The sequence below is a fragment of the Zingiber officinale genome, chromosome 7B (genome assembly GCF_018446385.1).
Source record: "Zingiber officinale cultivar Zhangliang chromosome 7B, Zo_v1.1, whole genome shotgun sequence".
Taxonomy (NCBI): Eukaryota; Viridiplantae; Streptophyta; class Magnoliopsida; order Zingiberales; family Zingiberaceae; genus Zingiber; species Zingiber officinale.
Window position 1 is genome coordinate 6,810,195 of NC_055999.1, and position 58,011 is coordinate 6,868,205.

A 58,011-nucleotide genomic window follows, 5' to 3' on the forward strand; every position below is an offset into this window, starting at 1 on the left:
TTTAACGTCGCTGCTCGATGGTCTTCAGGCCGGAGGGTTTATAGTCGCCAGTTCGACTCTAAGATTTAACGTCGCTGCTCGACGATCTTCAGGCCGCGGTCTTCAGGCCGGAGGGTTTATAGTCGCCGGTTCGATTCTAAGATTTAACGTCGCTGCTCGACGGTCTTCAGGCCGGAGGGTTTATAGTCGCCAGTTCGACTCTAAGATTTAACGTCGCTGCTCGACGGTCTTCTGGCCGGAGGGTTTATAGTCGCCGGTTCGATTCTAAGATTTAACGTCGCTGCTCAACGGTCTTCAGGCCGGAGGGTTTATAGTCGCCAGTTCGACTATAAGATTTAACGTCGTTGCTCGACGGTCTTCTGGCCGGAGGGTTTATAGTCGCCGGTTCGACTCTAAGATTTAACGTCGCTGCTCGACGGTCTTCTGGCCGAAGGGTTTATAGTCGTCGGTTCGACTCTAAGATTTAACGTCGCTGCTCGACGGTCTTCAACATCAAGCCCGCGGCTCAGATAATATACGCCCGGCCGAACGGCACGGGGTCTTCGACATCGAACCCGTGGCTCGGATTGTTGGTGCAACCTTAGGTCAAGGTTGACCTGGTTGACCCGACTCGAGTTGACCTGACTCGTGTTGTATTTTGATGTTTGACGATGTTTTGACGAGAAGAGAAGTTCTATTCTTGATGTTTGACAAGAATAGATGTTTGGGAAATTGTTGGTGCAACCATAGGTCAAGGTTGACCTGGTTGACCTGATTCGGTGAAAAGTCCAAGTATGGAGACTTGGCACTGGAAAAGTCCAAGTACGGAGACTTGGCACGGGGAAAAGTCCAAGCAGATAGCTTGGCACGCGAAAAGTCCAAGTATGGAGACTTGGCACGGGAAAAGTCCAAGCAGGTAGCTTGGCACGCGAAAAGTCCAAGTATGGAGACGTGGCACAGGAAAAGTCCAAACAGGGAGTTTGGCGCGGGGAAAAGTCCTGGTGAGTGAAGCCAGGCAGTCGGAAGTCCTGGTGAGTGAAGCCAGGCAATTGTGGAAATCCTGGTGAGTGAAGCCAGGTGAAAACCCTAGTGAGTGAAACTAGGTGAAAGTCCTGGTAAGTGAAGCTGGGCAAGGGAAAATCCAGATGGATCAAGGATGATCGGACATCTGGTGTTGAGAAGGTCAAGTAGGTCAAGGGAGTGACCGGATACTTGACACGAAGAGAAAAGTCCAAGTGGGTCAAAGGGATTGACCGGACACTTGGTGGAGAGTCTTAGCAGGTCAAGGGAGTGACCGGATGCTAAGCATGATGTACCAACAGGTCAAGGTTGACTGGATGTTGGTGTGGGAGACTTGGGACTTGGTTTGGGCAAAAACCAAGCTCTGGATCGGTCTGCAGATCGATCCAGTGATACGTTTGTGTATCTGATCGGTCTGGTGACTGATCAGATAACAAACAGAAGGCAAAGCGCATCGGTTCTGTGAGCTTACTGATCGGTCTGGGGACCGATCAGCATGAAGCCTGATCGGTCTCCACGACCGATCCAGCTGTGTCCTGATCGGTCCACAGACCGATCAGGAAACGAACAGAAAGTTGGGCAACTTTCTGTGAAGCATTCTGATCGGTCTAGGGACCGATCAGCCCAGGGCCTGATCGGTCCCCAGACCGATCAGAAGGGTCCTGGACCGATCAGGGTGGAGCCTGATCGGTCCACGTTCGACCGTTGAGTCACAACGGGTCGCTCCGTCTTTTCCGCTGGCTTATGTCTTCGCTGTGCAGGTTCGCAGGTTATAAAAGGAGATCAAGGCTTTGGTGCTATCTCTCCTTTTTCCTTCTTCCTGTCCCTAAGTGCTACAGTGCTTGAGCTTTGTTGAGCTTCTCCAAAGCTTCGCGTGAGCTTCCGGCTGGATCACCTGCTGTTGTAGGCGCTTGGAGCTGTTGCTTCTTCCAGTCGACGAGAAGGCAAGATTGTTTTTACACTTGTATTGTCTTCTGCTTTCTTGTATTTCTTGTACATTCATCTTGCTGTTGCAAGAGTATTGTGGCGAGGTTTCTCCACCCATAAGGAGTTATTTTTAGCCGGTTTTCCGGGGACTCATCCACCGACGGATTGACTTGACTCGTCCACCTTACGGACATGCCGAGGAGTAGGAGCCCTAATCTCCGAACCTCGTTACATCGGTTTGTTTGAGGTTTGTCTTCTTTTCCTTCGTTTCTACGTGTTATTTTCCGCTGCGCTAACCTAGTTTGTAGAAACGCGACGATTTGGGGTCGGCTATTCACACCCCCTCTCTAGCCTCCGTACGAAGGATCCTAACACGGATAACATACGCCCAGCCGAACGGCACGGGGTCTTCGACATCGAGCCCGTGGCTCGGATAATATACGCCCGGCCGAACGGCACGGGGTCTTCGACATCGCGCCCATGGCTCGGATAATATACGCCCGGCCGAACGGCACGGGGTCTTCGACATCGAGCCCGTGGCTCGGATAATATACGCCCAGCCGAACGGCACGGGGTCTTCGACATCGAGCCCGTGGCTCGGATAATATACGCCCGGCCGAACGGCACGGGGTCTTCGACATCGAGCCCATGGCTCGGATAATATACGCCCGGCCGAACGGCACGGTGTCTTCCCTCGCGCTCATGCAGCTACCCGCTTGACGTACAATGCTCATGCCTTTGCTTTGTTCTTATAATTTTCATTCCTGTAGCCAAAGTATACAGCCGAACGAAATATTCATGAAATATATTACATCGGCGCACATTTCATCCGGCCCGATAAGGCTGGAGGTGGTTAGCACTCCATGGCCTATCCAGCCGTCGTCCATCTTCATCCTCCAAATAGTAGGCTCCCGATCGGAGGTTCTCGACAACTTTGAAGGGTCCTGCCCAGGGAGCCTCAAGCTTGCCTACGTCCCCGACCGGCTTCACTTTCTTCCAGACCAAGTCACCCACCTGGAATGCTCGGGGAATCACGCAGCGGTTGTAGTTTTGCTTCATCCTTTGCCTGTAGGCCATCAGCCGGACGGACGCTTTGGCTCGCTCCTCGTCGATCAAGTCTAATTCTAGCTGCCTCCGCTCGGAATTATCCTCGTCGTAGTTCTGGATCCGGACGGACTCTACGCCGACTTCGACTGGGACGATCGCCTCGCCTCCATACACCAGGTGGAACGGTGTTACTCCCGTTCCCTCCTTGGGGGTCGTGCGGATGGCCCATAGGACTCTCGGTAGCTCATCCACCTAGCTTCCTCCCATGTGGTCGAGTCGAGCCCGAAGAATTCGGAGGATCTCCCGATTGGCTACTTCGGCTTGACCGTTACTTTGGGGATACGCCAGAGACGTGAAGTGCTGCTCAATGTCATATCCCTCGCACCATTCCTCGAGCTGTTTTTCGACGAACTGTCGCCCGTTGTCCGACACGAGCCGACGCGGAATGCCGAACCGACAGATGATGTGTTGCTAGATGAATTTCTTAACCATCTGCTCGGTTATCTTGGCTAATGGCTCAGCCTCCACCCACTTGGAGAAGTAGTCGACTGCCACCAATAGAAACCTCCGTTGTCCGGTCGCCATAGGGAACGGTCCCACGATGTCTATGCCCCACTAGTCGAAAGGGCAGGACACTGTGGACGCTTTCATTTCCTCCGTCGGCTTATGAAAGAAACTGTGGTACTTCTGACAAGAGAGGCATGTTGCGACGGTCCGAGCGGCGTCCTCGTGTAGAGTTGGCCAGAAGTATTCGGCCAGCAGGATCTTCCTAGCCAAAGACCGGCCGCTCGGATGACCTCCGCAAGATACTTGGTGTACCTCTTGGAGAATGTACTCGGCGTCTTCCGAGCTGACACACTTCAGCAGAGGTCGGGAGAACGCCTTTTTGTAAAGCTGATCCCCGATGAGCGTGAATCGACCGACTCTCCTCCTTAGTAGTTGGGCCTCGTGCCGATCGGACGGCGTGGCCCCTGAGCGCAGAAACTCCATGATGGTTGTTCTCCAATCGCTCGGGAATGTGAGGCCCTCCATCCGTTCCACGTACGCCACTAAGGATACTTGCTCGATTGGTTGCTGGATGACGACCGGCGATATCGAGCTTGCGAGCTTGGCTAATTCATCTGCCGCCTGGTTCTCCGTTCGGGGTATCTTCTGGACCAGCACCTCAATGAAGCTGGTCTTGAGTTTTTCAAAGGCCTCCGCGTACAACCTGAGTCTTGCATTGTTTATCTCAAAGGCGCCCATGAGTTGCTGAGCGGCTAGTTGGGAATCTGAGTGGATCACCACTCGGCTGGCTCCAACATGTCGTGCGACCTGCAGTCCGGCTATGAGGGCTTCATACTCTGCTTCATTATTTGTTGCCTGATAGTCCAGCCAGATGGACAAATGCATCCTCTCTCCCTGAGGCGAAAGTAGCAGGATCCCAATTCCGCTTCCGAGCCGAGTGGACGACCCGTCCACATATACTTTCCATGTAGCTTCGGGCTTGGGCTTTTGTACCTCAGTCACGAAATCTGCCAAGGACTGTGCCTTGATCACCGAGCGGGGTTGGTATTGGATGTCGAATTCGCTTAGCTCCGTCGTCCACTTGATGAGTCGTCCGGATGCCTCAGGGTTTAGGAGTACCCTTCCCAACGGGCTGTTCGTCATCACAATAATGGTGTGCGCCAAAAAGTAAGGGCGCAACCTCCGAGCGGCTAGGACCAAGGCGAAGGCCAACTTCTCGAGACCGGTGTAGCGAGACTCAGCATCCTTTAAGATATGGCTTAAGAAGTATACAGGCTGTTCTTTGCCGTTCGACCTTACTAATGTCGAGCCCACAGCATGCTCGGTTGAAGATAAATAAATGCGGAGTGGCTCGCCTACGACCGGTTTTGCCAACACGGGTAAGGAATTCAGGTAAGTCTTCAGTTCCTCGAATGCCCGATTGCACTCCTCGTCCCATTGGAACTTGGTAGCTTTACGCAGAATCTTGAAGAACGGCAGACTCCGGTCGGCGGTCTTAGAGATGAACCTTGACAGCGCCGTTATCCGACCGGTGAGACGCTGTACCTCTCGAAGATTTCTGGGAGGCGGCATTTCTTGCAATGCCTTTATTTTGCTGGGGTTCGCTTCTATGCCCCGCTCGGTCACGTTGTAACCCAGGAAGCGCCAGCCTTTTGCTCCGAACAGACACTTCTGAGGGTTAAGCTTGACTCCGTATCTTCTTAATGTTTGGAAGGTCTCCTCCATATCCGCATAGAGATCGGCCGCCCGGAAGGACTTGATAAGTATGTCATCCACGTACACTTCCAAGTTGCGTCAGATCTGCTCCCTGAATACCTTGTTCATCAGACGCGGGTAGGTAGCTCCTGCATTCTTCAGCCCGAACGACATTACATTGTAGCAGTAGGTGTCATCCGCCGTGACGAAGCTGACCTTCTCCTGGTCTTCTCGGGCGAGCGGCACTTGATGGTAGCCTTGGTATGCATCCAGCATGCATATCAGCTCGCACCCGGCCGTGGAGTCTACCAGTTGATCTATCCGGGGCAGGGGGTAGAAGTCCTTCGGGCATGCCTTGTTCAGGTCCCAGAAATCGATGCAGACTCTCCACTTATTGCTCGGCTTGGAGACCAGTACCACATTCGCGAGTCAACTCGGGAATTGTACTTCCCTTATGTGGTCGGCCTCCAGAAGCTTCTCTACCTCTGCCCGGATAATTACATTATGCTCCGCGCTGAAGTCCCTTTTCCTTTGCTTCACCGGCCGAGCGTCTGGCTTGACGTGAAACTCGTGCTGCGCTACGCTTGGCGAGACCCCTAGCAGCTCATGGGTCGACCAAGCGAAGATATCGCGGTTTCGGTGGAGGCATTTGATCAGCTTTTCCTTCTGCTTCTCCTCCAGGTCGGACGCTATGAAGGTGGTGGCCTCCGGTCGGGAAGAGTCAATCTACACCTCCTCCTTTTCTTCGTAAACCAAAGAAGGTGGTTTTTCGGTTATAGCATGTACCTCGACTCGCGACACTTTCCGAGCAGACTTGGCCTCGGCTCGGACCATCTCCACATAGCATCTTCGAGCTGCCAGCTGGTCTCCTCGTACCTCCCCTACTTGATCTTCCACCGGGAACTTGATCTTTTGGCAGAAGGTAGAGACGACCGCCCGGAACTCGTTGAGAGCCGGTCGCCCCAAGATAACGTTGTACGCAGAAGGAGCATCAACCACAATGAAGCTGGTGGTCCTTGTCCTTCTGAGCGGCTCTTCTCCCAAAGAGATAGCCAGTCGGACCTGGCCGACCGGCAAGACTTCGTTCCCAGTGAACCCGTAGAGGGGGGTTGTCATTGGCAGTAGTTCAGTTCGATCGATTTGCAGTTGGTCGAAGGCCTTCTTGAAAATTATGTTGACCGAGCTGCCTGTGTCAATGAAAATGTGGTGAATAGTATAGTTAGCTATTACCGCTAGAATGATCAGGGTGTCATAGTGCGGGACTTCGACTCCCTCGAGGTCCCTAGGCCCGAAGTTGATCTCGGGTCCGCTCGCCCTCTCCTAGCTGCAGCCGACCGCGTGTATCCTCAGCTGCCTTGCGTGTGCCTTTCTGGCTCTATTGGAGTCTCCTCCGGTCGGGCCTCCGGCGATGATGTTGATCTCACCTCGAGATGTGTTGCCCCTGTTCTCCTCCTCCCGAGCGGATGGTTGAGGTCATTCATGCGACGCCCGATGGTGGGCCCTGGGTTGCTGACGATGCTGCCGCTCGGGGGATCTCCTTTCTATCCTTTGAACGGGGCTCCGTTGTCGATGTCGCCGGTCTGGTGAAGGTGATCGGCGGCGATAGCTCCTTGGCGTAGGATGAGCGATGGGGGGGGGGGGGGGGGGGGCCCCGACAGTCATGGGTGTTGTGAGTAGCTGACTGATGGAGTGAACAAAACATTGGGGTCCATACCTTCCCCTTGGGCTTGGGTCGATCAGCCGCGACTTGCTGGATGGCGTGCGGCCGAGTGTGCTGATGAGGACGGGCGGCTTCGGCTCGTGGTCCTCTGAGGGGCTGATGACTGACGGGCTGCTTCCGCTCGGCGGAAGCTGGTTGATCACTCAGGGCTTCCTTTCTTCTCGCCGCTTGGGCTTCTTCCACATTGATGTACTCGTTGGCTTTATGCAACATGTGGTCATAATCCCGAGGCGGCTTCCATATTAGCGAGCGGAAGAAATCACCGTCCGCGAGCCCTTGCGCAAACGCGTTCATCATTGTTTCCGAGGTGACCGTCGGAATGTCCATGGCCACCTAGTTGAAGCACTGGATGTACGCTCGGAGCGAATCCCTCGTAGCTTGCTTGATGGCGAACAGATTGACGCTGGTTTTTTGGTGGCGCCTGCTGCTCGCAAAATGATGGAGGAACGTCGTTCAGAATTCCTTGAAACTCGTGATAGACCTGTCCGGCAACCTCCGGAACCACCGATGCGCTGATCCCGAGAGGGTGGTGAGGAACACTCGGCACTTCACACCATCTGTGTATTGATGTAGAGTAGCAGTGCTGTCGAACTTACCCAGATGGTCGTCTGGGTCGGTTGTCCCGTTGTATTCCCCGATCGTAGGGGGCACATAATGTTTTGGCAGTGGATCCCGCAGGATGGCATCTGAGAACTGCCGGTTGATCCGCTCGGGTGACGCATCCGTTCGGGGCGCTTTTCCTTTTCTGACGTCCCGGATGGGTGCTTCGTCTGATGAAGAACCTTTGTACTGATTAGCTTGTGCGACCTCTGAGGGCGTCTGGAACAGAGCCCGATGAAAAGGTATCGGGGCGGGCGACGCCCCCATCTAGGTGCCGGTCGGTCCCTTATTTTGCCCCCATATTGAGAGCTGCTCCGGTCGCTCTTCAGGTGGCGCTCGGCCCCCCGATGCTGATGTCGCCTGCTGCGCTGCCCGCTCGGCCTGAGCTTTCTGCTGCCGCTCCAATATTTTTGCTGCTCACGCTTGGATGAGTGCTTCGAGCTCCTCAGGAGAGAGAGTTACCAGAAGTTGACGTCCAACTTCTTCCATCTTTTAGGCTCAGATTCAGGTGCGTTCCCACAGACGACGCCAATTTGATCCTGTCCGAGCACTGAGTCGACGGACGCTGGGGACGTGACACGCTCCGCTGTCTCCGACTGTTGGTGTAGATCTCCGGCGAACCTGCAAAGAAGCCGAGCCAGGAGGGGTTTCCCAGCGACGACCCTCCGACGCTCAAGTCAGGCAAGGAGGAATGAGAGAGGCAGCGTAACTGTGGCTACAGTGAGTATTTGCGCATACCTTCGTCGACGTCTGGGGGGGTCCTTATATAGGACCCCGGGGAGGCACGGGCACGTTTCTCTATACGTGCACGCTTCCCCAAACATACCTTAACGAGCCCCTGTCAGAAAAGTACCTCTGGCGCCATTCCGCAATCGTCCGAGCATATCCCGGATGTGACGGTGGAAGCTTCCACCGTATGATCCTGTGTACGGCTCGGCCGCCAACCTTGCTGTCTGTCGGCGGCAGACGTCTCGAGGATGATGTTATCCCCTGTCTCCTTTGTCCTCTTGCGCTTCCTGTTTGTTCCAGGGCTGAGCGGTTCGGCCGCTCGGCGGACATATCACTTCTACCTCAGTCGTATGCTCGGATGAGATTGCTCCTGCCTGACTTTGTTGCCTTGTGCCCCGGCCGAACGGACAGCCCGCTCGGTCATGAAACCTTTTTACCTTGAGCATCGGAAACCCGACCCCTAGGCGGGTTGTCTTTTACTCGGCTCGGGGGATACCCGGCCGGTCGACCATCTCATTCCGGTCGGTCGGTCGGGCTGCCGGTCGACCCTCTCAGTCCGGTCGGTCGGGTCTCAGGGTTGAATATCTTAACCTTTGACCTCCGCGTGTCATTGACCTTCCGCCGACGAGGGTCCCCCATCCTTATCATCGGATCATGCGTAAATTAAATAAAAAAAAAGAAACAAAAAGACAAGGCTCACAGAATTTGACTTGGTTACAACCGGGGAGGTTGTTAATCCAAGGAAGATGATCACACTAAATTCTCCTTCAGGCGGAAAAGTCTCTTTTACAGCAGTGTAAGCACAGAAAGAAGGAAGCTAAACAAAATAATAGAAGCGCACAAGTGTTGTTACAATTTCTTGTTGAATTGAAAAGCTTCTGGACCAAGGCTGTATTTATAGCCTTGGTCGGGGCGCCTGGAAGAGGGATAAAGTTTTATCCCCTTCGCAACGGATCGCGATCAAATGCGATCCGGTCAAAATCGAGTTCCGGGCGCTCAGACTGGTCCAGGCGCCCGGACCACTAAAGTCAACATAGTTGACTTTCGGTCCGGGCCCTTTGCTCCGGTGCTGCTCGCCTCGTTCCGGGTCTTCCGCTCCGACTCCGCTCGCTTGGGTGATTTTGGCCAACTGAAATAAGGCTCACCCGAACCCAATTTCGCCTTTCTCGAGCAACCTTCCGCTCCAACTTCTCGTCCCTCGAAAATGTCACGTGCTTCCTTCTCGTCCGCCAGCGTACTCTTCCACAGTACCTCGTCCCTCGGACGCACCGAGCCCGTCGGCTCTTTCCCATGTCGTCCTTCTCGCTAGCTGCGTCTTTTGCTCGACATCCTGTGCTCCTAAGCTCCTGCATACTTAGACACAATGTTAAAACACCACAGGACCTAACCCAACTTGGTTGATCACATCAAAATAACCTTGGAGTTCCAACACGATCAGCTTGTAGTATGCAAATGCTATGTGGAGATTATAAAAGCTGAGTCTCGAGCCACTCGGAAGGCTCAATGGCTTGAGGTTAATGTAATTCAGGAGGCGCCTCCAAATTTGGTGTATGAAGAAAAAGAGGAGGTACAAATTCATCACAGCTGACCGGAAGCCACCACATTCATCACCGGCGATCTGAGCCCCGAAAATAAGATCGAGCTGGTTGCCTATTTAAAGCTTAATCATGGCGTGCTTGTGTGGGCGACTCATGAGCTCCTAAGTATTTCTCTAGCAATAATGCAACATGAGTTGCATGTCCGACTGGACTCTCAACCAGCCAATAGAAGAAAAGAGATTTTGGAACAGAACAGAATCAGATTATCCAAGCGAAGATTAAAAAGCTACTTGAAGTTGGACACATCAGGGAAGTGCAATTCCTTAGCTGACTTGCGAATGTGGTATTAGTTTCCAAGTCAGGGAACAAGTGGGGAGGGTCATGCCCTGGAGGAGTCCCTGTTCGACAAACGAACAGTATCTCCTCCCTTATGACAACATATGGAATCTGGATATAATGCCATAAGGAAATACAAGTATATTATCTATAGCCCACACAGTTGGAATCACACATAATAACATAGCGGAAGACATAAAATAAAACATATAAACCAAAGCAACTGACTATGAACTAGCCTAGCTTGACACAACAACATTAAAGCAAGTGCAAGAAGCCACAAGGCTAAACTCAAAGGCCAAGTCGAATTATTACAATGTCAATTCAACAAATTTAAAATGCAAGCAAAGTAGGAAGTAAAACTAGAAAAAAAAAATAAAAGATCGTTCTTGGATGTGACGTGGGACCTACAATCAGGATCTCTGAGTGGCACGACATATCATCTATCTGCTAACCTAGAAATAAAAGGAAAAGCAAGGGGTAGTGAGTATAACATACTCAACTGTTGGTATAATATCTCCTAGGCTAAGGTTGACTAGTTTAATTAAGTTTGATTTGGCTCAAGTTTGAGTCTTGATGTTTGAGTTTCGATATTTGATAGTATATGAAGATTACATGTGTAATTGTCCATTTGGAGAGATTGCTGGTGTAATTCTCCTCTAGTCAAGGTTTTATTGAAGATCGGACAATTGGCTAGAAGGGGGGTTGAATAGTCGGTGCCCCCAAATCAATCGCTTCCTACGTATTTGTTAGTGTGCAAGCGGAAATACAATACCAATACAAATACAAATACAAAAGCTAAAGATAAAGAAGAAACATGCAAACCACTACACGTTGTTTAACATGGTTCGGAGATAAGACTCCTACTTTATGATTGTCCATAAGGTGGACGATCCCGATCCATCGGTGGATGACTCCCCGGTAAACTTCGGCTAGCTCACGTAGCTCCTTTGGGTGGAGAAACCTCACCACAACTCTCACAAAAACTCTTTAGAAGCTAGGGCACTAGTAGACTACTAATAGGGGTTAACTACCTTTATTTCTTCAACCTTAACCAAGCTTCTAAGCCTTGGTTATATAGGTCACGGGTTGAAAAACCCCCGCCTACCAGTCGACTGGTGAAAGTGTCAGTCGACTGTCCTCTGTGGAGATTCGGCTGTTACAATCGAACAGCTCGATACCAGCCGACTGGTGAAAGTACCAGTCGAATGATCCACACTGACAGAGCGAACAGAAGCATTTTGTTCTCTCCCAGTCGGCTATACCAGTCGACCAATATTTCCATCAGTCGACTGGTACCCCGAGTACAGTCTCTCAGCACTCGGACCCTCACCCTTATGACTCACATGATGCTTCTTTGCAGCTTTGACCTCTTGCCTTCAAACCTACTTCCTTCGGCTCTCGTCCCTCGGATGCACCCAAACCTGTGGCTCTACCCAATTTCATTTTTCGCGTATGCCTCGAAGTTGCTTCCCTCGATCCTTGTCCTTGTTACCTTGTCCACGGTCCCTCGGATGCTCCATCCTTCACCAGACCCAAAGTTATCAACCTGAGTTATATGTGTATCCTGCAAACCTGCACAACTCAAATACATATATCAAATACAAGGGTAAACTTAACTTAAACCCTTTGCCTAAACACCAAAATACATGGTCACACGGATCATTGGGATTGCTTGAACAATCTACCCCTTTTGATGTTTGACAATACGTTTAAGTTAAGAAAAATATAATAGCAAAACAATATGCTAAAAACAATGGACTTATGTTACCAAGGATATACACTTGGACTTACATCGTTGAATAGACTTATGTTGCCAAGGATACACACTTGGACTTATATTGTCGAATGGACTTACATTGCCAAGGCTACACACTTGGACTTACACTGCTGTAAGGACATGCAAATATGAATTGAAATCTATCACAAGGCTCTCCCTGCACCAAAGCTCCCTATTGAGCTAGGAATTTTACCACAGGAATATTTAAGAACTTATCACAAGTCTCCCCTACATAAAGGCACTTAAGGTTTTCCCAACTAAACCTTACTTCTCCTCCTTTGCCTAACATTAAAAAGTTTCCAGCAATATCCCAATTGTTGAAAACATGATTATCAAACTGACTCTAAACTCATGTATTTATCCCACATGAATCTCATACACCTACATGAGTTTTCCTGTTAAAATCAGTGCTGAAAAACTATTTCGGACTGGTATCAGTCGACTGCCATAAGTCCCAATTGACTGCCCTCATCAAAACGAGCTTACAGAGACATTCTGTACTCAAAAATATTGTTACCAGTCGACTAATAACTATACTAGTCGACTGGTACACTATTTTTACAAAAATTAGCCTTTCTGACACAACTTCAGAAATGCACTAGAAATTCCACAGACCTCCAAAAATTTTCAAATTTTATAGAGAGATCTATTTTATCAATGTCTACTTAGGAAAAATATATATATAAATATATTTATCATAAATTCCAAGATTGACATAAAATCTAAAACTATCTAAATGGTTCAATTGAACCTTGACATAGAGTTCTAATTTTGGCTTCCTCTTGATGTATTTGCTTATACTAAACCTTAATGCATCTCTAGCTGATCCCGTCCGAAAGCTGAATCAACTGACGCTGGGCACGTGGCGCTCTCCGGTTGCTGACGTAGATCTTCGACTGATCGTGTGGAGCTCCGGCGAACCTGCAAAGAAGTTGGGCCGGGAAAGGGTTCCCGGCGACGACCCTCCGACGCTCAAGTCAGGCAGACAAAAAACAAGGAGGTGGCTTCCAGGATCAGAGATTTCATACCTCCGGTGAAGTCTAATGGCCTTTATATAGAGCCACGAGAACTTGGTGCACACAAATCGAGGTGTACACGTGTCATATCCCATACCGCAGCATGGGCTTGTCAGAAGAGCATGTCTGCCTCCATACCGCTACAGTCTGAGCGTCTCCTTGATGGGACAGCAGAACATTCGATCGCACCATACTGAGTATGGTCTGGTCTTCGAACATGCCTGTTGTCAGCAACAGGGGTTACTGAGATGACGTTCGCACTATCCTCTACTCTTTGACTTCCTCTTCTCGGATTGACCATCAAGCCGCTCGCCCAGAGCATTCGTCTCTAGTCCGGCATAGGTGGTCGTCCATCCGGGAAGGTTGGGGGTCGTCCGTCCGCTCGGTTCGTATCGCCTGAGACCCTGGTCGAGCAGGCAAACGGCTCGGCCTTCAGTCGTGCTTTGTATTGCGGCCGGGCGGATTATCCGCTCGACCATATGGAAATATGGGCTTCCGGTCGGATATATGGGCTCCCGGTCGGATATATGGGCTCCTGGTCGGATGGTTGTCCCTTCGGATAGGGGTCATTGCCTGGTGATCGGCGTCCTACCTGCACTTTGAGTCTATGGGGTTGACCCCCCTTTGACTGTTGACCTCCGTGTCGTTGACCTTGCCCTCATGTGGGCCCCCCGACCTTATCACCGGATCACTAGCATTAGTTTATATGACATCTATACATCAAAAAATAATTTTCATGAAATATAAACCCAATTCATATTTTCATGCATGAAACACATCCCAATTGTGTCAATTCCCTAGGTTTGAGATTCAAGTCTTTCTCCAAACCATTTGATACATTCCATGGCCCATCTAGAAACTCATGCAATACCCACCTGAGGTCCATTTGCCATGGGTCCCAAATTGACTCTTTGAGCTCCCTCTAGAGCTCTTAGCCTTAGCCACCCCCCTAGGTGACTCATATATTGTGGCTAAACTATAATAATTCTCCTTAGAAGATTTCCCTATCTTCTTAACCTTGACACAATATCCTTGTCGTAATTATATGTAACCCTAGCATATTTCTTTTCCTTAGCTTTGAATGACTCTCCCTTGCCCTCATCATGTGTCACCCTAGCACATGGTCTCCTTTTGGCCTTGGAGGGACTAAATCGGTATCCCAAACCTGATTTATTATTGTTGAGTTTTTGGCTACCCAATACCATACATAATCCCTTAGATCCAACATTAAATCTCTTAAGGAATTGTTCTAACTGATCAAGCTTTGCCTTTAAAGCTTGATTTTCCCTTTCTAGGTTCCTAAACCTAGAGTCAACATATCTACCATAGACATTCCTAGACCTACCCTTCCTAGGCATATGTCTCCCCTTCTTGGGATTAATACCTTAGTTCTCCACTACCTTATTCTCCTTAGGTAATGAGTATCTAACATGTCTAAGTTTCTCATGCATAGGTCTCCTAAGGTTATGATCTATATTTACCCTATTTCTATTATGATATTTAGAACTAAAATTTTTCATTGCTATGTAATGATAATCATTATTTATCCTAACATGCATGGGAATATAAGAATTTAAATTTGAATTACACTTCAAATTAAGGTATACCTCCCTTACCCTTGAAACTCTCCCTAGACTTGAGCTCCTCTTCTTCTCTTTCTCCCATTTCTTCAATTGTGCTATCTTCTTGATCTCTCTCTTTTTAGGGCATTTGGTGTAGTAGTAGCCCTTCTCTCCACACGTGAAGCATATGATGCGCAATTTCCTTCCTTGGGTTTCTTTATTCCTACAATTCTTGTTAGTATTTAAATTAACTTGAATGAGTTTAGGAGATACCTCTTTGTTACCCAATGGATACCTATTCTTGTAGTGTCCATTTTCATTGCAACTAAAACAAATGATGTGGTCCTTTGACTTGACTTTGATGGAGATACTTGCAAGGTTGACTTTCAAGACTTCCTCTTCACTTGTCTTGAACTATTCTTCAACCCTTGAGGATGTTGATGATACTTCCTCATCTTTCTTTTCCTCGAATGTGACCGAATTCACTTCCTCTTCCTCTTTTGATGTTGAATTGATCTTTACATTCAATTGATCCTTATCAAATATCAAAAATCAAATTCAAACTAACTTGAATTTAATCAAACTGATCAATATTAATTTGAGAATCATTGCGCCAACAACCAACATAAATATAGAAAGTGTAGGTAGCTCTTGACGTCCCAGCATCACTAGTTCAAGTGTGAACTACCGCTGACGAAGAATGTTTAACGTGGAAATTGAATCTTGGTTGTATCACCGTACCGTATGCCTGCGGGCTACCAAAATATATTTTTTAAAAAAACATAATTCAAGTATCCAACAAATCGATTTTAACGGACGATCCAATTATAGATTTGAATCTCACTGTCCAAGAATCTGTCCCACCGTAACCCCGGGTGTTAAAACCTTGTTCTTAACGACAGACGTTTCATGACATCCATATGGTCAGCGAGTAGAATACTAAACCACCGCCTAGTGATGCACGGTGAAAGCTACAATAATGCAACGAGACCGACTTAATGCTTTATCAATTAGCTTTACCGTGCACTAGTTAATCATAAAATACCGCCAAAGCACGGTGGAGCCTTATCTCTATATCCATCCTCGAGAATATACAACGAGAAACAAGGCCAATCCAACGACAGGATCTTAATTGCCCGTCCATGTTAGGCAATTGTTTGTTGCCGAGAAGAAAACAACGGCATAAAGGAACAAACGACGCGGCACACACGTCTATCAAGTAAATGCACGCGCGCCGCTGACGCTGCCCGCACGCACGGGGCGGCATCCTGCTGCCACTGTTAACGTTGAGAGGCATCGCATCCAACGAGAGCGAGCGAGCGAGCGAGCGACCCTGCATCTTTCTATCTTTAATTACCAAGCGATTATTAGCTCCTTAATTAAGATAAAAATAATATTGTTATGGAGTTATGGGCTAGCAAGTACAGAAGTATAACTGACCAGTACGAGATGACAGCCAAACAGTGGTCACCTCGACCCATCTTTTAAGGCTCCACTACAACGCCAATGTTGACCCCTATCCGAACCAGCCTTTCCCAACTGCGACTGGTGGATGAGCAGCTGCAATTTACTGAATTTAATTAGTCGGCCTTCGAGTTGACCTTATTTTCTTTTGTCCCTTCTAAATTCAGGTATTCATCGTTTTGAGTCAATTAATTCGGAAGTAGTGATTGATCTGTTCCACCTATTATCAATATAAATTTGAAAAATATAAGAGGATCCTTGCAAACATATAAATATCTTATATAATTTTATTTATTTTTATTATCATATCATGGAAAAGATAAATTATGAATGACTTTTAATATTAATACAAATGATAAAACAGGAGAAAAGACATACATAGAGAGAAACATATTCAGACCCATCAAATTTCAACTTCAAAATTTCATATAACAATATCTTATATTTTAGTTACCGTATATCTCGAGTGGACTAATATACATACATCTTTTGAGTCTTTAAGATCAAGGAGAATCCTAACATTTTTGCCTTTTGCGATAATTTCTGTTCATTTTAAATAAATAAGAAATTTGATTTTAGTTCATTTGTATTCTTTCTTCAAGGTAAAGTATCTGTGTAGTGGTGTTGCTTTGCAAGGATCAGCGTAACCTGTAAACTTGCTTTTATCGAACAATATGAAGTGACATCCTAACAGTTACCCATCGTGGCTATGAATCATACGATTGGAGAAGCATGAGTGGGGACCAGAAAACCCCACTCACACACGTAGGTGTGTGGGGTGGGTATGCGAGATTTTTGAAATAGCCGTGCGTTTTAATTCCCGACGCGCTTCCTCCATCTCTACCACTTTGATCCGTCTGAAATTAGTATCTCAAGAAACGCTACCCACGACAAAATCTCTCTCTCTCTCTCCATCGCCGCGGTGTGGTTGCTTCTTCTCAAACCGGGCGATCTGCGACCACCTCAACCTTGCCCACACCAGTGAACACTTTGCGGTTTCTTGCACCGGCCCGGTACTGCCCAGGGCGGAGCTGTACCAAGTCGACGCTTGAGAAGGTGGAGATCTGAAGAATGAGCCTAGGGGAAGGGCTCTGAAGGCTAAGATCCGAACTTCGGCAGCATAAAGATCCGATCTTGCTCCATTTCAATTATTTTTTTTTTTGTCCCGAGTGTTCGGAGGTTGGAAGTGGCAGAGATGGGGGCCGGCCGGCCACTAGGGTTGCTTGTGGCGCTACTGTTGGCACCAGTGGTGGTGTTCGTGGCGGCCCAGGAGGTTGCTACGACTTCGCCGAGGCGGAAGCATGCGTACGCTGCGATGATGTACATGGGGACGCCGAGGGATTACGAGTTTTATGTGGCGACGAGGGTGATGATGAGGTCTCTGGCGCGGCTTGGCGTCGACGCCGATCTGGTCGTCATCGCCTCCGTCGATGTGCCCGTACGATGGGTCCAAACATTGTGAGATCTCTATTGCTCCTTCCCCCCGCATCCCCGCTTAAACTCCCCCCTTTTGGTGAAATTTCCCTTTTGGTTTGGTATATTTCGTTCTAATTGATGGTCTCGCTTCTGAAACGGTCCTCAACAGCAAGTTTAGTTTACTCAACCTTTTCTGTTTGGTGGGGGTTTTTTTTTTTTTTTTGTTAAAACAGCAAGTTTTGTATTTGAGAAAAGTCTAAGAATTTGTTGTTTGAAGTTGTTCAAATACTACGAATTTAATTTCCTTTTGTTTGTCGATCCTTCACAGAAAATTTGGACAGTACTCCTTCATTAAATCATTTTTTTTAATTTCTGGAAAGGGCTCTTTTAGTCTGTAGCATGGACGAGTGTGGCTGTGTAGGCGGTTTTTAGGTCTTTTTGCGCACTTCGTGGTGGCATGTTCTTCGGGATATCCATTTCCAAGATTTTTTGACTTTTAGGTGTGCCTAAAACAAAACGACAACTTTGGGGCCATAGAATTTAATTGGTGTTGACTTGTTCTTTGGAGTAATCCCTAGCTACCGGTCCATGATCGTAGGTTTAACCGAACAAAAAAGAAACCCTAGTCAATTAAAAATTGGCTCTATATTTCTTGATGTTGCTCTCTCAACTCTAATTTCGTATAAATTCCCATATCGATGATATATTTGTTTTCACGATCGTTTGACGCCCAACAGAAGTTCTTTAACTTTTGACTGTATTAAATATGCAAATTAGAATATTGATTTTGAATGTTAGAGAGTGGAAAAGAAGTTAAGAACCATGAGATTCCTTCTTCAGCACAGCTTTCAGTTGTTGTTGAACTAAATAAATTTTTTGTATGATATATGTGGGCAGTGGACTTTACCAATCTAAAACTTTGAACTTTATTAGCCAATTATTTTTCCAAGTTATTACAAAAGTTTACCCTTTGTATTGACAAAATTTAAGAAGCTGCAAAGAATAGTCCACGTAGTTGGTAGTGCATTTAGGAAGACTAAATGGTTAGATACTGAGTTTGGGCAAGTACTTATGTCTGACTGTTTGCCATGATCAGGCAAGAAGAAGATGGCGTGAAGGTGGTTTCTGTTGAAAATTTGAAGAATCCATATGAAAACCAAGGCAATTTCAACTCCAGATTCAAGCTGACCTTGAACAAGCTTTATGCATGGAGCTTAGTTTCATATGATCGAGTTGTTATGCTTGATTCTGATAACATTTTCCTCCAGCGTACTGATGAGCTTTTCATGTGTGGCCAGTTCTGTGCTGTATTTATCAATCCCTGCATCTTTCATACTGGACTTTTTGTTCTTCAGGTACACCTCTTAAAAACCCTAGTTTTGCAAGGATTAATTTCCTTTCCTGCAACCCATCCCATATTAGTAGAATGAACAAAACCATTCATCAATATGAAGCAATTTAAAGAAATTTGAAACCATTGCCAGCAATTTAGTCTGAACACGAGATGCTATTATTCACAGCTAGTTACTTAAACTATAGCTAACATGTAGTATAATACCAATAGTTAACTATTTTTATGATTACATGATTATGCAAACAGCATTGTTTCCATCATTTTTATCTACTAATCTGTGTCAATGGTTATTTAATCTATGTGGCAATTCGACAATCGAGTACCAACTCGGCTACGCCGGTGGGGGCAATGGTTATTTAATCTAGAGGCTATGATATGAGGCCATTTTGAAGTTGAGAAACATTGGGAACAACCAACTTGTCTAAAGAATGGATTCTACCTTTCTATGGACTATCTCATGAAATCAAAATTTTCAGTGTTGCAAACCTCTTAATGGGCCGAGCCATTGAGTTTAATTGAAGCCACTATTGTTTTGAAATATTTTAGGTGATATACCTAAGATACATCATGATATGTAATTACATTAATAAATTTGTGAAATATTACCTTTCTATCACAATATGATAATGCTTATTCACATAAGTCTTTTTTAGTCAACCTAACCCCATTAGATCCCATTACTTCTTGAACCATTGATTCATGTCTTGATCTTCTACACTTGTTCATTTAGGTATAGATTGATAATTTCATACACAATTGACGTTAGATACTAGGACTAGAGTTCTAGATGTTGAATACCTTTCTACGGTGGCATATTTGTTTTATTGGGGAAATTCAATTAAAATAGAAAAAATTAGCAACTTTTACCCATTCATTTTGTTCTTCTCTTTTGTGTTGGCATCATTAATCCTTGTCTATAGCATCAGCTGTGCCACTTCAATTAGCATCAGGTATTGTCATATCTATATCTCTATTGTTGTTCACACTCATTTAGCTCAGAAGACACGAGTAGTGGTTATAAATTTTTGGTTACTTGGGATGTCATCATCATGATCTTCAAATTCATCATAGACAATTTCTCTAAAAGCTCGTGCGGAACACAGTGATTAAGCCTTTCATGTCGTGTCTCGCTTCTCCACTAGAACAAAAAGGATTGACTATACTGAGTGGCGCAGCTCAGGTTTTTAAACCATAAATGCTTCAATCAGCAGATTATCAGCTTAATCAGATTATAAAATAATATGGTAAGGATATGGAGGAAAATCACCTGGTCAGATTTCAATGTATCTGCATTTATCAACAAATGTAACATAGACTCTCTTTTTGTTATTTCTTTTTCTAGTTTCTACCTTCTTAAATTAAAGTTTTGTGAAGTTTCGTATACAATCTCACTAATACTAGATGTGGAATTTCATGAATTCAGGAAATTTGATTAGTGTTCAACAAATTTCATCTTGAGTCACGAAGAGATTTACTAAACAATTTCTTTTACAGAAATTTACTAATCATCTAGTTTTCTTAATCATTTCTTAGGCTTCTAATGCAGAAGCTTGGAAGTAATATAATCAAGCCTACTTTGCAAGATTAATTATAACTTGTAGCTTCACAAAATTCCTGCATTACTCCAAGATATTTTCATTTAGTCTCCTAACACATTAACATTATAACATAGGATATAGAGGTTATTACAAATAATTCATTAGCTGAAAAGACAGGATGTAACAATATTTAAGCACCTCTATCAGTTCTCATGATATTCCCATGATTTCCACAACAGCATGCTCGAAAGTCTTTATTTTGTAGACAGAGTGATAGCGATAAATCAATCAGGTGCGTCCAGTAGCTAACAAGTCATGGTCTTGTAGGTGGTGGTTTGAAATTTTGTCATGCGCTAATTGCTTACTACAATACTAATAGCAAAAGCCAGATGATAGCAATGCATGGTGATATTTCATCCCAAATGTATTCAATGAATGATTACTAATGATGTAGCATCTTTGTGCTTGTTATTGTCAGCAATTATATTATCTTAGAGCAAATAATGCCCAACTATAGAGTAGCTTTAATCTTTAGCTGCTTCAAGTATTTGGGAAAATTATCATGACAATTTTGGGAGAATGGATCATTGAGGTAACCAGCTTATCCTTGCAATGCTGATTGATCTTCAACCCTAAGTGTTTAATACCCTTGGCATATTTCGTTCTATACTTTGTTGCATACTCCATTGTGTTTGTCTATTAGAAATGCATCCTATACCTTGGTGATGTTGTCTTAAAGAGTAAGAAAACTTGCAGGCAGCTGCTATTTCACTGAAGGGGAACTGTAATTTCCTCTCTAACTATAATTTCATTCTCTGCTGTTTCACTTGCAGCCCTCAATGAAGGTTTTCAACAACATGCTTCATGAGTTAGAAATTGGACGTGATAACCCAGATGGTGCAGACCAAGGTTTTCTTGCAAGCTATTTTTCTGATTTGCTTGATCAGCCAATGTTTCACCCACCTTCCAGTGGTGCCAAACTTAACGGTTCCTACCGCCTTCCTTTGGGATACCAGATGGATGCTTCGTATTACTGTACGTGTGAGATTTTTATTTTCTTTATGCCTTAAAATATGGTACTTCCATTTAGAATTCAATGCAGTAAGATGTACGGTTCTCTATCATCAGACCTGTTCTACACAAAAAAAAAAAAAAAAACTTGTAATAGTTATGGAAATCATTGCGGTGAAAAATTCTGGTTTGATTATATTGCAGATCTGAAGCTTAGGTGGAGCATACCATGTGGGCCTAATAGTGTCATAACATTTCCTAGTGCCCCATGGCTAAAACCTTGGTACTGGTGGTCTTGGCCCGTCTTACCATTGGGTCTTTCTTGGCATGAGCTGCGTCGAGAAAATCTTGGGTATGTGAACAATCGCTTGTAGACCTGTGAACCATAGTAACATATTCAAACAGTTCAATGTTAAGGCCACTTTTTTTACTTAATGTTAATACTTCTAGAGCACATGCAAAGGCCAATGCTGCAGAAATTTAAAATATGAGATGGTTATTATGCTCTCTACGTTTGAGATCTAACAGGCCTTGTTTTGTGAGCAGGTATGGTTCAGATTTACCTATCTTGTTGATTCAGGCAGTAATGTATGTCGGAATCATAGCAATCACTCGGTTGGCACGACCAAGTCTATCCAAGCTGTGTTATAACCGCCGTCAGGAGAAAAGCATTGCGATACTACATACAACACTAAAGATAGCAGCATTTTGGTCCATGATCGCTGCCTACTCAGTGCCCTTTTTCCTCATTCCACGAACAGTGCACCCAATTTTTGGTTGGTCGCTTTATATGCTTGGAGTTGCTTCGCTCTCATCAATCGTAATCAATGTCTTCCTTCTGCCGCCCCTGCCAGTCCTCACAGTACTATTGGGAATGTTGGGTTCACTGTTTGTGATGGCATTTCCTTGGTATCCTGATGGTGTCATCAGGGCTTTGACAGTATTTGCTTACGCATTCTGTTATTCGCCTATTGCATGGGCATCCTTGTTGAAAGTTACAGGCTCCTTGCAGAACTTAGTTGAAAGGGAGGTCTTCTTTCCCAGATTGGGAGAGTCCACAGAGATGTCTGAGTTCAACAAACTGTATTGATCTGCACAGAGATGAACAGAATTGGCTAATCCTATTAATTTTGAGTTTTTTTCCCCCATTCACATGCATCGACATCTATCACTTTGAAATGGTTTGATCTGGATAAAATGTAGAAGAATCAAAGGAATGAATGGTTGGTGAAAATGGGGAATGCGGGTTTGTAAGCAGCAAGTTTTATTCAGATTATCCCATGTCTGAGATGACAATCCATGTACCAATTCTTACCCGGATTGAATGTGAATCCCTTTAATTTACAAAATGTTTTTTTTTTCTTCTTCTTAAGATTGAAGAGTTTGGCTTCAAACTTGATGAATGTGTTGTTACTGCTTGTCGAATACATTTTTGTCTATTTTCCTTTTGCTTACTGTCTCAAACCTTTGGTGTGGATGATATATATAATTTATGAAATATATATAGAGAGAATTGTTACGTTACGGATCATATTTTACGGATTGCTGCAGACTAAAGTCCACGTTATTTTTTTTTTAATGAAAATTTTTTCTCTTCATTGATTTTCCTTCCTTCTCGTCGAACCGAAGCTCACTGCGCCAGCCACCCTCGCGCCTCGCCGCCAACCGGCTTGCCCATTGTTGGTGGCCTCCGGCCGCCTGGACCCATCCACACTATAGCTCGGGGTGAATCGTCAAGGATCGCGGCATGGATTCCGGCTGCTGCCGCCTGCCCACCGTCGAGTTGAGAGGAAGTCTCGGCGGCGAGGGGATATAGTCGTGTCGGATTCCGGCCACGATCACGCCAGAATCCGGCCGCGATCTCGTCGTAATCTGGCGCAATCACGTCCAGTCGCGATAGCGTCCGCAATCCGGCCGCGATCGCGCCAGATTCCGCGATCACACCAGATTTCGACGAGATAGCGGTCGTATTCCGGCGCGATCACGTCTGCTGGGCGGCCGGGCCAGCGACGGGGCGCGAGGAGGCGCGGTGAGCTTTGGTTCAACGAAAACAAAGGAAAATCAAAGAAAGAGAAAAAGTTTTCATTAAAAAAAAATACGTGGACTTTAGTCCGCATTAAATAAGATCCGTAGCATAACAATTATATATATATATATATATATATATGAATTTTGTTTTCAATAGTATATGCATTTTTGGTATTTATTTAAATTCTATACTTAAATTTTCCATACGAGTCTAATTATGATTGACTATGTACAAATTTAAATTAATCTCAAATGCATTACAATTTTGTATTTAAAAATGATGCAAAAAAAGGCCTGAGGGTTTTTTTAAATTTTTTTTCCTTTTTCTAAAAAGTAAAGGCATTTTTAGACTCTTCCATTAAATATCAAACTTTAAGTTGAGAATTATTGGTAATTGATGATCATACTTTCCGTAAAAGGCATGAAATAGTCTACGTCAGTTTTAATTATTAATTATGAATTGGTCATTAGGCTTCGCTTGCGTGCTTTTGCAAGGCATCGAATTAGGGTTTGCCATTGCCTCGCTCACACATAATATAGACAATATATAACAACCCGCAACCGATTGCCCTTCATAAAGTCGCCTCTTTCGGTTCCTAAAGCAATCGCCTCTCCGATCGCCGATCGTCGCGTCCAAGGTTCTTTCTGATTCCAAATTCGGGGCTTTCCTCTTGTTTTCCCTCTCGTTTCTTGCTGTCGAATTTGTTTGGGTTTGCTTCTGTTTTTGTTCTCTGGCCGGAAATCCCGCCATCGCGTCGATAATTTTGATTCCGTTTTTCTATTTATATTGCGTTTATCTTGATTTTATTCTATGGTTGATCTTACGAGAAGATGTCGAGGCAGAGCAGTTACAAGCAGCAGCATGACCTCGGTGAGTACGCCGCCCTCTTGGTTTATTTACTGCCTTTTTTCCCCTCTCCCTTACAAATATGTCTAAAGATCACTATTTGTCATATTCATGTAGAGAAGAGGAAAGCTGAATCTATGAGGATTAAGGAGAAGTACCCCGGTAGAGTGCCGGTATGGAATATCGTTTGTTTTCCCATATCATTCTTCTTTATTGTCTTTTTTTGGTTATTACTATCGTCTTGCCTTACCAAATTCGACAAAATTATGTCCATAATTTGCATGCTTGTCATTAATTCACATTCTAAAACATGAGATCTTTGATATGCAAGTTGTTAAACTGGTAACTTAATGATTGTAATTGAAAACTATCCTTAACTTCTAATGTTATATAAGTATATTTGAATTTGAGCTTGTACCTTCTATTTATTTTTATATGTTTAACATTTGAAAGGAAATGTAATGCAAAGTGACTAGAGAAGGTGAGAAAGAAAATATGTATGTAATTTGAAGAAAAAAACATAATTAATCTGAGTTTAATTTAAACTAGATGATATTTATGAGAGATTTTCATATTTTAAAAATGTATATGCGCTATTGTAGATTTTATGATGATAAAATATGCTATTTTATAAATTTAAAATGGTAAATAAGTGTTTATCCCTAAACAATATCCTTGTGATGATAAATATATGCTGTTTCATAAATTTAAAATGGTAAATAAGTGTTTGTCCGAGAAAAAAAATACTCTTTAAGTAGTGTAGACTAAATATGATAAGGTTAAAACTTTCTAGTTCTTTTTGTATGGCTCTCTTGTCAACTTAACCTTGTTCATGATTGATTGACAAAAACCTCCAATTCTTATGTTTGAATTCAAATATCCATAAATAAGAACCACAATTCTCCTTACTATTTTTCATAAACTAGTTTGTCTGATATATTTGTTTGATTTGTGATATAATCTACCATTCTTAGCTCTAAAATATCATTTGTATTCTTCCTATCTAGTTTATTTGTAAAGATATTGAATAATGTTAAACTAATAAACTAGCATAGTTTGAATGATTCATTTGAAGATTGAGTCATTATTGATATTTACAAATATGTTAGTATGATATGGAAACTTGTTTGTCTAAATGTACAGTTGGACATCGTCCCTTTATTTTCATTATCATTAAAAGGCCGTCCTATTTTGAAAAAAAATATATCAAAAGGGTGTCCCATATCCTAAATATACCCTTGTTACAATGCTATTATAGCAGTTTTGACTAAAGTTGCTCCAACATTGCTCAAAATTACCAAGTAATTATAGTTAAAATTGCTCAAATATTAGTAAAAACTACTTTAATTTAGTCAAAACTAATCCAACTTACTCCAAATAGTCAAATACTATTAGAGCATTTTTGATCAAAACTGCTACAATTATATTAGTTTTGACCAAAAATGCTACAATTATAATAGTTTTGATCAAAATTATTATAATATGGAGCAATTTTGATTGAAAATGCTACAACGAATAGCGGTTAACCAAAACAGTATAACAAATTTCTATATATAAAATGGGGCATCCTTATGATATATTTTAAAAATGGGATGATAATAAAACAAGAGGTGCAGTTTCATGTTTGCTTTGGCTTTACAGGTAATTGTTGAAAAAGCAGAGAGAAGTGATGTGCCAAGCATTGACAAGAAAAAGTAAGTGACCTTCCCCGCATGGTTACAATTGCCATTAACTTATTTATTTTGGAGGAGATTTTTAATTTATTTTTTTTACCCACCATGAAAATTTTGAGTTTATGTGGAACCTGCTTTTGAACAAGAAATTTCTCTCTGTTTTTCTTACCATGGTCTGGTGAACAATACTCTCAGGTATTTGGTCCCAGTGGATACTACCCTTGGGCAATTTGTATACGTCATTCGAAAGAGAATAAATTTAAGTTCTGAGAAGGCCATATTCATGTTCGTGGACAATGTGCTTCCACAGATCGGTACTTCACCTTAACCGTTAACATTCATAATACAGATCAAAGAACTGATTTTGATGTTACCATTTCTGATGCATTTAGGAGCTCTGATTGGGCAACTCTACGATGAGAAGAAAGATGAAGATGGATTCCTTTACTTTGTCTACAGTGGAGAGAACACCTTTGGCTCTCTGAAAACACAGACTTAACTAAGCCTTATGTGCTGCCGATCATCAGCATAGTGTACATAATGGCATGAAGCAAGCTTTAGCAATAACGTAGAACCTTGGATTTCTTTCTACTTTTCTTTTGGAGATGGGTTTCTCCGTGTATTCTATTGTGGCAATAAATAAGGCTTCCACTCAAAGCTAGGATGAGAGTAAATAACACTTGAAAATAAATTAAATCAAATTAAGCAGTCGTTTCAATAGTTTAATTTATTATATACTTGCCTTCACTCAGCTACCTTTGAAAAGGCAACCCGATTTAGAAAGGATGCCATAACAAATAAAACACCAGGTATCATTCAGAGCATCTGATAATAGAGTTAGGACAATTTACAGAAATGACTTCTATTTTTTTAGCTTAACATAGAAATTCTTCGCCATCTCAAAAAGGTAAATCAAGCAACGACAAAAATATTTTACGTAGAAAAAATGAATATGCTTTGGTTCTTAATTGGTGCAAAATCAAACAAATGAATATGCAGTTGCCTATGCTCACCTATGATTGGCAACTCATACAACTAGCAGCAAAGGTTATGCGGATTACCAGTACTACATGTTAAGTGCAACGAGCTACGAAGATAGCAGAAGAAAAACCTCGTAGAACATCGCACTTTCCAAACCTCATGGCATCAGTTCTGACTTGATGCAGGTTGCTGCAGTTGCATCATTCGAAAACTCGCCAAAGATATTTATACAATCTTCCCATTTCTGTTGTTCCCTGGCTTCCCAATATCCACCAATATAACAGAAAGTACCATCGTCACTGTCCCTTTTAAACCATCTTGGTTGCCACCCACTTGCTTGCAATTTCCTTGACTGCACCAAAATCACAATTGCATGAATGCATGGTCAAAAAAAGGCGATTATGCATAAAACCTACGGAAAGAGTTAGCCGATTCAAAATTCAATGAAAAAGAATGCTCATAACGTGGGAGGTACATTGATCATTGAGGGTGTTGAAAGAAATTTCATAATCCAGCAATTTTAAAAAAGAGAGAATTTGGAGGGAAAAAAATACTAAAAAGAGCAATTTTACTACTGCCTTGCCAAATTTTTATTTTAATTACATCTACACTTCAAGCAATTTCGCTATAGCCTTGTTAAAATTGTGATCTCAGAAAATTACCATTCGTTGCCTTTTCTCTAATCTCAACTTTTCTGCATTAGCCTTTCCATACTCTCCATTCTCAAGGTAGCGCTGATCCGGACGGAGTCGTGAATCAGTAGGTGGAAGTTTGCCCTTAATCAAAGACCATTTCACCATGAGAACACAAAAAATCAAGAGATACATATGAAAAAAAATGAACAAGACAGTTGAAATGTGATGTCTACCTTCAGTTCTGATCTTAACTCATTTAGCGTAATAGCAAATGAGGTCAAGTTGTACCGTGTGGGTTCAGGAGGAGGCTTGTTCTTTTTCCATAATAAGTCAGCATTTTCGGTCGAAACAAATCTCTTGGTCTTTGCGATTTCATCACCTAGCGAATAGTACATGCTATCATCCCATTTTCCTACCAAACTGGCAACTTTTGTTCCCTCAATGTCCTCAACATAGCCTTGCACCTATGCAGAAAATTGCAGTTCCAGTGATGAGAAGAACTTGATAAATTTGGATCAAACACTAAAACCTAATAAAATTCATTCTGTACCTGGCGAGGATTCCAGTCAAGAAGCGACTGCTCTTTGAATTTTAGTTTACAAGAATACTGTCTGTTTCCTCGTATGTTCATTGTACCATGGTGATTGCAGTATAACTTACCAAGGATCAAGTTATTGATAGTTGTAGTCACCTAAACAGATATCAGATGATTCTTTAATGGGATACAAAGTATTTTCAATTCTAAGGATGATGGTAATTACTGATGGCCTTTATGGATGGCATGAGAGAACATATAGTTGTTCTCCAGGTAACTTTGACTTTCTAAAGCTATATGAATGTTTAGCAACACATGCAAAGTTGTTGTTCATACTAGATTGTCAGCTTATAAGTGATTTCACATTGCAAAGATTACCTTACTCCATTGAAATATTTCACCATCATCAAATTCCAATGTCAATAAACCAACAGGGTCTAGTTGTATGGATTGTCCCCAAAATTTATTCTTGAGATTACTGTCCCCCCAGAATTTCCAATTTTTGCCTTCACAATGGCAGGCAACGAGCATAGGATGGTGGCTAACCTAGTAAGGAGATGATAAACAATCGAAATTTCAGGTAATTTGCATACCAATGAATAAATAATGCAAGTACATAAAAAAGAGTAGACCAAAACTGAGAGGTGATACAAATACATTAAGGCATAGCAAAAGTTTGCATCTCAATTAAGTAAATTGCACACAAGAAATAAGCACAATGGCATCTTACAAAAATCTTTTCATTTTCAAAATTTCAATTTCATTATCCTAAGTAGAATAAGTGTCATAATACAAAGTTCTTTTGCATTGTGTATAAAAGTAATTAGATTTTCTTAAGATATGTTTTTCAAGATAGAATAAATGCCAGGAATAAGAAAATATTTATTATACAAGCAACAAAGTCTAACAAAGTAAAGAAAGTCATGTTGAAATGATTTATGAATAAGTGCAATTGTTTTAACGTAGTTAATTTTAAGTCCAGCAAATCTTGTTTCATACCTTATCCCTATCAGAGGAAGTGCCTCCAATAATCACTTATCCAAAGCTTATCAGACTATGCAGGCACAGATCAATTGGGCCCCAAAACATCATAGAGATATATAGCTACCCACATTTTTTACTAGCTCACACATGAATCGTCTGAATAGACAATATGTGAGTACAGATCCAGACATTGGCCCGGTGGATCACTAAAGCAGAATCCACATCAACATGGCAATGTAACTATTTAATGGCTTAGGCAACATAAATAGCTCACAGTATGAACCAAAAACTGTACATTTTTTCATTCGGACATTTCTTATCACTTTTACTAAGTTTTATGATGGAATAAGGTTTGATCCTATTCATGGGGATCCTGTAATATCACTCTTAGTTGGGCCAACTTAAGTATTGGAAGAGGTAACTTGAACAAAAGCTCATGAGTTCTCATTTCTGCAGAACTTTGTACAAATTATCTTAAGAAACCCCACCAATAGCACTATTGATCATAGCCGCACCACAAGAAGGATTCATTTCATCTATTAACTTCATCACTGGAAAGCTATAAGAATTTCCCCTGGGTGTTGTCTCTACTTTGGTAGACTCAACATCACTCCAAGTTCTATGACCATTATTTGACATCATCAGGCAGGTCTGGGTGTTTATACACTCCTAGTGATAACACTTTTGTTCTTACGGACTTCATTGAGTAAGTAGTATCTTGAACAAGACTTGGACTTCAATCACCTAGGTTTATATAATCTCATATGCTTCCCATGAGCAATATAAGATTGCAGTGGCTTAAAGAATCAAACCACATTGGAGTCACACCTGCATTATGCAATGCAATCCATTACTGCATTCATTTATGTCACCTCTTATGTTGCTGCTTTCTGAAATAATGCTCAAATCATTTTAAAACAGTAGCCGACCAAATCAACTACATGCAGTTAACAAAGAAAGTTTTAACTAAATGTAGCATTACTATCTTGGATGGATTCGGACTACAAGAGAGAGGTGGAGGAAGGAAGAGCCCTCAAGTGTGTAGTAAATCAAGTGTTTGGTACACATAAATCATAATGTTACGAAGAGTTTTGCTGCGAGCAACTGCTCATAATTAGAGGTGTTAAAAAGACTGGGTCACCCAACAACTGATTGATGAAGCAAAAATCATAGATGATGAAGATACTGATGTCACAAGGGCTAGACCAATGCTAACACTTCCATATTTCAGAAATCTACCTTTTCCGAGAAGAAGCGGATTCCTTTTTCAGGGTAATCAGCTTCATAGGTCTCTCCTAGCAAAGGATTGAAAGGTTTGCAAAGGCGACCATCACAAGAAGAATATCCAGAGACTGCAAAGGCAGCTACTTTCAGAATTCTCAGGAGACTGTTTCCCTGAATTAAAAATTTCAGCAAAGAAGCAATGTTAGAATAATTCAGAATTGTGAAGTTACAAGCAGCGCGCATGCCAACTTTCTTTCTAGAACAAAAAACTATATGCAAAAATTATTGTACCACTTGGAAAATCACAAACAAGAAACACATCCTTAACTCGGTTATTTCATGCATATGAACTACATGGAGTTACTCCATGAAATAAAGGTGAAAAGATGCTATCAACTTAGTCACAGATAATTATAAATTTCTAACTTAGTCAACAATCAACAGTCATATATTGGCTACTAATTACATATATGTTTGTCAAACTTATTTCCTTTAAAAAAAAAGGCCTAACTTCATGTTAAACCTTCACATCATAGACTCCTAAGTGCTGCTTGCACACTCATCTGGGTCCTCTTTAGTTAGACTTAACCTTTTACCTATTCTCTCAATGACATCACTCATCTAAATGCTCTCCTATGTATAATCAGTATCTTGTATTTTGATTCCCAAGTTCATCATTGGCACAGTTAATTTTTGCCAACTACAGTTTATCAAATGCAAAATGCAAATATTTTCTAAGTCAGTAGCTGCTTTGCATGCATATGTTAATGGAATGGTGACATTGAATGTATGATGGTCTTTATCCCATTTCAGTTCCATCAAAATGCTCGATGGCCTTTATCAGTATCACTTCCACTTTTGTTTCTCTTCAGCAATCAGCTACATTGATTTCTGTTGATGCATCACCTAAAAATTATCCGATTATTAGATTGGCAGCAAATTTTTCTTGCATCAAATGATCAATTCTGCTAATAAAAATTATTTGAACTTTCACTTTTTAGCAAGACAGACCTGATTGGTTTTACATGTTACACAAGTTCATCATGTGAGCTTGTTTAAATTCTCTTCAGCAAACAAAAAAAGGTTCATTGTATCAACAAAAGATTAATCAACACAAAACATCATGATCATCATATTGACGTTAATCCTTGATATATGATGAATCTTAACCAACAACATATAATGCATGAACCATACTTCCATAATTCTTATTTCTAGTATCATGGAGTCTGTTCAATTCATATTGGAACTGTTCTAACCCCCTTCCCTATTGGAACTGTTCTAACCCCCTTCCCTGGCAATATAACAATTCTCACTTAATTTCTTATTGTGCACCCTACTCTTGTTCAAATGGCCGGATCTGAGTGCTTCGATCCACATTGCCTCCAAAGACTCACTGTCGCCAATAACTGCATGTAACTACATGTAGAGTAATGGTCGGAAAGGAGAGCCTTGGCGCAACAATAATGTTGCTTCCATGTGACCTTGAGGTCACGGGTTCAAGTCGCGGAAACAGTCTCTTATAAAATGCAAGGTAAGGCGGCATACAATTGACCTAATGTGGGATCCCGCATAGGCGGGAGCTTCGTGGACTGGGTTGACCTTTAGAGTACCTGATTGGGTCAAAATAGAGCAGAGCTATCATTCATCGGGACACAATTTCACAACCTCAATTTATGGGATCTATAGTTTTTCCCTTTTTTTCTTTTATCCTAACTTTGCTTTATTTTTCTCAAACCTTTAGGGAGGCACCATCCTATATTAAGCATCAGTTGCTACTTCTAAAGAATCAGAGAGCATGAAAGATCACAGGATTTCTGTCAAAGATTTTTTGGATCCTCAATATCAGCCAACTGATTCATCATGGTCTTTGTTAGAGACATAGAGGTATTAGGTTAAAGAAGTCAGTGGAATAACGGGTTTAGTCCATCACTGACAAATTGAAATGCCTGGATCATCCAGTACTCCTCAACCAGTTAGTAGTCTATGGACACAAAACTTAAAAGATCTTGCAGAGAAAATGAACACTATCATGTAAAGAGATTAACCCAAAAAAAAAAAGAGAACTGTTGCTCAGTAATGAAAACTGACATCACTGGCAGAGATGGCATCTATCACAAAACTAATTAGGTTCTATTACAAAATTGATAACACCTTTCCAGCGGACAATCATAAGTGAATAAAAAATAGACCTCACATCTAACAAGGGAGGGACCAATGTCTATAAAGATGAATTTTCTAAATTTGAAATAATGTATGAAATAGCTTTTCTAGTTCCATAGGTGAGAAATATTTATATTGAGAACACACAGAATAAAAACAAAACAAAACAAAAAATAAAGATAATACACACACAAAGAATAAAACACACACAGAATAAAAAAACAAAACAAAAAACAAAGATAATACACACACAGAATAAAAACAAAACAAAACAAAAAATAAAGATAATAGTGGGACAAAATTGGACAAATAGTAAACCCCTTTCTCTGTGAGACAATTTCTATTGATTTTAAAGATTGCTCTATCTTGCAAGATATTAATCAAATTAGGTATAGTATATCCTTGGCATTAAGAGCTACAGAAAATGAAAAGTTTTGCTTCACTCAGAAAATGTGGTACAATACCTTTTTCCCATATTCATATGCTTCATCCAATAAAGATGAATATTCCAAATCTTCAAAACACTTCTGAAGTGAGGATAATGGCTCATTAAAGTAAACAGGAAGGCAAACCCTCGTAAGATCTTTTCCAACATTATCTTTAATCATTGACCAAAGGCTCACAGACTTCTCCTTCTCAATAGGATCTGGTAACTTTGTTCGCCGTCTGAGATCTAGAAACATGTTCTGAAATTCAGGATTTGCATCAAAATCCATTATGTTTGCATCATTAAGATTATCCTCAATTCTAGATGTTATATCAGAATTTTCTGCAGTTACAAGAGATGAACAGGCCAATATAGAATCATTGAAGCTCTCATTTGTATCAAAGAAGGGAAGTTCATCTTCGTCTGACAATTCATCAAACTCTTGCTTTTCCACATCATCTGATGACTCAGTTGTACTGTACTCTGATCAAGAAAGAGAATCATTAGTTAAGAAAAAAAATACATTTCTAGAATTTGGAGAAACAAAAAGGACTCATGGCCATGGAGAACAAAAATCTGCATTTTGAAAATGCAGTATAGATAAGAAAAAGCTCAGTTAAGAGCCAGATTGAAAGTGAACTCAGTTAAAGATTACAATTGAAGATAAATACATGCTAATGGGGCTAACTGTCACTTTGATAGCTTTATGAGAGTGAAGTATTGAAGGTAAAGGAGTAGGAAAAACAGTTGCACATTTTCGATATAGCATCAAGAAATGAATATGACCTCTCTTCCAAAGTTAAGCTAGCAGGAAACCTCAAAGCGAACATCTAAGCATTAGGATGCTAATGAATAATTAGAAAATAGAAATGATGATAAAAAGAACAACTTTTGCATAGTTCTTTCATAGGAATGATACCAACAAAAATAACATAGGGAGTACCAATGAATTTTTCATGTCCGGAGCTTGAAAGGTCATACTTGGATAGATGCAATCGGCCTTCACAATTTACCACATCTTCTGCATCAACTTCCTGCATATACAGTAGATTATTCACAGAAACAGTGTATTTAACAATTCCTGGAATAAGCAAATTTCTTGTACAACCATTCTCTCTCTCTCTCTCTCTCTCTCTCTCAAATTGTAAATACCTTGAACATATTGTTGAAATTATTTCATCAAATTTCAATTACTATTATTCTATATTAAATAGTTCTATATGAAATATCAAATAGTTTTGGTAATTTCTACTTAATATATCAACAAGGAACCAATATGAGAGCTACAAGAAATTGATATTTCATACAAGGTTTACAGTACAAAACACATGAAATCTTGCATACAAATGTTTGCATTTCAAGTGCCATGTGGATGCTATACCTTCATCAGTTTATGGTCATTATTGCATTTAATCTCTGATATAGCATTCTATACAAAAACAAAATGGTGAAATTGGTAACAATGCAGTGGTCAGTGTTTGACAACATTGATGATCATGTGGAAATTACATCCTAGTTATGGAACTACCAGAACATTATCATATTTTATTTATATAATGATAATTTGATCTGTTCATATGTATCACTTGCCTAACTAGACAGTCTCTAGATTTAACTCAAATCAGCATTCAATTTGTAAAAGCATGCAAGTGAATGTATTCACTAAATTTGCAGGAGATCTGTTGTAAAAAGTACCTCTATCTGTTGATGAAATATATGGATAGAATTCAGATGGTCTTCCAATTGATGCTTCAGTAATCTATGGTACTCGGCAAACTCTGAATGCATAATCTGCTCACAGTCGCTGATGAGTGCTTCATCTAATCCTTCATCATGCATGTGATTTCTAAGCTTTTGAGTTGAAATCAACACATCGTTTTGCAAGAAAGGTGCTCCTTTAACTATGGAAGTTTCTTTTATTGCACAAACCAACGCATGAATCCAGACAACACGATCTATGCTGGAATCAGTCCTCAAATGAAGTGTTTTTGTTGGACAAAATATATAAAATCTTCGGCCGTCAGTCTTACTTTCACGAAATGAAGAGATCTAAGAGGTGTTCAAAATAATATTAATTAGAATATTAGAGAGGATTTGCTTCTTATTAACATAGCATGCTCAAGACACTGTTACTATAACAAGTTGATATAGCTTTAAATCACATAAATGCCTATCAGCAGACATGGTATATTGTCTCCATGTTGCACTTCATTTAACAGAGATATAATCACATGTTCCATCAAATAATTCAGCATGCACTCCTTGACTATTCTCAATCTGAGCGACGATATATGCAACAAAGAATTCTATGAATTTAGAAAAAGGGAATAGCTATTGCAAATGATATAAAGGTCAAAAAGATATCAAAGATAGCAGTTCACAATAATTGTAAATCACACACACAAAAAAAAAGATAGCTTTACAACATATGAATCTAAAAACATGTCCTATCAACTTCTACAAATTAAGCCATATGCAGCACTCCATCTGACAAAGCTGGAACATGACCAGAGAAACAAATGCTTAATAGACCATGAAAAAAATAATACATGACACTAGGTTATCAGTATCAGATAGATTGTAAGAACATGATCAGATGAACAGTCATCATTAGAATATCTTTCTAAAGAGAATTTAAATTCCCACCAACTCCAACTTTTGTGAAACATGCAAGAAATGATAATAAATAGAGGATATATAATCATGACAATGGTCCTAAATAAAACTCAAAGTCAACAGGTCTGGCACACATATTAGTAATTCAAAAGAGAAGAAAATGTATATTTAATTATATGCAACTGCAAGAATCTGGCTGAACATGCAAAATAAGCAGATAGATGCAAAGCATATACATTTACACAGTTTATGCTTAACCACAGAAGCACCATGTATGTTAGCACATTCCAATAAGAACAACTAAGTGGGCATGTATTGTATTGGCTAAACTGCAGAAACATCAAATATTCTAGCATATTCTTATAAATAATTCAAGCAGTTTAACGATATAGTGATTTAGCATCCATAGACATCTCATAGTTTATTATTCATTCCCTAGTACAATTGATCGATCCAATATAAAATATGAATGTTTTGTGCAATAGTGTTATCATATAAATTAATACAATAAAACAACTTCACAGTAAACTAAATGGAATAAGTATCTTAACTGCCCATCCAATTGTGTAAGGAGTAAAAAAACAAAGAACTCCCAAACACTTCAGCATCCCATCCATCACTAATACCTATCTAAATCTCATAATGGAAAATTTTTAGTAGATTCAAAAAGAAAGTCATGAGAGATAACATGATAAAGCGCAAGGTTCCTTATTTTAATTTCAATAAAATACCGGTACAAATGGGCCAGAAAAATTTGAATTTCCAACTGGAAAGATCAAGCAAATTAATGTTACTTTCAGATGTCAGCATGAAGATTATAATTCTAGACCTTGGGCCAGAACTGGCATACCACTCTAATTTTCCAAGTTACAGAACAGAAGTACTTGGACTTCAAATCCCCCTCATGAAACGATTTCTAGCTCCTCTCAATCATGAAAGTAAATGTTACCAAGAGTTGGTACCCTAAAGTCCCGGGATTGCTAAAACTATCAGTCATATGCTACAATCGCAGTCAAAAAAACTTTAAAAGAATAAATGCTGGAACGCCCAGCCCCCCATGACGTATATTGAGACATTAATCTACAAGAAAGGGAGACAGGTACAGCTGGTAGAGTAGTCGTACTCCGCACCGCGAAGAAAGCAGTGAGCTGTTTAGGTGTACTAATACGGGATCGTATCAAAGTTCAGGTCACGCCCCTGTGCCGTCTACAGAAGAATAAAAATGAAGCATAATGGCAAAAAATTGATACACGTTTGTCGCAGGTGAAAATTTTCGCAGTGGGAAGACACCTCAAGGTCGGTTTTTTTTCCTCTTCCAAAACACCAAAAACAAAGAAGGCAAAGTATACAAGAGGAAAATTATGAAATCAAAGCACAAAGACCAAACGATGAGAAAGAAGCAACTCACTTAACCAATAACGAAAAGGAAGACAAGTCTTTACTCTCATCAGCTACTCGATTGACAACACATGGATGAGCAAGGAACAGCTATAAGAATCAGAGAAAGCCATGAGATAAAGGAAAATACGAGAACGGAGTAACAACGCATGAGAAGACACAAAAGCAAAGCAGAACCGTACATCTGCTCCCAAACTTCAAAGAATCCAACTACTGGAACCTAAATCCAGCTGTCTTCCGAGGGTTCTGGCAAGAACAGAAGCCGTGTGGGGGGTCGCTGCGGCTCGCCCGCTCACCAAGTATTCGTAAATAACCCCGCGGTGCCGCAAAACTCCCTCTTTGACCTACATAAGAAGAAAAGAACCAGCCATCGCCTCACACAAGCAAACAAAATCGCGCGTTAGTGTTCGCGCCCTTCTATCCGCTCCCTCTTCTCCTACTCGCCCTCTTCTTCCTCATCCAGGCCCATCAACTTCTCAAAAATCAAAGTTCCTCCCGGTTAACGATGCACCGAGAGAGCAACAGTGACACAGACGACAGCGTACTCGAGCGGGCAACTAGTGCCCAAGAGTCCTGTTTTCTCACCGATTCTGTGCCCACGAAGATTGTAATTTATGTAGGCATCATCTTCACCGTCTGTTTAGCTAACATTTCCATGTGTTTAATTTTTATATTTAATAAGTCGACGCCGTAAGATATGGTCAAAAGAAAAACATCAATTAAATTGATTATACATAATTAAACTGATAATCTAGTCAATTGAGCTCAACGAATTTAAATTGTTCGAGATCAAATTCAAACGATAAAAACAATAATATATGGAAGAACAGCTTTCTGAAACTCTGAAAATTTTATAGCGAAATCCAATGTCTTTTGCTCACCATAAGACGAACGACGCGAACCGGCTTTTGGGCCTTCCGGCACCCAGTAGAAGCGGCTGCGGCGGCGCTACCGATGAGGCGGACGCCTCGGCCCGCAGGGACCCAGGTCGGATCCCGCCGCCGGATCTTCGAGTAAGTGAGGACGCCGCCCTCGAGCGAGAACCACCGGTGCCTCCATCCCTTTCCTATGTTGGTCCACTTGCAGAGCACCCCGGCGACGGCAACATACGATGAGGGCGACTCGCATCCCTTGGAGTCTTCCTGCCGGAACGACGGCGCAGGCGATCGGCCGCCGAAGCTAGGGCAGTCAATGGAGATGCAGCAGAGGGGGTGGCGCAGCTCAGCGATCCCCATCGCCAACACCCGGAATCGCCCCGGTCGCCGATCGAAACGAGCCTTTTGCGAGCGGCTTCGGGCGCGACGCTACTTATAGCGCCAGCGGCTGCGGTGACGCGCTGAAGTGCGATAGGTACACCGTGCGCGTGGAAGTTTGCTATGTGGCACGGAATTAGGGATCAAAATAATGGAAACATTGCAGTTCCGTCCATAATTTCTATAATTGCGAAACGTACCCTTATAAAATTCTAACATCACCAAATACCATCTAAATATCTCATTCTTTTATCTTTTCAATCCCACCCCCCAAAAGCATTCAGCATGAGAGACGGCCAATTCAACGTACGTAGGAAACTTCCGGTGCCGAGACAGATGCCCGGGGCAGTGACACAGGTCAATTAAAAACCTCACTGTTTGCTTTAATTTAACTTGGGCAGCCACGGGAGGGATGAGAGAAAAAGTGTCCCTTGTTGCTTTGCCTCATGACACATATAAATACAGCTCCATCTTCCCCAACCCGACCCATGTGCCATTGTCATCATTTTTTTTAAAATTTTATTTTTACTTTGCTCAACTCTAGTTCAGTCGATAGCTTTCATTGTCCTGCTGCAAGATGCAAAGGGCCCTGTGTGTTTGGTACTCCAAAACCTCCCAAAGCTTCTCTCTTCCAGAATTAATTAAATATGTTTAGGATTGCACATGAGTATGTGTAGGCTCAGTTTAATCATAATCAATCATATATATTTTGGGGCAGAGACGACAGCTCCGCGTGGGTTGCATGGACTTGGCCATGCTCGTGCTTTGGAAATATATGCCTACGAGTTTGATTATCTTTGTCAATCACGTTGAGTAATGGCTTCACGCTCGGCGCCCTAATTGTCTTTCTTGTTCAGGGAGCGCCGCACCCTGATTATATTATATCATCTTCAGCTTGTCATCCATCTGAACAGGGAGAGGACTGTTGCGAGATTAGCTTTAGTAATTAATTAGATCCCACTGCATAGTTTAGTAGTACTGCCCTCAGACGCAGTGGTGGTGGATGGTCATGTCATGTTTAATGTAAAGGTGTCTGTGATCTATAGAAGTCATTTGAAGCGGCACAAATTTCTTGCAAAAAGTTAAGCTTGAAAGTTGTCTGATAATGGATGGTTCTGCATGCACGTATAGCTGATGCTACTAGCTATTCATGTTGCATGCTCCTAATTATTGAGGATTGACTAGCATTGCAGCCACCATGTTAGCTAGGGATACAACAAAAACAGGCCTTGTAGATCTATGGGGCATCTACATTGCATCTTCGCTGTCATGGACGGCTTCTCCTTCACTAGCTGCCATTCTCGGGTCCTTGGCTGCTGTTACACCAAAAGCAACGATGTGCCAAACTAAACATGATAGATAGATAGCTCACCAATTACTTTCAGTTCTTAGGGACGCAAGCTAGCTAGCTAGCTAAATAACTTATCAGGTTAATTGAGATATAATGTTACAACTAATTAAGTCTAGTTTCGTTAATTAATTATTTCTTTTCCAATTAATAATTACAGTCGTCAATTATTAGGGATTGGATTAATGACTTAATGAGTTTAGTCTTATGTAAATTAATTAAATCAATAGTACTTCTAATAGTCTTAGACTACTGTAGATACTTGTAATGCATGGTTATCTATCTCATTGATGAGAACTACCTTTTAAGGGTTATAGTTTTCGAAGAATGCTGCTCCTCGTCCACATCATCGTCAACTTATCCTCATGGGATGTTGGTCGCGGTAGTCGCACCTTCATGCAAGCAATAGACCTCATGACGGTGCCTGCCGACCAAGTTCACTGTCATGTTCTCACATGATTAGTCGCCTCCCCCACGCAATGGAGACTTCAAACTTTATGTTCATCTATTTGGCCCTTAGCTAGTGGACTCGCACCATATATACTTCTTTGCGCACAATCAAAATCAACACGTACCGCTCTATCCCTTTGCAACTTAGGCACCATTTAAAGAGCCACCTACGTTCATTCATTGCCACCCACAACCTTCGCAAGTTCTTGCAAAATGCATGCGTAATTAATTACTTAAGCGTTTTAGATATCATAACAATTTCTTCCTAAATTGATTTCTAAAGTAGCACGTACAAGTTTGTCACTCGGAGCTACTCCCATATCAATTTCCAAAATGACTACTTAGCACTCCACCCACCCAACGTAACCCAACACTGACATCATGCACCTAACCTCTGCCCATAATTTTACCATGCATGTTCCAACTATTTTCAAGATCTGTCTATTCCTCTGTCGTGTGCTTTATTTAAGATAAATTTGTATGCGGTCTTTAATCATAAATTCATTTTTGTATATAGTCTTCATCTATAAAAATCTTTATTTCCATTCCCTAGTCAAATATATTTATCTAATTATTTATGATATTTTTTCGGTATAAAAAGTCTAAAAATCAGTATATTTCCTTTTAAATTCAGTACATTAAATTAGAATCTAGTATATTTTCTATCAAATTGAATACGATTTTTTCACCTTAATTTGATAGAAAATATACTAGATTTTTTTTAAATGATACCCAATTTGATGAAAAATATACTAGATTTTTTTTAAATAATAACTGGTGCTGAATTTATGAGGAATTATATTAAATAAGAAAAAAATCGTGTTCAATTTAATAGAAAATATACTCAATTCTAGTTTAATATGCTGAATTTGATATGAATTTTATTCATTTTTAGACTATTTGTACCGAAAAAATATGAGGATTAATTTTGATAGAAAATATACTCAATTCTAGTATAAAGTACTGGATTCTAGTGTAAAGTGATGAATTTAACTCCCTGCATACTCATTTTTAAACTTTTTATACCTAAAAATCTGAGGGGTAATTTAGGTAATAATATTTGCATGACGGAGTTGAAACAAGTAATACTTTGCATGCAGAAAGTAGAAATAAAATTTTTTGTGATTGAGGACTGCATGTAAAATTATGATTGTGATTAGGGATTTTTCTCTACTTTACCCATTAACTTATTAAACTTTATTTTACTTGTGTGAATATTATATTTTGGTTTTATTATTGTTTTGCTCATGGGAATTTTACATACTTTATATATTCATGTAATAATAATCTCATTAAACAAAAGAAAAGTATTGAATACCAATGGGTCCTACAATGAATCGATCCTAACTGATCAGAGACTACAACAATCATTTGTACAGTTCGTTAAACAGAGCATTGAAGAATCAAACTGTGTCAGCAGGAGCTCAAATGTTGCCATTATTTACCTACGGAAATTGACAGGTCGTAGAAGCCATAAAGCAAAATAGTAAGATACCATGCCGGATAGTGTTTACCTTGCAGCGCCTGGAATCAATCGGCTAAAAAGGCAAATTGATTGATTAATTACCCTTTCTCTGCTGAAGATGGATGGATGAACATATGCAACCTCTTTCTCGCTCTTTTTTTTTTTTTTTTCTTTTGTTTTGTTTTCTTTTTTCTTAGTGAAATTTCTCCTTAATTATCTGCAATCTGCATTGGATGCTTTCCTGGAAACATGACACCAGCGACTACATCAAGTTTGCATGTCAGGAATCTGAAAAGGAGGATGCTCGAGGGGCACTTTACAGCACCGACTATAGTGTGACATGGATCATCAACAATAGCTGAAAAGGAGACGTTGAACGGCAATTCCTCGGCCTATTCCATTGGTTCATCACCACCCCTATGAACATACACAGCTGATATTTCTAGACGTATTTGGAATCTACAAAATGTTTATTTAATATGGATTTAATATGTCATTGATCATATGATAATTTAGTTAACCTTGATAGCAAATGAATGACATATTTAAGAGAGGAATAATTGTTAGGTGTTTGTTTCGATTAGTATATAGACTTGTTAAAATCAAAACTGAAAGGAAAAGAGCTACATGTAAATTGACCGTTTGCTAATAAACTCAGTATCATTCATTTATATTCATTCGATAATGAAAAAAATATAATACAAATAAAGTTGAAACCATGATCACTAATGAGCTCGAATCATTGATGTTCAATCTGTTCATGAATAAATCGAGTGAACAATTTATAAATAAACACACTCTTTAACTTGTCCAAATTTTAATTATAAATTTATTTATTTTATTTTATTTTTATTCAAATGCATGAAAATAATAATATATAAATCTTTATAATATTAAATTATATGAATTATTAAAAATTAGGAAATAATATATACTCATATATTATGATCCGAAGGTTAGGTAGGACCCCGCTCCGTAGAAGGTCACTGCCACGCTGGAGGTCAAAGTCACGGGCCTCCTGTCATCGTCCGATCGGGCAACCCACTTGCCCGATCGGAATAAGGAATGTCTAATCCGACATTATCACAGCAGAGCCACACACCGAACTTCCGACGCTCAGAGAACCAAAGTAGCGGCAAAACAGAAGTCGAGCGGCTATCCCGCTCGGACTTACATCAGGTCTCGGAACCAGCATACGACCTTCAAGCACGACCTCCCGCTCGTCGCAATAAGGAGCTCGAGCGGCGGAGAGACGACCGAGCGACCATTCCGCTCAGCCCGAAGACATCAGACATCAGGACGGCCAGGCCATCCTCCCGCTCGGTCAACTAACAGACAAAAGGAGGATCAGCCGATATCCTCGTAGGAACTCGCACCACCGACAGACGACATGATTGGCAGCATGGACAGGCAGAGGTTCGTACGACGAAAGCTTCCATTATCGGATCAGAGATATGTTCGGGTCATTAAGGTATGGTGTCAGAGACGCTTTCCTGACATGTCTTTTCAAGGGAAGCTTTGAGAAGCGTGCACGCCTCGAGGAGCGACTCGAGACATGCACGCGCTTCTCCGGAGCCCTATATAAGGGGCTCCAAGCTTCGACGGAGGTATGCACATTTTTTACTGTAACTACTGTTACCCTGTTTCTCTGCTTCCTTGCTTACACATCGTCAGAGACTGACTTGAATGTCGGAGGGTCATCACCGATGAACCCCTCCCTGACTCGGCACTGACGCTACTGTGGTTGCAGGTTCCTTCGACTTGGAGTCTGTCAACAGTCAACAAGAACGTCACGTCCCCCAGCGTCCATCGCCTCGACTCTCGGACAGGATCATATTAAATTAATATTTTATCTAAATTATAAAAATAAAAATATCATTAATTAACTAGATAAAACACTCTAGCTCAATAGACTTTTAATAGACAAACCTAAAAAGAAAATGAACAAACTAAAACCAGTCAGGCTCAGTTCATTTATAACCCTATAAAGGAATATAAATTTATTAAAAATAATAGAGTTTGAAAAGCATTTAGCAATTAAAAAAAGGAAAGAATGGTGATATATATCCGCTTTCATGAAATCAAAATTGTGAATTTGTAGGGTCACATGAAACATATAACCTGAACATCAGACTGAAGAATGCAAATTTCAAATGGAAAATTACGGCACGTTATCTAGCCTGAAAATTATCCACATCCTCAAATACTGAAGTAGATATAGTCTCATACCTGCGTGATGCTAATCTGCATACTCGGCGAATGCTCTTGTTCAAGATCAACAATCATCTAGTTAGTATATTATAACTTCACAGTAGGAAACATGTTAGAGGTCTTCACACTAACTCGACAGAATTTTGAGATTTTATATATCAAAGATCATATCTGGTTTGATTAATATGATATGTTGATGCAATTTAAGATCGTGACCGAAGGCTACACTTAGAAAGCAAATTCCAGCCACCTCAGGTTTCTTCTACAAGGATCTCATTAGCTTCCCCTCTCAAGCACGTCTTGATCTCGTTAGTCATTAATAAGATGCTCCTGTGTAATGTTGAATCATAAACCTTGGCGCATATGGGGGTAGCAACAACTATATATGCTACTCGTATCTTCACTTCTAACTTTCTGTGAAACATTAATTAGCATGAATCAATAAATACATAGCAACTGTGAAATCATTATATTTTCTAAAAAAAGAAGAAGAAATCGTTATTTACTACAAACTAAATTTCACATTGCATGTATGGTTCACAAAACAGCAGCTAAATGTGTCATAAGTTTTGCATGTGAGAAGCCGCTGGATTGTTTGGCCTAATAGTTAGCCTACAATACAACAAATATTTATCATGATGTATCCCTATTATGTTGAATAGTTTCTAGGTTACTGCATGTTTCTCTTATGAATTGAATAGGGGATCCAAAAGCATACTACTAGATAGAACAAACAAAATGTGAGAGAAGAAATTGTTGGAAGTCTGTCAACAAGTCCTCCGAGGTTTTGAGATAGGCATACTATGCTAAACTAACCAAAGGATTTGCAAATAGCATGTTGCAGTTTTCTACTAACAAATGTCATATAACCAAAAAGTAAAGAATCTTCACCACTATATATAACTGCTTAGAAGAGAGAAGAGAAAAATATAAATCAGAACTTGAGTTGACTATAGTTTTGAAATAAAAAAATCCATAATTGCAAGTTCATAAATACCTGAAACCATCAACACCCTCTACCTATGCCATAAGGCCTTGAACGTCTACTTCTAATAGGAATTAAACAATTTCCCTCTGAAATTCTGCTAGACTGATTCAGTTCATACTTAATGGCATAAAGATCTTCACATATTTCATGCCTTGAAAGAGATACAATTCCTGGCAATATATCCTTCTGAAAATCCCTTAGTCCCCTTCGTAGCCTATACCCACTTCCATCCTTCCTACTATCTTTGTCTATTAGTTTGTCACAGACTGAGCTTCCATCATCTCTGATTTCCTTTAGCTTCAAAGTTATTGTCTCAAAAGAATCAGAAGACTGTGGTTGATCCATGCCTTGTTCAGACTCAGATTCAATCTTTCTGTTACTCATTAGATGGTCCACAGTGTATAATGGTTTCTTTGAAGAAATAGATACAAGAGTCTTTGCTGCTTTGGCAACAATATGATCCATCAGTGGCACTTGAGTTAGTCTTTGATCTAAATACTCTTTAGGTTGGGATGTACAGAAATGACATGTTCTATCCTCTATGCCCAAGAATGTTTCAGACTCTTCAAAAGGTGGAATTTCATTGCTGGGAATATTTTCAGGAACTACCAAATCTAATTCAATTGCAGAATTTGCTGAATTGGAGACAACTACATGCTTTGCTACACATCCATTCTCTGAGGTGCATTCAAAGTGATTGTTCTCGGTCACATCACGGGACTCAGGTTCATCTTGTTGCTCTCCATGTGCAACTTTGGCGTGACTTGATAAGGTATCTTCTTCACTTTCTTCTTTATGTAACATTTTCTCTTCCAAACGTCCTGTATTTGGTGGCAAATTGGTACTCTCAGCTGGTGCATGTAAGCAATCATTTTCAAAATAACTGCAGGAAATAGGAACCATACTTCTGCTATCAGAAATAATTGGCTGGTCCAATAATGAAAAAGTACTTCCTTTTCCAGGTTTGCATAACTCTTCAATTATTGGTACATCTGCAGCGTGCTGAGTTATGATCCTGTGGGCATTAGAAATACTTTCAACCAAATCATTGCAACATGCCTCAGGACTCTTGATGCTGGATCTGAGAAATTCATCATCTACACTTTGGTAATTCATATGATATATGGCATCACTAGTCTGTACAGAAGTTTGTGCTGAACAAGGACGAGAGATTTTAATATCATGATGCAATGAGCTGGCATTCCTTTGACTTGAATTTCTCAAATCAGGTGATAGAAACCCGGGCTGCACCATGCTGGTCAATCCTTTCGAGTATTCAACATTTGATACACTCAAATCAGCTCCATGGAGAATAATTGTAGATTTTGGGGATGGTGAAGTTGATGATTCCACAGTATCTGGAAAACCATTAACAAACTCATCATCTTGGGCTATATTCAGGTCTATAAAAGTAAGTTTGTATTTTGATCGTTGCTTCTCAGTTGGCGAATTAACAAATTGAGATCCTCCATGTTCTTCTAATCCTGATTATGCCAAGAAGAGATGGATTAATATACAGAACACTGACAGTTAATTTTCAAAGCAAAGAAACTTCAATGGTCATCTTGAAAATGAAAATCCTTATGGATGCCCATAAAAAATTCACAAACTATATTTGATTTCCAAAACATAAAAAATGAAAACTAGGAAACTATCTGCTAGAAAATTGATAGATGACTCCACAACAGATTTGCCATGACAAACATATCTTTCCAAAACAGTATGTTGATCAACCTTCAAGTAAGCAGAAAACCAGCTAATGCTTGCAAACACAAATGAAAAAGCATCAAACAGCATGATCTTTTCCAGATAATTCTTTTCTTTCTCAAAAGCAATTCAAAAGGAGTAGTCTTGTTACACTTAAAGATCATATTAAACCACGTAAATTTTTTATTAACAACTGCAAACAGAAACTTCCATAGTTTATTAAACTTGAAGCTTTTGTGTAACAACATAGATTCTCATCCTTCGAAGTGCACGCATCAAATAAATATTACATAATGCATTACCTAATGTTTGTCACATGTCCTAGACTCATGTTGGATATATAAAGAAGTAGATATAAATTTATTCAAGCGAATAATCACATCTATCAAGCACAAGTTTAGCCAATAGACAGGGAAACTAAGGGAAATGAAAGAGCAGAGAGAAAGGAAAGAATAAATGGAAGATTTCAAGAAATAAAAGAGTTAATTTCAAGCTTATATAGAGCACTTAGATAACCATACATTGGTAGAGCTTAATGAGAGCAGAGTTAATTCTATCACTATACTAAACTCCTTTTAAGATATTACATCTATCCAACAAATTGACTCACATTAGTACTTCTTTGACCCCCACCAAATTCAAACTGAAATTCTTCTCCTACTAGTTGACTCGGATGAACAAGCTGAATGAAAATTTAACCCAAGTACTGTTACCAAATTCTCCAACAGCTTTTGCCACAACTAATCAATGAGATTTGCTCCTTAGGTTGGTGGCTTATTCAGTGTTAGGAATTATAATCAAGATCAAACAGAGCATAAGCATATAGTTTCAGTCCGTAGCTATAACTAGAATGAGTGCCATATGAATAACAAGAGATGACATCTAGCCTCCTAATGCTAGATCTAGTCATTCATTGATACAACTAGCTCAAATTCAATCCTTCATTGAACTAGCTCAAATTGAATGACTCACCTACATCTGAGTTGATGAATTTAATGTTTCTCCATTTGTTAGTCAAATTTTCTGAATGTAAAAACTTCTCCAACGGCGTACAACCAGACTCATTCAACATTCTAATTTTCAAAGATGGGATATATGAAGCAGTAACTTGAGAATGAGTCTTCTTCTTCTTATTTGCATCTTCCACCACTTTTAACTCTGATGCCTTATTGACCTTAGCCTCTGTAGTACTGAAGTTGACTTTGGCATGCCTTGTACTAAAAGCATATTGATAGGTACCAGACCTAGTTTCTTCTGTCGACACATTTACAATTTCATCGGAAGAATCGCTAACAAACTCAACTAAATCTACCTGCACAACAGAATCCAATCAGGAATAATTCAAGAATTTACTAACAGATATCTCAGATAAGGCGTTCAGAATGTGTAGATGTCATAGCCCGCAGATCTCACCACAGGCACCTCATCATGAACTGAATTGGTTCGTCTCCAGCGAACCTCATTCATCAATCTTTTCTGAGTCCAATAGAGGCGATGAAGTTCCCGCACCTACGGATCAAAAACCACGCAACCGTCCATAATTTAACAATCAACAACAAAAAAAAAAGGGAGGGGGGAGGAGGTGGGTATTATACTCGCGATGAATCGCATCTATAACCCAAAAGGATAGCAAAACCAAAAACCTGATGCTGGAAGAGGATCTCGTGCTGAAGCATGGCGTACTTCAATCCCTCCTTCACGTGTTCTTCGTACTCCGGAGGTGGAGTGAGGTTTAGGTTCAAATCTCCTCTCCTTGACGCCATCGCCATCGCCGTCATGTCACCAATGTTCACTCCTTGACGCCTAATTCACGACTTCTCACAAACCTAGGCACAAAGACCACGTACATTAATCAAACGACAGACTCTGACATAACATTCTTCAAACAAAACAAGCAGCCACCGACCATGGAAGGAGTCGAAGATTCGCATATAAATGGGATTACAGAACTAGAAAAAAAAATGAAGTTGGTAGAGAAAAAAACAAAAGGAGTTGTGGAAACTAAACTAGTGTTACCTCTCTTCCCCCTTTTGAATTTGATTGTCATCCTTCTGAAACTAATGTTCTTTCTGGCCCAACTGCCTCGACCTCGGCATCTTCTGCTCTAATCTAATGTCGAGATCATTGCCAAAAGCAACGTCAAACAGACAGAAAGCATACAGACAGAAGGAGCGAGCGAATGGATACAAACATGACAAGATTGTTCGGCGGCGGCAGCAAGCTCGTCTACATCTGCTGCCGTTGTGCTCGCTGCAATTCCACTTCCACTCCAGACACTCAAGAGAGGGGCATTGTCGGCTCTTTGGAACAGTGTGTAACAGCGACTGGGTTCGTCGTGCCCTCGCCGTCCGCACGCCTCGGCCCCGCCCCGCCCCGCCCCGCCCCGCCCTGCCCTTTCTCAGGGGGATTTGGATCGGGATCGTCTCCCGTCTCCTTCTAATCGCGATATTATCGCTGCTGATCTCGAGATGGGCGGAGCATCTTGTAATTAAAACGAACGTTGCTCTTTCGCAATCTCACACTGTGGCACACACCCAATTATTTTTTTAAAAAAAAAAAGAAAAGAGGTGAATGGACAATTATACCCTTCAGACATGTTTGTTGCCGACTTCATTCGGCGATCGATGTTTAGTCCGACAAAAGCCTTGAAACTTTAAGATTCGTCCAGACATTAATCGAATCAGGCGGATAACGACAAAGATATTTCGAACCCAAATTCCATAGGGAGGCTTCTCCTCGGACCGCCCCGTCGACCGTTTGACTGACCTTCAACGGTTGAGATTTCAAGACCGATAGAACATCTTTGTACATGGCAAATATTTGCAATAGGTTCGTGTCATCATCGTCTTCATGTTCCGTTAGGATCAAATTATTATTATTCTTAAGCAAGTTGCAACTGAAATCTAAGAAAAGTCCCCATAAGCAAATGAGAGGACCGGTCTCAGGTGCAAAATGTAGTACGGGCAGAGTTCAGGCCCTATCACAATAAAAATTAAAAAATAAAATAAATACTCAATCCTAAATGTTCCTTTCGCTCTCCACAGCAAGCTATGCTAAATAAGGAAGCTCAATCAAAATTAATCATAAACTCTATTTTATCTATTTTCATAAAAACAGATGGCATGACCGACAAGCACATAGTGATTGTATTTAGCTAGGCGACATGAACACGCAAGGGCAGAGCCACATCTTACGGTCTATTGGAAAGAGATTATTAGAGTTTACTTAAAAAATTACATATATTTTATGATAAAATATACCGCGAAAGTGAAAACGATTTTACGCATCCCATAACATAAGATTATATACGTGGGAGATATAATCATAAATCAAAATAAATTTACAAGTAATATATTTCTCATGACGTTTAGAAGAAAAGATATTAATTATCAAGTCTTATAAGACTTGTCTCTATTTTTAGCGTCCACATTGAGTTATCTTCAATATGACTTTACAAGTAACAAGTTGTCTCTCTACTTAATATTAGCCAAATCAAGGAGACAACGCAAGAGATGAAATAGAGCTGGCAACACAAGGTGGTTGGCTGGCCAACTATTGGACGACACATGAAAAATCCGACAACACACGAGAGAAGCCAGAGGAAAAATGAATCGACCAACAATTTTGGCCGGTGGTAGAAGGAGGGGTACAAGAATAATGGTCTTTAAGGGCACACATAAATGCCCTTATAGTTTATTTTTTATGACACTTAAGTTTTAGTGACATAATCGAAAAACGCCCTATAAAGTGATGTCGTCTTAGATCCTCCTTCATTCCTGACATTTTATAATGTCGTTATACAAAATCAATACTAACTTTAAAAATGTCACAATATAGGGATATAATGACAATATAAAAATGTCAATAAAAATCCTATTTTAATGACATTTATATATGTCCTGTTATTATCATAATAAGGACACATTTAAATGTTACCTGAACTCATTTATTTTGACATTTATAAGTGTCTTATAAATTGTTATAAGGACAGTAAAAGTTGTCAATAATCATAATTTATAAGATCATTTTAAAATGTCACCTTAAATAATCTATAATGACATTAATAATTGTCATTTATAATAATATATAAAGACATTAAAAATTGTCACTACAAGAATAATTATTTAGAATATATAACCTGAATTCAAAATTTATACATCATCACAATACATCCATCATTTAGAATAAAATACAATTAAAAGTGCTAATATGAAATTTTTATTCATCTAACACTAACTTGAGTCAAATTAAAAATTACAATACTAATAATAAGTCATTTACATCCAAAACTAACTACACACTACACTCAAACTATTAAATTTTAGACTAACAAAGTCTTGTGAAATAAAAACACAATTAGTTGGATCATCTTCAACCATCATATTGTAAGCAAAATCCATGTACCTGCCATCTACAAATACAATGCATATATTTGTATTAGAAAAATAAAACATTGAAAATAAAAAAGATAATAAAATAATTCAAAACATTAGATATCATATCAAATGAGAAAAATGCAAAGTATGTCCACCTAATAGTAGTCTTCATTTACTGTTAACTGCAAATACATTTCATATTTGTTTAAAATTATAATACCACAATAAATATAATAAATTGATAATATTTCAATGAAACGTTAAAAGCATACCAAATGATATGGCCAAACTATCATTTCTCCAAGTGTATCCTCAAACCTCTGTAAAAAATCATAAGGTCTAATTAAACTCTCTTCTGGTTCTAGGACAACTTGTACTTGTACTTCACACCAATTTGGTCCTAGTGTCTGTCTTCCTACTGTAGTATTTGGATCCATGCTATGAAGCACTCCTTTTGCCACAATTTTTGTTGAATCAAATAAACTTTTGATCAAGACAGAATATCCAATCTACATGAAAGTACAAAAGAGAATAAAAGTCTAAAGATGTGTGAAATATATAATAATAAAAAAAATAAATTAAACAACTCTTACCCGTAAAGATGGACGAGAAGAAATAGAAGTTTGTGGATTATTACTTGATGATGTCTGTTGACTATTATTGCAATTTGAAATAGGATTTTGGTTTGCTTGATCAGAAATCTTTGCTTTTAACATTGCAATATGTTGGCCTTGCTTTTTTAACTTGTTCATCCATTTTTTCTAATTTTGTCTTCTGTTCCATCACTAGTCGATTGCATGTGCCACGACTAGGAACTTCTCCCCATAAATCAGATGGACAAACACCATCACCAAGCTAAGCATACGTACTTGGCCAGGTCTATCTGGTCCGATAATTTGAGCAAATATATCATTTTGACTCACTGGATCATTAGTATCTTCAGGAAGTTGATTTGCTAGTTCATTCATTGCAACCTTTACAAACATATGACATGTTGATACTTATTTAACACATAATGATAATTAAAACAAAGCACTTTAAATTAATAAATTGAAGAGTATAAAGTAGTTTACCAATTTTTCTGCTACAACATTACTTGAGGGACTTCCATTGTATTGGCATGAGTAAAGCAAGCCTGAAATAATTCGACTCGTGTTGGAAGGTGCCCCTTTTCTTTTTCCTAAAAATATATTTAGTTATTAGTTTCTACATTCAAATGCACATAGAAATATAACACGAATAAGAAGAATTACCAATTTGTGTTGCACTTGAGCAAAAAATGTCCTTCCAGTAATCTGATTCATTATCTTTTGTTTTCTAGCAGCTTTATTTTTTTTCACTCCTTTCCTAATATAGTAATTATACTCAATAAACAATATTAAAGTCTACATAACATTTGAATCAAAATATTAATCTAAATAAAAACATATTGTCTACCTTTGATTTTTCTGTGTTCCAAAATGCAACTAGTCTCATATATTGTTCTGCATGAGCTCTGTCATCTCTCTGTTGTAACAGAACTTGAATTGATAACTCTGGATCATAGTACTTTTTTTTAGTTCAGATTTCCAGTTTCTCCATTTTTTTTGCTATTGATCGTAGTGTCCAATTTTCAGTTCCTGGAGGAAGGTCGTATTTTTCCTTCAAAAAAATAGACAAATTATCTTTGCATAAATTAAAAGTCTTAAACATGAAAATTACGCAAAAGTAATTTAGTTACCTTTATAACATTTAACATGTCTTTTTTTTATCCGTTGACATTTTATGTCAATCTTCCACATCAATTGGACAATACTTACCATTTCTTGTCAAAGAACCCAAGAAATCAATAAATTTATTTCTTTTTGTTCCTATAGGGCGTCCCATATCATCACATGAAATCTTAATGCATGGTAGTATGCTAGGTTGACCCCAAATTTCTTTCATAAATGTGGGACCTCTTTTTTTCCTATTAATATTATGAAGTCCACTTTCATTATCTGTACAAAAAATATATATATAAGACATAATAAAAATAATATAATAAATTATTATATTGTTCATATATGTTACCTTCATTAGATTTTTCATTCATATCAACATTTTGATCTGGAACTAAAGTCATGTTTTCAACATATGGGATATTATCTTGCACATCGAAATGAAGTTGGTTTGAAAGTGTATCTCTTTGGTTATTCAACGTACCTTGTATATTTTGACTATCTGTGAAAGTATTGATTCCAATAAAAATATAAAAATAAGAATTGAATTCAAATATGTAATAAATTTGTGATGCATAAAATGAGATATTACCTTGCTCAATTGAATGTTGATCAGTGTGATTTGTGCTCATAGTTGGTGGTTGCATATTTACCTCAGGTTGTGTTGGATTTTTCGGGCCGCGAAAACCATTTTTTCGCGTCGTGGAAACCCAGAATCACCCTAGCCAACGAATCCGTGCGAAGAGTATAGAACGAAAATTTACGAGTACGAGTTTACAACTTAGATCTACTCCTAGACCTACATGAAGAAAAATTTATACCTTCGATGCGAAGCCCTTCGCAATCCCGCTTGTCCTCGGTTCGTCGGATCTCGAAAGTGTCAAAGTAGACACTTCTCTATGTGTATCCACACAAGCAAGAGATGGAGAAAAATCTCTAAGGATGTGCTAGCAACCTTAGAGATCAGTAGGGAGGAGAGGGAGAGCAAGAAGAAAACTCAAGAGGAAGAAGAAGATGGAGTTACAACCACTTGAATGAAAAATTAATTTTCATTCCACCTAAAAGTGGCCGGCCACTTCAAGGCATGTAACCCCCATGGAATATCAAGAGTCAAGTCTCTTGATCTCCTCCATGAGGTGGCATTTGGTCAAGTCAAACTTGACCAAATGAAGAAGCCTTGATGATGTGGCATTGGTCAAGTCAAAACTTGACTCTTCATCTTCCTACTTAAGTCAAGTCAAACTTGGCCACTTCTCTCCCTTGGTTGATCTAATCTAACCATTGGTTCAAGTCAATTTTAATTTAATGAATCTCTATTCATTGAATTAAATTAATTAAATGAGTCTAAGTCCAAATTAGACTCACTTAACACATTAACCAAATTGAGTCTAACTCAATTAGCCTACTTTGGATTACTCTTAATCCAATTTGGTTCATCATATGAACATAATCATTTAGGTTCATCTAATGAACTTAATCTCCATCTAATTGCCCTTAGTGTGTGACCCTATAGGTTCTTGTAACATTGGCAATGCCCCTAAACCCATTTAGGAGCATAAGTAATGAGTGGTATCTAGCAACACATCATTACTACCCAAGTTACAAGAATGTTGAGATCCAACATCACTTTGTGACTACTAATTGTGACTCCTCACAAAATATGACAAGTGTCCTTCTATCCTAGACATCTAGATTGATCAATGTGAGGCATAGACCGTGTCATCCTCTAATCAATCTACATCTTGAACTCCAAGTAGACTCACTCAATCAAATGAGCTCAATATCCTATATTGACTCATTTGGGCATGGTCATGCACTTCGTGGTCTCACTCTATCAAGAATATCGATGTCGCTCCCGTCATATAGGAGGGATAGATCCCATCTACATCACTCACATTCCTCTGCATAATTCGTTACATACTCAGTAATCGCCTTTATAGTCCACCCAGTTACGGGTGACGTTTGACGAAACCAAAGTACATAACTCCTTATGTATGGATCCATAGTGACTTCAGGTCTAAGGACTAGTAGTCATACTAATAGTCACATGAGAAAGTATATGACACTCATATAACGATCCATGATACTTTCTCATGGTGGGTCATTCAGTATACATTCTCCAATGCATACCCATGTGTCAACTTGATATCTCTATATCCATGACTTGTGAGATCAAGTCATCGAGTTGACTTACATGCTAGTCTTATTGCATTAACATTATCCCTGAATGTTAATACTCGACTAGGAATGATTAAGAGTAGTGTTCCCTATATCATCTCACTATCGGTTCAACTAACCGATTGATATAGGTGAGAACCGTCTACTCAAGGACGTTATTATACTTAGTTTATTTAGCACCAATATAAGTAAGTATAATAACCAAAAACTAAATGCCTTTATTTATATAGAATATGATACAACAAGTCTAAAATACAATCATTAAATGATTGGCTCTAGGGCTCTAGCTAACAATCTCCCACTAGCACTAGTGCCAATCAGTGTAGGCTCTAAGCCCCAAGGACCTAGTGTGACCATCATGCTTCCTCTGTGCCAAAGCCTTGGTCAAGGGATCTGCGATGTTAGCCTCTGTAGGTACTCTGCAAATCTTCACATCTCCTCTCTCGATAATCTCTCGAATGAGATGGAAGCGCCGTAGTATGTGTTTGGTCCGCTGGTGTGAGCGAGGTTCCTTTGCCTGTGCTATAGCTCCATTGTTGTCACAATAGAGCTCAATGGGGTCAGCAATGCTAGGAACCACCCCAAGTTCAGTGATGAACTTGCGGATCCAAACTGCCTCCTTTGCTGCCTCTGATGCAACAATGTACTCGTCTTCTGTTGTAGAATCAGCTACTGTATCCTGCTTTGAACTCTTCCAGCTGACAGCACCACCATTAATGCAAAATATGAACCCCGACTGCGATCTATAGTCATCCTGGTCGGTCTGGAAGCTAGCATCACTGTAACCCTTTACAGCTAGCTCATCATCGCCTCCATATATCAAGAAATATTCTTTAGTCCTTCTTAAGTACTTAAGAATATTCTTGACCGCTATCCATGACTTTCACCGATCTGACTGTATCTGCTCATCATGCTACGAGACATCGGTCGAGTACATAGCATGACGTACATGATCGATCCTATGGCTGAGGCATAAGGGATCCGATTCATGCGACCTCTCTCTCTAGAAGAGGGACCTTGAGTCTTGAAAACTCACGCCATGTGACATCGGAAAATCTTGGAATTCTGCATGGCAAACCGTAGGAGTACCTTGTCAATGTATGTACTCTGACTTAGGCCAAGCAATCTCTTAGATCTATCTCTATAGATCTGTATCCCTAGAATGCGGGATGCCTCACCTAAGTCCTTCATTGAGAAGCAACTCCCTAGCCATGTCTTGACAGACTGAAGCATAGGGATGTCCTTCCCAATGAGCAGTATGCCATCCACATACAATATGAGGAAGACAACTATGTCCCCTACAACCTTCTTGTAGACACAAAGTTCATCTTCGTTCTTGATGAAACCAAACTGTTTGATTGCATCATCGAATCGAAGATTCCAGCTTCGAGAAGCTTGCTTTAGTCCATAAATGGACCTATGCAGCTTGCATACTCTGCTAGTATGCTGTGGATCTACAAAACCCTCAGGTTGTGTCATGTACACATCCTCGAGTAGGTTTCCATTCAGAAACACGGTTTCGACATCCATCTGCCATATCTCATAGTCATGGTAGGCTGCAATAGCAAGCATGATCCGAATGAACTTAAACATCGCTACTGGAGAAAAGGTTTCATCATAGTCAATACCATGAATCTGCTTGAAACCTTTAGCTACCAAGTGACCTTTATATATAAGTCCATCCATGTCAGTCTTTCTCTTAAAGACCCACTTACACCCTATGGGTTTTACCCCTTCAAGTGGATCAACCAAAGTCCATACTTGGTTGGTGTACATGGATTCCATTTTGGATCTTATGGCCTCTAACCATTTCTCGGAATCTGGTCTCATCACAGCTTCCTGATAGGTGGTAGGCTCATCCTCTATGAGCACAATGTCATCATGGTCAGACAAAAGAAATGAGTATCTCTCAAGCTGACGACGTACCCTATCAGACCTGCGAAGAGGTATGTCTACTTGAACTGGTTGTTGTTCCTCAACTCCTTGTGGAACAACATCATCCACAACACTTTGTGGTTCCAGTTCAATTTCCATCGAGGCATCAGTCTTATTGTTCGCATCTTGAACTTCTTCAAGATCGAACGCGCTCCCACTAGTCTTTCTAGAAACAAAGTCCCTTTCTAGAAAGACCCCAGTCTTTGCCACAACTACCTTGTGCTGACTGGGAATGTAGAAGTAATATCCCTTAGTTTCCTTGGGATATCTAATGAAAAAGCACTTGTCAGATTTGGGTCTTAATTTGTCTGAGACTTGACGTCGAACGCAAGCCTCACAACCCCAAATCCTCATGAAAGACACCTGGGCATCTCTCCCAGTCCATATCCTATATGGTGTCTTTATCACAGCCTTAGATGGAACTCGGTTGAGTATAAAAGCTGTCGTGTCTAAAGCATAGCCCCAAATGTATGTCGGAAGATCTGTGTGACTCATCATAGATCGTACCATATCTAATAAGGTACGATTCCTCCTTTCGGATACACCATTCTACTGTGGTGTTCCAGGAGGAGTGAGTTGGGATAGAATCCCACACTCAGCTAGATAGTCACGGAACTCATGGCTAAGGTATTCTCCACCTCTATCGGATCGAAGTATCTTAATACTCTTGCCAAGCTGGTTCTGTACTTCATTCTTGAATTCTTTGAACTTTTCAAAGGATTCAGACTTATGTGTCATCAAGTACACATAACCATATCTATTGAAGTCATCAGTAAATGTGATGAAGTACCTATAACCACCTCTAGCAGCGACATTGAAAGGGCCACATACATCACTATGTATAAGTCCTAACAAATCAGTCGCTCTCTCGCTGTGCCCACTAAAGGGAGTCTTGGTCATCTTGCCTCGTAGGCATGACTCGCATATCTCATATGATTCAAAATCAAATGAGTCCAGCAAACCATCCTTATGGAGCTGGGATAAGCGCTTGTCATTTATATGACCTAAGCGACAGTGCCAGAGGTAGGTTTGGTTCATGTCATTTGACTTGAACCTCTTGGTATTCATGTTATAGATAGGGCTCTCAAGGTCTAGAATATAGAGTCCGTTTATCAGAGGTGCACTACAATAGAACATATCGTTTAAATAGACAGAACAACATTTGTTCTTTATAGTAAATGAGAAACCTTTCTTGTCCAAACAAGAAACTGATATAATGTTCTTAGTTAATGCAGACACATAACAACAATCGACTAACTCTAGTACAAGCCCAGAGGGCAGAGATAGAAAGTAAGTCCCTACAGCAACAGCAGTAACCCGTGCTCCATTGCCTACTTGTAGGTCTACCTCGCCCTTTGTCAATGCCCTGCTATTTCTCAGCGCCTGCAAAACAGTATAAATGTGAGAAGCACATCCAGTATCTAATACCCATGATGTAGAAATAGATAGATTGACTTCTATAACATATATACCTGAAGTGGAAGTCTCACTTCGCTTCTTCTTAAGATCCTCCAAATATACCTTGCAGTTCCTCTTCTAGTGCCCGGTCTGACCGCAGTGGAAGTAGGTAGCATCCTTGGCGACCCCTCCTTTAGGCTTCAGTGCCTTGCCTTTGCCCTTGGCTTGGGACTTTCCCTTGTCTTTGGGCTT

General features: G+C 40.4%; 4 protein-coding genes across 5 annotated transcripts; 2 read left to right on the forward strand and 2 right to left on the reverse strand.

Moving 5' to 3' along the window:
* Positions 1-16,748: 16,748 nt before the first annotated feature.
* On the forward strand, positions 16,749-22,688 carry LOC122005202 (putative glucuronosyltransferase PGSIP8). Its single transcript, XM_042560150.1, has 5 exons — positions 16,749-17,378; positions 18,433-18,691; positions 21,062-21,263; positions 21,444-21,591; positions 21,786-22,688. Exons 1-5 carry the CDS (start codon positions 17,116-17,118, stop codon positions 22,327-22,329), a joined length of 1,416 nt encoding a protein of 471 aa, XP_042416084.1. The 5' UTR covers positions 16,749-17,115; the 3' UTR covers positions 22,330-22,688.
* Positions 22,689-23,727: 1,039 nt separating this feature from the next.
* Positions 23,728-26,498, forward strand: LOC122005204 (autophagy-related protein 8f-like). Its single transcript, XM_042560154.1, has 6 exons — positions 23,728-23,905; positions 24,099-24,138; positions 24,232-24,287; positions 25,756-25,808; positions 25,983-26,101; positions 26,180-26,498. The coding sequence occupies exons 2-6, from the start codon at positions 24,099-24,101 to the stop codon at positions 26,284-26,286; spliced, it is 375 nt and encodes a 124-aa protein (XP_042416088.1). The 5' UTR covers positions 23,728-23,905; the 3' UTR covers positions 26,287-26,498.
* Positions 26,499-26,693: 195 nt separating this feature from the next.
* On the reverse strand, positions 26,694-38,113 carry LOC122005203 (oxysterol-binding protein-related protein 2A-like). 2 transcript variants are annotated; one of them, XM_042560153.1, is made up of 11 exons: positions 36,933-37,358; positions 36,761-36,840; positions 34,432-34,785; positions 33,680-33,770; positions 32,774-33,219; positions 30,162-30,317; positions 28,317-28,484; positions 27,954-28,094; positions 27,637-27,867; positions 27,431-27,544; positions 26,694-27,120 (listed from the first exon to the last, which is right to left on the reverse strand). In XM_042560153.1, the coding sequence occupies exons 3-11, from the start codon at positions 34,573-34,575 to the stop codon at positions 26,926-26,928; spliced, it is 1,686 nt and encodes a 561-aa protein (XP_042416087.1). In that variant the 5' UTR covers positions 34,576-34,785; positions 36,761-36,840; positions 36,933-37,358; the 3' UTR covers positions 26,694-26,925. The 2 variants fall into 2 exon arrangements, with proteins under 2 accessions (XP_042416087.1, XP_042416085.1); XM_042560151.1 differs by lacking the exons at positions 36,761-36,840; positions 36,933-37,358 and adding an exon at positions 37,632-38,113.
* A 5,421-nt stretch (positions 38,114-43,534) lies between these two features.
* On the reverse strand, positions 43,535-48,627 carry LOC122005205. The gene is made up of 7 exons (XM_042560155.1): positions 48,364-48,627; positions 48,189-48,281; positions 47,816-47,998; positions 47,586-47,681; positions 47,145-47,484; positions 44,475-45,949; positions 43,535-43,891 (listed from the first exon to the last, which is right to left on the reverse strand). Exons 3-6 carry the CDS (start codon positions 47,948-47,950, stop codon positions 44,484-44,486), a joined length of 2,037 nt encoding a protein of 678 aa, XP_042416089.1. The 5' UTR covers positions 47,951-47,998; positions 48,189-48,281; positions 48,364-48,627; the 3' UTR covers positions 43,535-43,891; positions 44,475-44,483.
* Between the last annotated feature and the right edge of the window lie 9,384 nt (positions 48,628-58,011).

Excerpts from the sequence above, each read along its gene's own strand:
- LOC122005205 (XM_042560155.1), bottom strand. The coding sequence starts at position 47,950 with ATGACGGCGATGGCGATGGCGTCAAGGAGAGGAGATTTGAACCTAAAC. Across the intron at positions 47,682-47,815 it reads AGATCCTCTTCCAGCATCAG|GTGCGGGAACTTCATCGCCT; the intron begins GTTTTTGGTTTT and ends TTTGATCCGTAG. Across the intron at positions 45,950-47,144 it reads ATTCATCAACTCAGATGTAG|GATTAGAAGAACATGGAGGA; the intron begins GTGAGTCATTCA and ends TGGCATAATCAG.
- LOC122005203 (XM_042560151.1), bottom strand. The coding sequence starts at position 37,985 with ATGGGGATCGCTGAGCTGCGCCACCCCCTCTGCTGCATCTCCATTGAC. Across the intron at positions 33,220-33,679 it reads CGGACATGAAAAATTCATTG|AGTACAGTACAACTGAGTCA; the intron begins GTACTCCCTATG and ends TTTCTTGATCAG. Across the intron at positions 27,868-27,953 it reads TTGACTGGAATCCTCGCCAG|GTGCAAGGCTATGTTGAGGA; the intron begins GTACAGAATGAA and ends TTTTCTGCATAG.
- LOC122005204 (XM_042560154.1), top strand. The coding sequence starts at position 24,099 with ATGTCGAGGCAGAGCAGTTACAAGCAGCAGCATGACCTCG. Across the intron at positions 24,288-25,755 it reads AGTACCCCGGTAGAGTGCCG|GTAATTGTTGAAAAAGCAGA; the intron begins GTATGGAATATC and ends TTGGCTTTACAG. Across the intron at positions 26,102-26,179 it reads CAATGTGCTTCCACAGATCG|GAGCTCTGATTGGGCAACTC; the intron begins GTACTTCACCTT and ends TGATGCATTTAG.
- LOC122005202 (XM_042560150.1), top strand. The coding sequence starts at position 17,116 with ATGGGGGCCGGCCGGCCACTAGGGTTGCTTGTGGCGCTACTGTTGGCA. Across the intron at positions 17,379-18,432 it reads GTACGATGGGTCCAAACATT|GCAAGAAGAAGATGGCGTGA; the intron begins GTGAGATCTCTA and ends TGCCATGATCAG. Across the intron at positions 21,264-21,443 it reads GATGGATGCTTCGTATTACT|ATCTGAAGCTTAGGTGGAGC; the intron begins GTACGTGTGAGA and ends ATTATATTGCAG.